Here is a 72,089-nt window from a genome sequence, read left to right as displayed (position 1 = left end):
ACCTCCAACCCAGTGTCCATGTCCTACTAAGGACCTGCAGGCTGTGTGCTGCCTTTATAATAATAGGCTCGGTCATGGTTCAGGGCTTCCATTAGAAGGCAGGAGTGCTCCACCCGGAAGATAGGAGGTCCCTGCCCACAGGCCAGGGTGAAGGTCAGTGCAATCGGTGCATGTCTGCACCAACCAGGGTGAAAACTGGACTTAGAATTGCTGCAGTGATCAGTGAGCAATGTATGAACATTGTTGTGTTGTGGACTGAGAGTCTGTATTCTAGGCTGAGGGCTGTGTAGCCTGAGGTGAGCTTCTATCTAGCCAGGAGGGTGTTTTGGTTTGAACGCAGTGGGAAACTGAAACCTCTGCAATGGAGATTCTAATGTAAGGAACTTGCTTTAAATAAAATTGGCCATCAAGCCCTGAAAACACAGTTCCTGGTTGGCGTGAACTCACAATCAAGCTCTTTGTCAGAACCGGAATATGAACCCACAACCTCTGCTGCATCAGGTAGTAGCTCTTCTTGCTGAGCCACCTGAGATGCTGGACAGCTCCCTGTCTGATTCTATGGACTTTCTTGCCTTGTTTCGGGTGAACCTTGAACTCTTTGCTCCTCCCATGAACTTCCTGATTTAAACCAGGTCTCTGCACTTCCTGTTTACCAGATTATTGTGCTCTCCAGCTGATCTCTTACTCCTTTACATACCTGCAGCTGTCTTTTTCTCCACTACCCCTCATTGCCAACCTTTGGCTTGTTCATAGACTACTCTTCTGCTTGGTCCCAACTTGCAACCAACTGTTACTGAAGTTTGGCTTGTTTACTGACTATGATTCTGTTCGATCCCAATCTGCTTTATCTGTTACTGGACCCCAGCTTGGTTACCTCCTGGGTGGGGTGATCCTGAGGACTGCAACCTGGTACTAACACACAGCAAAACCCAGCTCCACCATCAGGAGCTCTGGTGGATACAGGTTAGTGATTAGACCCCTCACCTCAGGTGAGCCCATGTCATCTGTCAGGCTGAGCTGCTTGTATATTTATCCTGCTGGTCAGTGGGAGAATCTCTAAAGCTAAAGCTACTGGTCTACAAGCTGAGCCCTGACCATGACACTCTACATAAGCCTTCCTCAACCTTTTCAACACAGAGGAATCCTTGAAATAACTTTCCAATCTCAGGGAACCCCTCCTAGAAATTCCTCTATCTACAACTCGTGATACTTTAATGCGATGGTCAGGGGAAAGAATGCTCCTTACACTTGTGGTCACTGGGAAGAATTACCCCCCTTACAGATAGCTAAAAAAGATCAATGGTCTCAGTGGGAGCTTATCTGAGAGGCAGAAATTGCTCATTGCTCAAGAAACCCCTAGAAACCTCTTGAGGAACCCTAGGTTTTCAACGGAACCCGGGTTGAGAAATCCTGCTCTACGCCATTGAGTTACCTTCCCCAATATCACACTGCATGCTCCCAAAGAAGGTTCAAACCTTTGGCATCTCATCTTGAACACCGAATTCTAATATCATAGATATGAATTGGTGGTAAATGTTTAGGTGTAAGTATTCTTTCCACAGGACAAATCGGACAAATTTGAATTAATTTGGATTATGATGATAAATCTTTTTTTTTTGCACCATTTGTAACTTTTTAAATGAAGACCTAATGTTGGACTTTAAAAATATGTTGAAAAAAATGAGCCGACGGGTAACACAAATCTCCACCATGACTAGGATTACATGGAGCTCAGTACAGATCATTTGTATAAAGAAGAACATAGACATGAAGTACGATACGTCTCATAAAAATAACTCTCATTTCCATAAAGATGGAGGAGATCTTCACTGTGACTGTGAAATTGTCTCTCTGGATCGTGTTCTCCGATTGCCTGGAAAACCAAAGCCAGACTCATGTGATGGGTCCAGATTAACCCAATAAGAAAATTGTATAATTAAATATTTTTCACAATACCTCACTGAAAACACGGAGGCGCATTTTTAGAGGATGTGCAGACATATTTGCTCATTAACATTCACCCAAATTTAGAAGCAACTTTGTCATGCGTTCACCAGGTAAAAAAAAACTTGTTAACGTATGTTCCTTGGTAGGGATGAGCCGAACACCCCCCGGTTCGGTTCGCACCAGAACCCGCGAACGGACCGAAAGTTCGCACGAACGTTAGAACCTCATTGACGTCTATGGGACTCGAACGTTTGAAATCAAAAGTGCTCATTTTAAAGGCTAATTTGCATGGTATTGTCCCAAAAAGGGTTTGGGGACCCGGGTCCTACCCCAGGGGACATGTATCAATGCAAAAAAAACTTTTAAAAACGGACGTTTTTTCGGGAGCAGTGATTTTAATGATGCTTAAAGTAAAAAAAAAAAAAGTGAAATATTCCTTTAAATATCGTACCTGGGGGGTGTCTATAGTATGCCTGTAAAGTGACGCGTGTTTCCCATGTTTAGAACAGTCCCTGCACCAAATGTCATTTTTAAAGGAAAAAATCTCATTTAAAACTGCTTGCGGGTTTAATGTCATGTCGGGTCATGGCAATATGGATGAAAATCAGTTAGACAAACGGCATGGGTACCCCCCAGTCCATTACCAGGCCCTTTGGGTCTTGTATGGATATTAAGGGGAACCCCGCACCCAAATTAAAATAAGGAAAGGTGTGGGGCCACCAGGCCCTATATACTCTGAACAGCAGTATACAGGCGGTGCAAACAAGACAGGGACTGTAGGTTTGTTAAGTAGAATCTGTTTGTAATTTTGAACATTTTTAACGTGTTTAGCTCCAGCCAAAAAATCTTTGCTAAGCTTTTTGGAAAACATAGGGAAGGGTTATCACCCCTGTGACATTTGTTTTGCTGTCTTTCCTCCTCTTCAGAAGATTTCACCTCACTTTTTTGTCCCAATGAAAAATGTTTTTTGAAAATTTGGGTTTTTTTGTGGAACAAGGATTGGAAAGCATCAGTGGAAAGGAGAACTTGTTTTCCCATATTAACTCTTACAGGAGAGAATTTCCCTTCCTAGGGGTAGATTTCATCTCACTTCCTGTTGTCTCCTTCCGTTTGCAAGTAGGAGTCGTTTGTAAGTTAGATGTTTGAAAGTAGGGTCCTGCCCTATATACTCAGCAGAAATTTGGGCCTTAGGTGTTGCTGTGGCCACAACACTGTAAGCCCTCACAGGGCCCTGCTGTGAAATATTAGATCAAGAATTGTAATTACATGCCCCTGTTGAACAGGAGCTGAAAAATTAGGCCTTAGGCACTGGTGCTGGTGCCACAACACTGCAACCCCTCACAGATACTCTAGTTGGAACGCAGGAACGAGCCCTGCTGCAAAGTATTGCTTCAAAAATTGTAATTACACGCCCCTGTTAGACAGGGGCAGAAAAATTGGGCCTTAGGCACTGGTTCTGGTGCCACAACACTGCAACCCCTCACAGACACTCTAGTTGGAACGCAGGAACGAGCCCTGCTGCAAAGTATTGCATCAAAAATTGTAATTACACGCCCCTGTTAGACAGGGGCAGAAAAATTGGGCCTTAGGCACTGGTGCTGGTGCCACAACACTGCAACCCCTCACAGACACTCTAGTTGGAATGCAGGAACGAGCCCTGCTGCAAAGTATTACATCAAAAATTGTAATTACACGCCCCTGTTAAACAGGGGCTGAAAAATTGTGCCTTAGGCACTGGTGGTGGCGCCCAGAACCAAAAATGTTCTTACAAGCTATCAGCGTGATGATTGAGGAGGAAGAGGATAATTACTCAGGGATAGTCACTCAGCATCAGCATAGGCAGTCTTTGAAGGGATCTGAGATTTCAAAAAAAATTATTCGGTTACATCAGCATCAGGTGCTTGGTAGCTGGTGGTGATCCAAGACTCATTCATTTTTATGAAGGTCAGCCGATCGACCGAGTCGGTGGACAGACGCACCCTGTGATCGGTTACCACGCCTCCAGCAGCACTGAATGTGCGTTCCGAAAGAACGCTGGATGCAGGACAGGCCAGTAGCTCAATTGCATACTGTGCAAGCTCTGGCCAGTGATCCATCCTCAAGACCCAGTAACCCAGAGGATTTTCGGTGGGAAAGGTGTCCAAGTCTGATCTTGCCCCTAGGTATTCCTGCACCATGTAAAACAGACGCTGGCGATGGTTGCTGGAACCGATCATACCTTGGGGCTGCGGACCAAAAAATTGTCTGAACGCATCGGTCAGACGGCCACCTTCTCCACCACTCCTTCTTTGACTGACCGAAGCCTCAGCAACACGTTGTCCAGAAACAGGAGTTTGTAACCTCCCAGTCTCTGGGAATGTGTTGCACAGACCTTTCTGCAAGGCCTCCCGAAGATGTTTCATCCTCTGCTCCCTCTGCGATGGCAAGATAAGGTCCGCAACCTTACCCTTGTAACGTGGATCAAGGAGGGTTGCCAGCCAGTATTGGTCCTTCTCCTTGATACCACGAATACGAGGATCCTTACGCAGGCTTTGCAGGATCAGGGAGGCCATGCAGCGTAGGTTTGCTGAGGCATTCGGTCCGGAGTCCTCTGGGTCACTAAGAACGACATGGTCCGCAGCCACCTCCTCCCAGCCACGTACAAGTCCATGTGTTTCTTGGGACTGATCCCTTAAAGACTGCTGCTGATGCTGAGTGCCAGGCTCCACCTCCATACTGACACAATCTTCCTCCTCCTCCTCCTCCTCTTCCTCCTCGTCCTCTTCCTGTGTGATCGGCGGGCACGCAGGAACACTGTCTGGATAAAGGGGGCCTTGAGAGCTAAGGAAGTCCTCCTCTTCCTGCCTCTGTTCTGCCTCAAGTGCCCTGTCCATTATTCCACGCAGCGTGTGCTCCAACAGGTGGACAAGGGGGACAGTGTCACTGATGCATGCACTGTCACTGCTCACCATCCTCGTGGCCTCCTCGAATGGTGACAGGACAGTGCATGCATCCCTGATCATGGCCCACTGGCGTGGGGAAAAAAAACCAAGCTCCCCTGACCCTGTCCTGGTGCCATAGTCGCACAGGTACTCATTGATGGCCCTCTGCTGCGTGTGCAGCCGCTGCAGCATGGCCAACGTTGAGTTCCACCTGGTGGGCATGTCACAGATCAGCGGTTCTTGGGCAGGTTAAACTCCTTTTGGAGGTCCGTCAGCCGAGCACTGGCATTATATGACTGGCGGAAATGCACACAGACTTTCCTGGCCTGCCTCAGGACATCCTGTAAGCCCGGGTACCTGCCCAAGAACCGCTGCACCACCAAGTTAAGGACGTGAGCCAAACAGGGCACATGGGTCATTTGTCCCTGTCGGAGGGCAGAGAGGAGGTTGGTGCCATTGTCGCAAACCACCATTCCTGCCTTAAGTTGGCGTGGCGTCAACCACCTCTGAACCTGCCCCTGCAGAGCTGACAGAACCTCTGCCCCAGTGTGGCTCCTGTCCCCCAAGCACACCAGCTCAAGCACCGCATGGCATCTTTTGGCCTGCGTACTTGCGTAGCCCCTTGAATGGCTATGGAGCACCGCTGGTTCCGAGGAAGAGGCCATGGAGGAAGAAGAAGAGGAGGGGGTGGAGGAGAGAGGTGTGTCACAATCAGCATTTTGGAGGCGTGGTGGCGGAACAACCTCCAACACTACTGCACCTTGTCCTGCATCCTTCCCAGCTGCCAGCAGAGTCACCCAATGCGCCGTGAAACTTAGGTAACGTCCCTGTCCATGCCTGCTGGACCATGAGTCAGCGGTAATATGCACCTTACCGCTGACCGCCCTGTCCAGCGAGGCATGGACATTGCCTTCCACATGCCGGTAGAGAGCCGGAATCGCCTTCCGTGAGAAAAAGTGGCGTTTGGGTACCTGCCACTGAGGAACCGCACATTCCACAAACTCACGGAAGGGGGCAGAGTCTACCAACTGAAAAGGCAGCAGTTGAAGTGCTAGCAATTTTGCAAAGCTAGCATTCAACCGCTGGGCATGTGGATGGCTGGGAGCAAACTTCTTTCGGCGGTGCAGCAGCTGGGGCAGGGAAATTTGCCTGGTACAATCTGACGTCGATGTACCAAAAGCAGATTGCCCACAAGTACTTGGCTGTGACACACCTAATTCTACACCTTCATTCCTCTCACTGCAGGTCTCAGAGAGGACTGAAGGTCTAGTGGGGTTGGAAATCTCAGCTGATGAGGAGCAAGGAGAGATCCTCTTTGTTCTTTGGTGTGGGTCTTTTAGATACGCTTGCCAACGAACTGCATGGCAGGTCAACATATGTCTGGTCAAGCATGTGGTACCCAAGCGGGAGATGTTTTGGCCACGCGAGATACGCTTGAGACATATGTTGCAAATAGCAGCGGTGCGATCTGATGCACTCGTCTCAAAAAAGGCCCACACCAAAGAACTTTTTGAATAACGCGCAGAGACTGCAGCGCCCTGCACATGTGGAGCTTTGGGGTGTGATGCAGTCAATGTGCTGCCCTTAGGCTGGCCCCTGGAGGGCATCCTGCCTCGTTGGTGATGTGCCGCCGCCTCCTCCTCCTCCTCCTCTCTCCTATCAGGCACCCACGTTGAGTCAGTGACCTCATCATCCCCTCCCTCCTCATCACTGGAGCAAACCTGGCAGTATGCTGCAGCAGGGGGAGCATGACTGCCAGATTGCTGTCCTTCTTGGGCACCCCCTCTGTCCGTGCTCATGTTACTGCCTTCATCGAGCTCAGTATCGTCATCAGAGCCTTCCAAACGCTGGGCATCCTCCTGGAGCATGTACCCAACACTGTGGTCAAACAGTTCGAGGGAATCCTCATGAGGACATGGTGGAGCTAGGGAAGGAGTCACTGATGACATTGAGCTGAGGGAAGAGGCCGCTGCTTTGCCAGACAAAGCACCCTGGGCATGGGTGAGAGAGGATGAGGAGGATGAGGACGGCTTGGTCATCCACTCGACCAAGTCTTCCGCATGTTGCGGCTCAACACGGCCAGCTGCCGAAAAAAAGGCCAAGCGTGTCCCATGGCCACGTGCTGATGAGGATGCACCGTCTCCACGACCAGCACTAGACACAGAACCTGCTTGCCCTCTCTTATTGGCTTGTGACTGTCTGCCTCTCCTTCTTGGCCTTCCAGACATACTAATGGCCTGTAGCTGCACTAAGCTGGGATAGAACACCTGTAATTTTCTTCAGGTAGCTTTATATACTGTAACCAGACAAGCCTGCCTGTCAGTAGGAAGATAACAGGAACGGATCTAGCTGAACACTGTGAGCAGGACGCACTGTACTAAATGTAAATAGTCTAGCTGCCTGACCGTGGTACTAATAGGATCAAATAGAACACCTGTAATTTTCTTCAGGTAGCTTTATATACTGTAACCAGACAAGCCTGCCTGTCAGTAGGAAGATAACAGGAACGGATCTAGCTGAACACTGTGAGCAGGACGCACTGCACTAAATGTAAATAGCAGGAACGGATCTAGCTGAACACTGTGAGCAGGACGCACTGCACTAAATGTAAATAGCAGGAACGGATCTAGCTGAACACTGTGAGCAGGACGCACTGCACTAAATGTAAATAACAGGAACGGATCTAGCTGAACACTGTGAGCAGGACGCACTGCACTAAATGTAAATAACAGGAACGGATCTAGCTGAACACTGTGAGCAGGACGCACTGCATTAAATGTAAATAGTCTAGATAGAAGATAACAGGAACGGATCTAGCTAAACTGAATACAGTGTATATATATATATATATGCAACACCTGGGATGCATATATATACACAATACACTGTAAGTGCAGCTAACTGACTGACTGTCCTGCCTAATCTATCTAACTCAAATCAAATGACACTGTCTCTCTCTCTCTCTATCTCTCAGCACACCGGAACACACTGCACAGGGCCGCCGTGCAGGCGGCCTTATATAGTGTGGGGCGTGTACTAAATCCCCTGAGCCATAATTGGCCAAAGCCACCCTGGCTTTGGCCAATTACAGCTCTCTCTACTGACGGCGCTGTGATTGGCCAAGCATGCGGGTCATAGTGCATGCTTGGCCAATCATCAGCCAGCAATGCACTGCGATGCCGCAGTGAATTATGGGCTGTGACGCGCCACACGAATTTGGCGCGAACGGCCCATATCGTTCGCAATTCGACGAACGATCGAACAGCCGATGTTCGAGTCGAACATGGGTTCGACTCGAACACGAAGCTCATCCCTATTCCTTGGTGAGAAATAAGGTCTCTGTTCCTTGGTGAGAAAAGAAGGTCTCCGTTCCTTGGTGAGAATCGGATTGTCCTGGGAAAATTGGGACTGCTGGCAAGTATGTGGACGTTGGTCTGAAGAGGCCATCCAGAGCACTGTGCAGCATTACAGGCCTCCTCAGACCACCATCCAGAGCACTATACAGCATTAGAGGCCTCCTCAGACCACCATCCAGAGCACTCTGCAGCAACATGCCTCCTCAGACCACCATCCAGAGCACTATGCAGCATTGCAGGCTTCCTCAGACCACCATCCAGAGCACTGTGCAGCATTACAGGCCTCCTCAGACCACCGTCCAGAGCACTATGCAGCATTACAGGCCTCCTCAGACCACCGTCCAGAGCACTATGCAGCATTAGAGGCCTCCTCAGACCACCGTCCACAGCACTATGCTGCAACATGCCTCCTCAGACCACCATCCAGAGCACTATGCAGCATTACAGGCCTCCTCAGACCACCGTCCAGAGCAGTATGCATGATTAGAGGCCTCCTTAGACCACCGACCAGAGCACTGTGCAGCATTACAGGTCAGACCACCGTCCAGAGCACTTTGCAGCAACATGCCTCCTCAGACCACCATCCAGAGCACTGTGCAGCATTACAGGCCCCCTCAGACCATCGTCCAGAGCACTCTGCAGCATTATATGCTTCCTCAGGCCACCGTCAAGAGCACTGTGCCGCATTACAGGCCTCCTCTGACCACCATCCAGAGCACTGTGCAGCATTACAGGTCTCCTCAGACCACCATCCAGAGCACTGTGTAGCAACATGCCTCCTCAGACCACCATCCAGAGCACTCTGCAGCATTACAGGCCTCCTCAGACCACAGTCCAGAGCAATGTGCAGCATTACAGGCCTACTCCGACCACCGTCCAGAGCACTCTGCAGCATTACAGGCCTCCTCAGACCACCGTCCAGAGCACTATGCAGCATTACAGGCCTCCTCAGACCACCGTCCAAAACACTATGCAGCACTACAGGCCTCCTCAGACCACCGTCCAGAGCACTGTGTAGCAACATGCCTCCTCAGACCACCATCCAGAGCACTCTGCAGCATTACAGGCCTCCTCAGACCACAGTCCAGAGCACGGTGCAGCATTACAGGCCTCCTCAGACCACCCTCCAGAGCACTATGCAGCATTACAGGCCTCCTCAGACCACCGTCCAGAGCACTCTGCAGCATTACAGGCCTCCTCAGACCACTGTCCAGAGCACTGTGCAGCAACGTGCCTCCTCAGACCACCATCCAGAGCACTATGCAGCATTACAGGCCTTCTCAGACCACCATCCAGAGCACTGTGCAGCAACATGCCTCCTTAGACAACCATCCAGAGCACTATGCAGCATTACAGGACTCCTCAGACCACCGTCCATAGCACTCTGCAGCATTACAGGCCTCCTCAGACTACTGTCCAGAGCACTGTGCAGCAACATGCCTCCTCAGACCACCATCCAGATCACTATGCAGCATTACAGGCCTCCTCAGACCACCATCCAGAGCACTGTGCAGCAACATGCCTCCTCAGACCACTGTCCAGAGCACTGTGCAGCAAAATGCCTCCTCAGACCACCATCCAGAGCAATGTGTAGCATTACAGGCCTCCTCAGACCACCATCCAGAGCACTATGCAGCATTACAGGCCTCCTCAGACCACCATCCAGAGCACTGTGCAGCAACATGCCTCCTCAGACCACTGTCCAGAGCACTGTGCAGCAACGTGCCTCCTCAGACCACCATCCAGAGCACTGTGCAGCATTACAGGCCCCCTCAGACCATCATCCAGAGTATTCTGCAGCATTATAGGCCTCCTCAGGCCACTGTCCAGAGCACTGTGCCGCATTACAGGCCTCCTCTGACCACTATCCAGAGCACTGTGCCGCATTACAGGCCTCCTCTGACCACCGTCCAGAGCACTGTGCAGCATTACAGGCCTCCTCAGACCACCGTCCAGAGCACTGTGCAGCATTACAGGTCTCCTCAGACCACCGTCCAGAGCACTGTGTAGCAACATGCCTCCTCAGACCACCATCCAGAGCACTCTGCAGCATTACAGGCCTCCTCAGACCACAGTCCAGAGCACTGTGCAGCATTACAGGCCTCCTCAGACCACAGTCCAGAGCACTGTGCAGCATTACAGGCCTCCTCCGACCACCGTCCAGAGCACTCTGCAGCAACATGCCTCCTCAGACCACCGTCCAGAGCACTATGCAGCATTACAGGCCTCCTCAGACCACCGTCCAGAGCACTCTGCAGCATTACAGGCCTCCTCAGACCACTGTCCAGAGCACTGTGCAGCAACATGCCTCCTCAGACCACCATCCAGAGCACTGTGCAGCATTACAGGCCTCCTCAGACCACCGTCCAGAGCACTTTGCAGCAACATGCCTCCTCAGACCACCGTCCAGAGCAATGTGCAGCATTACAGGCCTCCTCAGACCATCGTTCAGAGCACTCTGCAGCATTACAGGCCTCCTCAGACCACTGTGCAGCAACATGCCTCCTCAGATCACCATCCAGAGCACTATGCAGCATTACAGGCCTCCTCAGACCACCATCCAGAGCACTGTGCAGCAACATGCCTCCTTAGACCACCATCCAGAGCACTGTGCAGCATTACAGGCCTCCTCAGACCACCATCCAGAGCAATGTGCAGCATTACAGGCCTCCATTCCTGACAACTCATCCAGATATTCATACAAAGGTAAGTACAGTACCCTTAACTCTTGTTGAGAACCGTCCTATCTATGTACATTGCAGGGATTTTCTTGCAGTCAGATTGCAATGTATACATTTTGTTTTTCTGAAGTAATAACTGTTTGTTTGTTTGTCATGTTGTGCACTAAGTCACTGAATCTTTAATGGAAGTGATTTCAGAATATCTCTCAGCTGCTGCTTTCCCAGAATTGAAGTATCTCACCAAAATATATATATATATAGAGGGATGTGGTGGTCACTGGGAGGGGCACTGTCAATAATTTTCGCAGGACTCCTAAACGCCTAAGGCCGGCCATAAGAAGGGCCATACATGTAGTATATTATAGAGAGACAACCTAGAGCTGACTGTGTGGGGTGAGTGAGAAAGTAAAATCAGAATAACAGTGCAGGCGGTGTACACAGTATATAATACAGTGCAGGCGGTGTACACAGTATATAATACAGTGCAGGCGGTGTACAGTATATAATACAGTGCAGGCGGTGTACAGTATATAATACAGTGCAGGCGGTGTACACAGTATATAATACAGTGCAGGCGGTGTACACAGTATATAATACAGTGCAGGCGGTGTACAGTATATAATACAGTGCAGGCGGTGTACACAGTATATAATACAGTGCAGGCGGTGTACAGTATATAATACAGTGCAGGCGGTGTACACAGTATATAATACAGTGCAGGCGGTGTACAGTATATAATACAGTGCAGGCGGTGTACACAGTATATAATACAGTGCAGGCGGTGTACAGTATATAATACAGTGCAGGCGGTGTACACAGTATATAATACAGTGCAGTCGGTGTACACAGTATATAATACAGTGCAGGCGGTGTACACAGTATATAATACAGTGCAGGAGGTGTACACAGTATATAATACAGTGCAGGCAGTGTACACAGTATATAATACAGTGCAGGTGGTGTACACAGTATATAATACAGTGCAGGCGGTGTACAGTATATAATACAGTGCAGGCGGTGTACAGTATATAATACAGTGCAGTCGGTGTACACAGTATATAATACAGTGCAGGAGGTGTACACAGTATATAATACAGTGCAGGCAGTGTACACAGTATATAATACAGTGCAGGCGGTGTACACAGTATATAATACAGTGCAGGCGGTGTACACAGTATATAATACAGTGCAGGCGGTGTACAGTATATAATACAGTGCAGGCGGTGTACAGATTATATAATACAGTGCAGTCGGTGTACACAGTATATAATACAGTGCAGGCGGTGTACACAGTATATAATACAGTGCAGGCAGTGTACACAGTATATAATACAGTGTAGGCGGTGTACACAGTATATAATACAGTGCAGGCGGTGTACACAGTATATAATACAGTGCAGGCGGTGTACACAGTATATAATAGAGTGCAGGCGGTGTACAGTATATAATACAGTGCAGGCAGTGTACACAGTATATAATACAGTGCAGGCGGTGTACACAGTATATAATACAGTGTAGTGTGGTGTGGAAAAACAAAATATACATCATGTTCGGAAGGCCATCAAGGAGAGGTAGACGCTCACAGGCCACTAAAAGAGGACAAGCAGGCTCTGTGTCTACAGTCAACAGTGCTGGTCGTGGACATGCTGCATCCTCTGCAGGTGGCCGTGGGGCATGTTTGTCCTTTTTTTCTATTGCTGGTCGTGTTATTGAGCCAGAACATGCAGAACAGTTGGTGGAGTGGATAACAGAGCCGTCCTCATCCTCCTCATCCTCTGTCACCCAGGCTCAGAGTAGTTTGAATTCCAATGCATCTGCCAAAGCGGCCTATTCCACCGGCTCCTTGTCCATAGTCACTCCTTCCATAGCCCCACCATCATGCATGGAGGAGTCCCCAGAATTAATCGACCATAGTGTCGGGTACATATAGTTGCCAACAGTCCCGATTTTCCCGGGACAATCCCGATTTTGGGACCCTCGTCCCGATCGGAGGCTGTCCCGAATTGGGATTTGCCCAGGGAAATCGGGAATGTTTGCATTTTACATTTTTTGGCAAGCAGGCTTCTGTAAAATAGCGGCCGGTCCCACCGCTGCCGCTAGATTGCTCCCCCTTGTGTTCAGTAGAGAGAGGAAGGGGGCTCGATCCATGCAGCCAATGAATTGGCTTCTCCTCTTGCACGGATCGGCCCTTCTCCACTGAACACACAGCGCCGGTGTCTTGTTGAATACTGTCCCCCATCGGATAGTGTCCGCCCTGTACTGCGCAGGCGCAGTACGGAGGACAAACTAACACCGGCGGCCGATGTAATGGACATGTGCACTGCTGGGGCCCGGGGGGCATTATGGGAGGGGAGGGTCTGCACTGAGGGGGGTCTGCTGAGGGCGTCTGCACTGATGGAGGGGGGTCTGCACTGAGTGGGTCTGCATTGATGGAGGGGGGTCTGCACTGAGGGGGTCTGCACTCAGAGGGTCTGCACTGATGGAGGGGGGTCTGCACTGAGGGGGTCTGCATTGAGGGAGAGGCAGTGTGCACTGAAGGGGGTCTGCATTGATGGAGGGGAGTCTGCACTGAGGGGGTCTTCATTGATGGAGGGGGGTCTGCACTGAGGGGGTCTGCATTGATGGAGGGGGGTCTGCACTGAGGGGGTCTGCATTGATGGAGGGGGGTCTACACTGAGGGGGTCTGCATTGATGGAGGGGGTCTGCACTGAGGGGGTCTGCACTGATGGAGGGGGGTCTGCACTGAGGGGGTCTGCACTGATGGAGGGGGGTCTGCACTGAGGGGGTCTGCACTGATGGAGGGGGGTCTGCACTGAGGGGGTCTGCACTGATGGAGGCGGGTCTGCACTGAGGGGGTCTGCACTGAGGGGGTCTGCACTGAGGGGGGATCTGCACTGCTGGGGTCTATACTGACTCTCCTGGGGGCACCTGATGCAAGGACGGACTCTGCTGGGGGCACCTGATGCAAGGACGGACTCTGCCGGGGGCACCTGATATGAGCACAGACTCTGCTGGGGACACCTGATACGAGGACAGACTCTGCTGGGGACACCTGATGCAAGGACAGACTCTGCTGGGAGCACCTGATGCAAGGACAGACTCTGCTGGGGACACCTGATGCAAGGACAGACTCTGCTGGGAGCACCTGATGCAAGGACAGACTCTGCTGGGGACACCTGATACAAGGACGGACTCTACTGGGGGCACCTGATGCAAGGAAGGACTCTGCTGGTGGCACCTGATGCAAGGATGGACTCTGCTGGTGGCAGGCAACGTGGCTAGTGACACGCTCAGGGATCCCACTGATTCAGCATTATGGTGAGTTGAATGATTTAATTTTATATTACAATGTAATAATAGAAATAATGCGCTTCAATCATCCTGACACCATAACAATCATGGTGCCGGGATGATTGAAGCGCTAACAACAGGTGTTTGGAGTATCTTTATCTGCTGATTGTTAAACTTTCTAGAATACACATATTTCTATTGTTGTGTAGGATCTGGGGCTGCTGTCCCATCATTCCTGTTTCCCCCTTTCCCTCTCCATCCCTTATTCATCTCAGACTCTAACCACACCCCCTTTGAGCCATGCCCATTTAAGCCACGTCCACTATCCGCGTAAACCACACCCATTTTTGCCACTAAGTCACGCCTACAAATGCATGCCCCACCCCCTAATTATTATATGGCTCCACCTACAGCCAAAAAAGTGTCCCACATATTTTTTTTGCAATGTTGGCAACTATGGGTACATGCTGCTGGAGGATGCGCAGCGATTTGAAGGCTCCGATGTTGGTTTCCAGGTTGAGGAAGGGAGTAATGTGAGCCTAGAGAGAGGGGGGGACACAGAAGGACAAGAAACTGACAGTCATGTTCCCCCAGCTGCAGCATACTGCCAAGTTTGCTCCAGTGATAAGGAGGGAGGGGAGATGAGGTCATTGACGCTACTTGGGTGCCTGATAGAAGAGAGGAGGAGGTGGCACAACTCCAATGAGGCAGGATGTCCTCTGGGGGCAGCTTAAGGGCAGCCACTCTACTGCATCACACCGCAGAGCTCCGCAGGTGCAGGGCGCTGCTGACTCCCCACTGACTTTTAAAAATTCCTTAGTGTGGGCCTTTTTTGACACGTGTGCAGCAGATTGCACCATTGCTGTTTGCAACCTATGTCTGAAGCGGATCAAGCGTGGCCAGAACAGCAACGCTTGGGCACCACATGCTTGACCAGGCATATGACAACCTGCCATGCAGTCTGTTGGCAACAGCACTTGAAAGACCCACATCAAAGAAAAAGGTGGACTTCTCCTTGCTCCTCATCGGGGATCTCCAACCTTACTATACCTCCAGTCCTCTCAAAAAACTGCACTGAGAGGAATGAAGGTATAGCGAAAGGTGTCCCAAGTACTTGCAGCCAATCTGCTATCAGTACACCTCCATCTGATTTTAGCATGCAAATTTCCATACCCCAGTTGCTGAACCGTAAAAAGAAATTTGCTCCCAGCCATCCACATGCCCAGCGGCATGAATGCTAGCTTGGCCAAATTGCTAGTACTGCAACTGCTGCCTTTTCAGCTGGTAGACTCTGCCCCCTTTCGTGAATTTGTGGAATGTGCGGTACCTCAGTGGCAGGTTCCAAAATGCCATTTCTTTTCACGGAAGGCCATTCCGGCTCTCTACCAGCATTTGGAAGGCAATGTTTTGGCCTTGTTAGACAGGGCGGTCAGCAGTAAGGTGCATATTACCGCTGACTCATGGTCCAGCAGGCATGGGCAGAGATGTTACCTTTCCTTTATGGCACACTGGGTAACTCTGCTGGCAGCTGGGAAGGATGCAAGACAGGGTTCGGTGTTGTTGGAGCTTGTTCCTCCACCACGCCTCCAAAATGCTAGTGTTGATTCTGCCACACCTCTCTTCTCCACCCCTCCTCTTCTTCTTCCTCTATGGCCTCTTCTGCAGATTTGTCCTCTGAACCAGCGGTGCTCCGTAAGTGTTCAAGAGGCTACACAAGCAGTCAGGCTAAAAGATGCCATGCGGTGCTTGAGTTGGTCTGCCTAGGGGACAGGAGCCACCCTGGGGCAGAGATTCTGTCAGCTCTGCAGGGGCAGGCTCAGAGGTGGTTGACACCATGCCAGCTTCAGCCAGGAATGGTTGTATGTGACAATGGCATTAACCTCCTCTCCGCTCTCCAACAGGGACACTTGACTGATGTTCCATGTTTGGCACACATCCTGAATTTGGTCATGCAGCAGTTCTTGAGCAGGTACCTTACAGGATCTTCTGAGGCAAGCCAGAAAAGTCTGTGGTCATTTCCACCGGTCATACAATGCCAGTGCTCGGCTGGCTGACATTCAAAGGGAATGCAAACCTGCCCACAAACCGCCTCATTTGTGACATGCCCACCAGGTGGAACTCAACGTTGGCCATGCTGCAGCGGCTGCACACACAGCAGAGGGCCATCAATGAGTACCTGTGTGACTATGGCACCAGGACAGGGTCGGTGGAGCTTGGCTTTTTTTTGCCATGCCAGTGGCTACTGATCAAGGATGCATGCACTGTCCGGTCACCATTTGAGGAGGCCACAAGGATGGTGAGCAGCGACAGTGCATGCATCAGTGATACTGTCCCTCTTGTCTTCCTGTTGGAGAACACACTGCGTGGAATCATGGACAGGCACTTGAGGCAGAACAACGGGAGGAAGAGGACTTCCTTACCTCCAAAGGCCCCCTTTATCCAGATAGCATTCCTGCGGGCCCGCCAAACACACAGGAAGAAGAGGAGGAGGATTGTGTCAGCATGGATGTAGAGGATAACACTCAGCAGCAGTCTTCCAGGAATGGTTTTTAGTCCCCAGAAACCCAAGGAGTTGTACTTGGCTGGGAGGAGGTAGTTAATCGAATGCCTCTGCAAACTTATGCTGCATGGCCTCCCTGATTCTGCAAAGCCTGCAAAAGGACCATAGGCGTGCCCACGGGGTGTGCTGGGTGTGCCTGGGCACACCCTAATCCCCCAAGCAGTGTTTAGCCCCATGCCGTCTGTATCCCGAGATCTGCCTGGGCTGATGTACCCTGCACTGCCTGTGAGGAAGGATAACATTGTTGTGGGCTTGTAAGATCCGCTCAGTGTGTGAGTGTGACGCTGTCCTGTATGGTAACAGCATGCAGAGAGAGAGAGGAGCTGTCAGAATTCATGTATGATGTCGGGGGTGGGCGGGACCGAGCAGGTATCGAACACCAATCAATGGGATGGGTCTGGCGGGGCTGCTACGTGTATGTAGCCCCGCCCCCTTTCTCAAGCTGCTTAATTATTGGCTGATGTTCAATAGCTGCTCGGTCCTGCTCGAATGTCACACAGGCACAGTGAGCAGAGTGAAGCCGCCTCCCCCTCCAGTGTTTGTGTACACAGGGGGAGGGGACCTGCTGTGCCTGTGCCACACTGATCTGAGGTACTGAATGGGATGCGGGGGTCCATCTGTGCTAAAGGGGGGTCTGTGTTGAAGGAGGGATGTGCTGAAGGGGGGGTCCATCTGTGCTGAAGGGGGGATCTGTGCTGAAGGGGGGTCCATCTGTGCTGAAGGGGGGTCTGTGCTGAATGGGGGGGTCCAAAAGTGTCCAAAGTGTCCAAAGTGCTGTGTAATGTAAAGTGGTGCAGGGTGCTATGTAATGTAAATGGGTCCAGAGATGTAGGGTGCTGTGTAATGTAAATGGGTCCAGAGGTGTAGGGTGCTGTGTAATGTAAATGGGTCCAGAGATGTAGGGTGCTGTGTAATGTAAATGGGTCCAGAGGTGCAGGGGGCTGTGTAATGTAAAGAGGTGCAGGGTGCTGTGTAATGTAAAGGGGTCCAGAGGTGCAGGGGGCTGTGTAATGTAAAGAGGTGCAGGGTGCTGTGTAATGTAAAGGGGTCCAGAGGTGCAGGGGGCTGTGTAATGTAAAGAGGTGCAGGGTGCTGTGTAATGTAAAGGGGTCCAGAGGTGCAGGGGGCTGTGTAATGTAAAGAGGTGCAAGGTGCTGTGTAATGTAAAGGGGTCCAGAGGTGTAGGGTGCTGTGTAATGTAAATGGGTCCAGAGGTGCAGGGGGCTTGTAATGTAAAGAGGTGCAGGGTGCTGTGTAATGTAAAGGGTCCAGAGGTGTAGGGTGCTGTGTAATGTAAATGGGTCCAGAGGTGTAGGGTGCTGTGTAATGTAAATGGGTCCAGAGGTGTAGGGTGCTGTGTAATGTAAAGGGGTCAAGAGGTGCAGGGGGCTGTGTAATGTAAAGAGGTGCAGGGTGCTGTGTAATGTAAAGGGGTCCAGAGGTGCAGGGGGCTGTGTAATGTAAAGTGGTGCAGGGTGCTGTGTAATGTAAAGGGGTCCAGAGGTGTAGGGTGCTGTGTAATGTAAATGGGTCCAGAGGTGCAGGGGGCTGTGTAATGTAAAGAGGTGCAGGGTGCTGTGTAATGTAAAGGGGTCCAGAGGTGCAGGGGGCTGTGTAATGTAAAGAGGTGCAGGGTGCTGTGTAATGTAAAGGGGTCCAGAGGTGCAGGGGGCTGTGTAATGTAAAGTGGTGCAGGGTGCTGTGTAATGTAAAGGGGTCCAGAGGTGTAGGGTGCTGTGTAATGTAAATGGGTCCAGAGGTGCAGGGGGCTGTGTAATGTAAAGAGGTGCAGGGTGCTGTGTAATGTAAATGGGTCCAGAGGTGCAGGGTGCTGTGTAATGTAAAGGGGTCCAGAGGTGTAGGGTGCTGTGTAATGTAAATGGGTCCAGAGGTGTAGGGTGCTGTGTAATGTAAAGGGGTGCAGGGTGCTGTGTAATGTAAAGGGATGCAGGGTGCTGTGTAATGTAAAGGGGTGCAGGGTGCTGTGTAATGTAAAGGGGTGTAGGGTGCTGTGTAATGTAAAGGGGTCCAGTGGTGCAGGGTGCTGTGTAATGTAAAGGGGTCCAGAGGTGCAGGGTGCTGTGTAATGTAAAGGGGTCCAGAGGTGCAGTTGTGGAGGGGTACACAATAATGACAAAGAGATAATAAAGGATGCAGAGGTATGCAGGGGGCACAGTGGGGTGTTTTTACATTTTAACGTGGGGTGGGGGGGTACCAGATATAGGATCATTATAAGAACCCTAAATGTCTCCAGTTTTGGGGCATCGAGCGAGTGACCAAACACTGGAGGGGGGGTAATTTCCTGTGACAAATTAGTCGCAGGGAATCTTATTGGATCCATGAAACAAAGGTACTTGTGCCTGGGGGCTTAAATGTCGAATTCGACATCAATTGTTTTATTTCTGATCGTTAAAGTTTTTAATGTCTTTGGGTGATTTTTTTATTGTTTGCACATCGAGTTGATTGATGTTGTAAATTTTATTAGCTATTTGCCAATTTATATGGAAATCTGAGGGAATTAGCAGGAACGTTGGTGTTACGTTGTTTTAAATTTATATTTCTTTTATTTTATTTGCTGTTCATAAGTATTCATACTATGATAGGTTCAATGGGAAATCAGCTTGTTAAATGTCAGCGTTCCGTGGCTTGGGAGTTACTATGGTAACGAGCGAGCACTTATTGCCATTGGCTAAGCGGATCAGCTGACTTTAGTTATAAATAAGGGTGTAGCACGTTCGTACGTTGCCGCTGATGAAGTCCCGCCTACTTTATGGGACGTAACGCGTACGGACATCACATGATACGTTTGTGACGTCACCCGCGTTCCGATGCTGATTCCCGCAGACACGCTGTATTTATGTTTGCTGCCGATCCTTAGCACTGGGGTACAGTGCCTTGCTTGTGAGTTTTTATTCTATTTTAATAAACAAGACATGAGATTTGAAATACAGAGAGCACTGGATATTTCTTATTCTATTACATGTATATGACTGGAGCTGAAGAAGATCTTTCACACTACAAGTTATGATGTGTGCTCAATGAGCCAGCAATGGGAATGCTGTAATAGACCTGACTGATAAACTCAGGGGTCCGTGTCATGAGGTGAGGGGCCAATCCTTACGTTGGTGGAGGGTGTCACGGAAGTCACCATATATTGTGCATCTCTTGTCTGTGCTTTCCTATCACACGATGGACTTTCTTTATTAGTATTCATTTTGAAGCGCTGTACTGCCTTTTTAGAATTCTGTTGTATGGGATTTGATATTTTGACCCTCAGTATTTCAGCTGCTTTTGCTCTAGTGATTATTGTTGCGCTGGTTGATTTTTCTCTTTTGGGATATAGGATCCGCCCGGGTGCCAAATGCTCTAGGTACTCCCCTGGAAACCCCCCCCTCTCCTCTGTCAGTGCTTCCAGCTAATGCCACCTGTCTATGCCAGTCAGTGCCAATCAGTGCCACCTGTCAGTTTGTCAGTGCCAATTAGTGCTTCCAATCAGTGCCACCTGTCAGTGCTAATCAGTGCCACCTATCAGTGCCAATCAGTGCTTCCAATCAGTGCCACTGTTAGTGCCAATGATTGCCAGCGCCGCCTGTCAGTGCCAATCAGTGCCAGCGCTGCCTGTCAGTGCCAATTAGAGCTTCCAATCAGTGCCACCTGTCAGTGCCAATGAGTGCCAATTGGTGCCAGTGCCGCCTGTCAGTGCCAATTAGTGCTCCCAATCAGTGCCACCTGTCAGTGCCAATTAGTGCTCCCAATCAGTGCCACCTGTTAGTACCAATGAGTGCTGCCTGTCAGTGCCAATCAGTGCCACCGAGGGCCAATCAGTGCCACCTGTCAGTGCCAATCAGTGCTTCCAATCAGGGCCATCTGGCAATGCCAATCAGTACTTCCAATCAGTGTTACCTGTCAGTGCCAATCAGTGCCAGTGCCGCCTGTCAGTGCCAATCAGTGCTTCCAATTAGTGCCACCTGTCAGTGTCAATCAGTATCAGTGCTGCCTGTCAGTGCCAATCAGTGCCACCGAGGGCCAATCAGTGCCACCTGTCAGTGCCAATCAGTGCTTCCAATCAGGGCCATCTGGCAGTGCCAATCAGTACTTCCAATCAGTGTTACCTGTCAGTGCCAATCAGTACCAGTGCCGCCTGTCAGTGCCAATCAGTACCAGTGCCGCCTGTCAGTGCCAATCAGTACCAGTGCCGCCTGTCAGTGCCAATCACTGCCAGCGCTGCCTGTCAGTGCCAATTAGAGCTTCCAATCAGTGCCACCTGTCAGTGCTAATCAGTGCCACCTATCAGTGCCAATCAGTGCTTCCAATCAGTGCCCCTTATAGTGCCAATGATTGCCAGCGTCGCCTGTCAGTGCCAATCAGTGCCAGCGCTGCCTGTCAGTGCCAATTAGAGCTTCCAATCAGTGCCACCTGTCAGTGCCAATGAGTGCCAATCAGTGCCAGTGCCGCCTGTCAGTGCCAATTAGTGCTCCCAATCAGTGCCACCTGTTAGTACCAATGAGTGCTGCCTGTCAGTGCCAATCAGTGCCACCGAGGGCCAATCAGTGCCACCTGTCAGTGCCAATCAGTGCTTCCAATCAGGGCCATCTGGCAGTGCCAATCAGTACTTCCAATCAGTGTTACCTGTCAGTGCCAATCAGTACCAGTGCCGCCTGTCAGTGCCAATCAGTACCAGTGCCACCTGTCAGTGCCAATCAGTGCTTCCAATTAGTGCCACCTGTCAGTGCCAATCAGTGCTGTTAATCAGTGCCCATCAGTGCACTGAGTGCAGGGATGGGGGTGATGAACTCAGCTGTCAGGCACATTGTCCAAGGGGGTGCCGGCCTGGTGGGGCACAACTGAAATCTGTTGTTTATTAATGCCACATGCCGAATGTAGTATAACAGGTAATCACCACACTACTATTTACAAAAAAAAACTACTGGAGGTAAAATAAAAAAGTGTAATTGAAAAGCCTGCCGCTAAGCACTCTTACGAGTTCCCACCGCAAAAAAAAGTGCAGCGCTAACTTACTGATCAATAACTTAACAATAATGGTGGAACCCTCCCTCTAATGTATGGAAACCTCAAACTTCAATATTATCACAATACCGGTCTCTGTGATACACAACTTCACATATAATACACATCAAGCTGAAAATAAGACATACTGTATAAAATGAAACTTAGCAGGGATGGTGGAAACCACTACTTTAGATCTTTACCATACAGATTAATCTCAAGTGAAACAACCTTTTACTTGGGAGGTTCCCACCATTATAGCACTTTGGAATTTTTATTTTTTAGATTGTTACACTTAATTTTAGATGTTTTAGTTACTATTATAAAGTGAATTTTTGCACTTGAAGGTCATTTTCCACCACCCTCACTCATCCATGTCTTTATGGACCTTGCTTTGTGCACTGGTGGGCAGTCATGTTGGAACAGGAGGGGGCCGTTCCCAAACTGTTCCCACAAAGTTGGGAGCATGAGTTAAGAGTTCCCTTTACTAAAACTAAGGGGCCAAGCCCAACCCCTGAAAAACAACCCCACAGCATAATCCCCCCCCTACACCATAATCCCCCCTCCACCAAATGATTTGGACCAGTGCACAAAGCAAGGTCCATAAAGACATGGATAAGCGAGTTTGGGGTAGAGGAACTTGACTGGCCTGCACAGAGTCCTGACCTCAACCTGATAGAACACCTTTGGGATGAATTAGAGCGGAGACTGTGAGCCAGGCCTTCTCATCCAACATCAGTGCCTGACCTCACAAATGCGCTTCTAGAAGAATGGTCAAACATTCCCATAGACACCCTCCTAAACCTTGTGGACGGCCTTCCCAGAAGAGCTGAAGCTGTTATAGCTGCAAAGGGCGGAGCCAATTCAACATTGAACCCTATAGACTAAGACTAGGATGTCATTAAAGTTCATGTGTGTGTAAAGGCAGGCGTCCCAATACTTTTGTCTGTTTAAGCTTTGGGGTGCACACCCTAATGCAATAGGCTACGCACGCCTATAGAAAGGACCCTAGGATTCGTGGTATCAAGGAGAGGGATCATTACTGGCTGGCAACCCTTCTTGATCCACGTTACAAGGGTAAGGTTGCAGAACTCATCCTGCCTTCACAGAGGGAGCAGAGGATGGAACATCTTCAGGAGGCCATGAAGAAAGGTTTGTGCAATGTGTTTCCAGACCCTGGGAGGTTACAATTTCCTGCTGCTGGACAACGTGTTGCTGAGGCTTTGTTCAGTCAGAGGAAGAGCTGTGGAGAAGGTGGCCGGCTGACCGATGCCTTTAGACAATTTTTCAGTCCTCAGCACCAAGGTTTGATCAGTTCAAGCAACCATCGCCAGCGTCTGCATTACATGGTGCAGGAATATCTAAGTGCAAGAGTAGACTTGGAGACCTTTCCAACAGAGCATCCACTGTTACTGGGTCTTAAAGGATGGGCCACTGGCCAGAACTTGATCAATATGCAATTGAGCTACTGGCCTGTCCTGCATCCAGCGTGCTTTCTGAACGCACATTCAGTGCTGCTGGAGTGTTTGTAACGGTTCATAGAGTGCGCCTGTCCACAGACTCCATTGATAGGCTTACATTCATAAAAATGAATCAGTCTTGGATCAGCACCAGCTATCAAACACCTGATGCTGATGTAACTGATTGATTTTTCTATGGATGTGGGATCCCTTAAAGACTGCCTATGCTGACTATCCTATTCCTCCTCAATCTTGATGATGCTAGCTTCCAACAATATTTTTAGTTTAGGTCACCACCACCACCACTCCAGGCCCCATTTTTCTGCCCCTGTTTAACAGGGGCATGTAATTACAATTTTTGATCTAATATTTCACAGCAGGGCCCGTTCCTGCACCCAACAAGAGTATCCATGAGGGGTTACAGTGTCCTGGTACCACCACCACTACCCAAGGCCCAATTTTTTCTGCCACTGTTTAACAGCGACATGTAATTACAATTTGTGATATAATATTTCAACGCAGGGCCCGTTCCTGCGCCCAACAACATTATCTGTGAGGGGTTACAGTATTGTGGCACCACCACCACCTAAGTCCCAATTTTTCTTCCCCTGTTTAACAGGGGCATGTAATTACAATTTTCGATCTAATATTTCACAGCAGGGCCCATTCCTGTGCTCACCAAGATTTACTGTGAGGGCTTACAGTGTTCTGGTACAACCAACACCTATGGCCCAAATTTCTGCAGAGTATATAGGGCAGGCCGTGTAGTATATATACTGTTCAGAGTATATAGTGCCTGGGGGCCCCCCTATGCCATTTGTTTTTGGGTGCAGAGTTCCCCTTAATGTCCATACCAGACTCAAAGGGCCTGGACTGGGGGGGGGGGGATCCATGCCATTTTTTTCAATGATTTTCATCTATATTGCTGAGACCCGACAATACATTACAGCCGCAAGTAGTTTTAAATGACTTTTTTTCCTTTGAAATGTCATTTTGCTGTCAGACTGTTCTAAACACAGGAAACATGCGCCCCTTTACAGGCATACTATAGACACCCCGCAGGTACAAAATTTAAAAGAATATTTCATTTTTATTGTTTCACTTTAAGCATTAAAAAAAAAAAAAAGTCTCCCGAAAAATGTCAGTTTCTAAAACTTTTTTTTGCATTGATACATGTCCCCTGGGGCAGGACCCGGGTCCCCAAACACTTTTTATGGCAATAACTTGCACATAAGCCTTTAAAATGAACACTTTTGATTTTTCACGTTCGTGTCCCATAGACTTTAACGGTGTTCACACAATTTTTTGCCTGTTCGCATGTTTAGGTGCGAACCGAACCGGGGGGGGTGTTCGGCTCATCGTTAACTACAATGGGACTAAAACTAAAATGCCATTTTAGTCCTAAGACTAAAACAAAATCGAAATTGGCTGCCAAAATGAACACTGAATTACTGAAAGCTTAAAGGTGAGATGAAGCGCATAGAGACACATGAGGTTAGAAGCTCACGCGAAATGTAGAAAGCAAGCCGGTAGGAGCGTTCATGCAGCCTGAACAGTAGGGGGAGAAGGAGCAGCAAGCCAATAGGCGTCCGTGATTGCAAGTTTCCACACAGCAATACAAAGTTCAGTAAAGTTTTTTTGTCTTTACTTTCCTGACAACGTTGTCATGAATGTTTTTACTGATGGCATGATGAAGGTTTTGATCTGCTTTTTGATAACTAATTGCATCGTTGACTAAAATTTAGATTTTGTATATGCTGCAGTGAGTTTCTATATGGAGCCGCGTTTTCTACTTGAGCACCTTCTTTGGGCTTCAGTTCCATTTTTTTTGTTTACTGACTACACCTCCGCTTAATCCCTACCTGCTATATCTGCTACTGGACCCCGGCTTGCTCACCTCCTGGTGGGGCGATCCTGAGGACCGCAACCTGGTAACTAATATTCAGCGAAAGCCATCTCCACCATCAGGAGCTCTGGTGAACATTGTTAGTGCACAGACCCCACACCTGACCCGCTTGTATACTTACCATGCTAGTCGGTGGGAACCTCTCTACTGCTATAGGCCCCATTTTTCTGCCCCTGTTTAACAGCGACATATAAATTTATAAAGAGAAAAATTTGCGCCAACTCCTACAAAGTGTAGCAGCCAACACAACAACCTGACCCGTGTAAATATGTGAGAAAATAATAAAGTGTGGCGCTAAAAAGTGGTATAATCAGAAAAAGGTATTACTACCAAAAGTGAAAAATAGATGTGCACAATCCTGAGGTGTGTGCAAAGAAAGATATGGTGAAGTAAGAGTTAAAAGGTGGTAATCCCCATACATATACCTAGCGTCTTAGTGATGATCCTAGGAGTGTATGGAGGGGTAATCCCTACCCAAAGTATCTTATAAACCAAAAGCAACAATAATGGAAATTGTATATAGTGGTAGAATTAAAACTTAGTATCGACAATAAGTGAAAACAATGAGGTGGTATCCAATGAAGCAGTATTGGATAGAATGACTCTACTTATACCTGAGTGCCAAAAAAAGCAAAAAAATGTCTATAAATTGAAAGTAACACAAGAAAGTATAATGCTGCTCCTACAACCCTATAAATAGACCAAAGAATGTAAGATTAAAAGTCCATCAGAATAATGAGTATAAAGATGACCTTTAAAGTCCACCACCAAATGATGGAATAATTATGGGTTGATTCATAACACTCTAGGTATAGGCAGTCCTTTTTGATGTGTCAAAACGGAAAATATTGGCCGTATCCCCTCACATAGGTCAATCCTTCCTTAGTATGGTGATATTGGCTCAAAGAAAATAGGTGTACAATGCCCTTACCAGATAAGGTGGACTCACAGGCCCGTGGCGGTGAGTCAAACGAGCTTGTACCGTCAAGCGGTGTGGGGTTGTAAACTTATGAGATGGTCTCAAATCGGATCTCCCCTGGCAACGCAGGATGGCACGCCTCTAGCTCAAAGCCGCTCATCAGATTTAACTCAGATTTAACTCTTACTTCACCATATCTTTCTTTGCACACACCTCAGGATTGTGCACATCTATTTTTCACTTTTGGTAGTAATACCTTTTTCTGATTATACCACTTTTTAGCGCCACACTTTATTATTTTCTAACAGCGACATATGATTACAATTTTTGATAATATATTTCAACGCAGGGCCCATTCCTGCGCCCAACATGAGTATCTGTGAGGGGTTAAAGTGTGGTGGCACCACCATCACCACCCAAACCCCACTTTTTGATATAATATTTCTACGCAGGGCCATTCCTGCGCCCACCAAGGGTAACTGTGAGGGGTTACAGTGTTGTGGCAACACCACCACCACCAAAGGCCCAATTTTTCTGCCCCTGTTGAAAAGGGCCATGTAATTACAATTTTTGCTACTGGACTCCAAGCCCGACCCTGACCATGACACTACATCATTGAGTAAACTTCCCCAATATCACGCTGCATGCTCCCTAAGGAGGTCCTAACTATTGGCACCTAACATGGAACACTGGATTCTAATTTCATGGTTTTGAATTGGCGGTAAATGTTTGGGTGTACTTACTCTTTCCACATGACTAATCTGTGTTTTCATTCATTTGTTTTATGAGTAGGGATGGGCTTTATGTTTTTTACGTAAACGGCCCCCTCTGACAACACAGGGAAATTCACAGGGAAGTCCCCGTGCGTCGGAGGAGGGCGGGGTCACCGGGTGGCCCCGTCCTCCGTGATATAAGAAATGTCAGAAGAAGCGAAGCGTCACACGGTGGAAGACTCCCACTGAGGCGGATCGTGCGGACGGAGCGGAGAAGATGCCTGTAGAAAGATGCGGGACGAGAAGAGCGGAGGAAGAAGAAGATGGAGAAGAAGAAGATGAAGAAGAAGATGAAGGAAGAAGAAGAACACCGAATGAAGACCAGAAGAAAGAGGATGAAAGAAGAAGAAATTAATAAAGGACTTGTCAAAAACTGTCTCTTGTGTTTTTTAACCTTTTTGACACTTTTTTTGTGAAATGGTAGGGGAACATTTGTACCCCATTACCAATTCCCACAGGGGGGGGCTGGGATCTGGGAGTCCCCTTGTTAAAGGGGGCTTCCAGATTCCGATAAGCCCCCCTCCCACAGACCCCCACAACCACCGGCCAAGGGTTGTGGGGATGAGGCCCTTCTCCCCATCAACATGGGGACAAGGTGCTTTGAGGGGCTACCTCAAAGCACCCTCCCAATGTTGAGGGCATATGGCCTGGTACAGTTCAGGAGGGGGGGTGGCGCTCTCTCGTCCCCCCTCTTTTCCTGCGGCCTGCCAGGATGCGTGCTCGGATAAGGGTCTGGTATGGATTTTTGGGGGGATCCCACGCCATTTTTTTTTTCAATTTTGGTGCGGGGTTCCCCTTAATATCCACACCAGACCTGAAGGGCTTGGTATGGAATTTAGGGGGACCTCCACACATTTTTATTTTTTTTTTATTATTTTGGTTCGGGGTTCCCCTGTGGGGAATTCCCATGCCGTTTTTATCAATGAACTTTTATGTGTAATGTCGGCCCGGCAATTCATTGATAGCCGCGAGTAGTTTTAAATGACTTTTTCTTCTTTGAAATGTCATTTTGCTGTCAGACTGTTCTAAACACAGGAAACATGCGCCCCTTTACAGGCATACTATAGACACCCCCCAGGTATGAAATTTAAAGGGATATTACACTTTTATTGTTTGACTTTAAGCATTATTAAAATCACTGCTCCCGAAAAAACGGCCATTTTTAAAGCTTTTTTTTGCATTGATCCATGTCCCCTGGGGCAGGACCCGGGTCACCAAACACTTTTTATGACAATAACTTGCATATAAGCCTTTAAAATTAGCACTCTTGGTTATTCGTGTTCGTGTTCCATAGACTTTAACGGTGTTCCTGTGTTCGAACAAATTTTGCCTGTTCGCATGTTCTGATGCGAGCCGAACTGGGGGGGGGGGGGTGTTCGGCTCATCCCTATTTATGAGAATAAATAATTTTTATGCATCATTAGTTCAGGTATGTCACATTTATCTGTGGGCACTTTTTGAATGAAGACCTAATGTTGGTCTTTTGAAATATGTTGAAAAAAATGAATCATTTCTATGAGGTGTACTTCCATTTTCACAACTGTAGATCTTCCCTGTTGCCTAGTCTCTGATAATATCCAAAGACACCGGTGTGCCGACGGGTAACACGAATCTCCGCCATGACTAGGATTACATGGAGCTCAGTACAGAACATTTGTATAAAGAAGAACATAGACATGAAGTACGATACGTCTCATAAAAATAACCTTCATTTCCATAAAGATGGAGGAGATCTTCACTGTGACTGTGAAATTGTCTCTCCGGATCGTGTCTTCTGACTGCCTGGAAAACCAAAGCCAGACTCGTATCATGTGTCCAGGTTAACCCAATGAGAAAATTGCCTCACTGAAAACACAGAGACATATTTTTAAAGGACGTTCAGACATATTTGCTTATTAACATTCACCCGCTTTAGAAGCAACTTGGTCATGCGTTCACCGGGTAAAAAAAAAGATGTGTTGACACTTGCTCACGTGTGTTCCTTGGTGAGAAAAGAAGGTCTCTGTTCCATTTGCCCAAATTATACCTGAGCACCAATGAACATCCCAGCAGAATGTCCCCTCAGCTGAAATGGCAAATTGCTTTCCATGTCATCTTCAACTGCTTAACTGAAGGGTTTCAGTAGTCATACATTATGCCATAGCAGAAAAAGAAGAGATGGCGCAAAGATTAACCAAACATTATGGCAGCAATCAAAGTTAATTGATTATCATATGTATATATATATATATACAGTGCCTTGCAAAAGTATTCACCCTCCTTGGCTTTTTACCTATTTTGTTACATTACAGCCTTTAGTTCAATGTTTTTTTAATCTGAATTATATGTGATGATCAGAACACAATAGTCTAAGTTGGTGAAGTAAAATTAGAAAAATATATACATAAAACTATTTTTCATTGGCATGTGCGTATGTATTCACCCCCTTTGTTATGAAGCCCATAAAAAGCTCTGGGGCACCCAATTACCTTCAGAAGTCCCATAATTAGTGAAATGATGTCCACCTGTGTGCAATCTAAGTGTCACATGACCTGTCATTACATAGACACACCTTTGTGAAAGGCTCCAGAGGCGGCAACACCTAAGAAAGAGGCACCACTAACCAAACACTGCCATGAAGACCAAGGAACTCTCCAGACAAGTAAGGGACAACGTTGTTGAGAAGTACAAGTCAGGATTAGGTTATAAAAAAATATCCAAATCTTTGATGATCCCTAGGAGCCCCATCAAATCTATTATAACCAAATGGAAAGAACATGGCACAACAGCAAACCTGCCAAGAGACGGCCGCACACCAAAACTCACAGACCGGGCAAGGAGGGCATTAATCAGAGAGGAGCACAGAGACCTAAGGTAACCCTGGAGGAGCTGCAGAGTTCCACAGCAGAGACTGGAGTATCTGTACATAGGACCACAATAAGCCGTACGCTCCATAGAGTTGGGCTTTATGGCAGAGTGGCCAGAAGAAAGACATTACTTTCACCAAAAAACAAAATGGCATGTTTTGAGTTTGTGAAAAGGCATGTGGGAGATTCCCAAAATGTATGGAGGAAGGTGCTCTGGTCTGATAAGACTAAAATTCAACTTTTTGGCCATCAAAGAAAACGCTATGTCTGGTGCAAACCCAACACATGACCCAAAGAACACAATCCCCACTGTGAAACATGGTGGTGGCAGCATCATGCTGTGGGGATGTTTTTCAGCAGATGGGAAACTGGTCAGAGTTGAGGGAAAGATGGATGGTGCTAAATACAGGGATATTCTTGAGCAAAACCTGTAGCACTCTGTGTGTGATTTGAGGCTAGGATGGAGGTTCACCTTCCAGCAGGACAATGACCCCAAACACACTGCTAAAGCAACACTTGAGTGGTTTAAGGGGAAATAAATGAAATGATGCAAATCCTCAAACAATCCATGTTAATTCCAGGTTGTGAGGCAACAAAACACGAAAAAATGCCAAGGGGGGTGAACACTTTTGCAAGGTACTATAAATATATATGTATATTAAAAATTAGTTATTAGTCCCGGCATTAAAAAGAAATGGGGAGGGATTTTAAAGTTCCTTGCACCAGTGGCCGCTCCCTTGGGAGTTGAAGCAAAAACTCTGGAAGCCAAGCAGAAGAAGGACAAGGTGCGCCAAACTAAGTGCAGCATGTATAAAACAATTGGAAAAATAAAAGAAGGCCAAATGGCTACTCACAGATTATAAGTGGGAATCAGGCATATAGACAAGTAATGGAGAAGTCCATGTTCACTGTGCGGTCCAAGGTAACATCGATGGAGGTGTCCCAGCTGTGTCTAGGTGAACTGCCGAGGTGGACGTGCAGAACGGCCAGGATGTCTAGCTTGGCTGGGCGCCGTACGTCATTGGAGAAGCCAGGTGGAAGTGCAGGAAGGCCTGGATGTCTAGCTTGGCTGGGTGCCATATGTCCTCGGAGAAGCCAGGTGGAAGTGCAGGAAGGCCTGGATGTTTAAACTTGGCTGTGCGCCGTACGTCCTAAAAACATCCAGATCTTCTTGCACTTCCACCTGGCTTCTCCGAGAACATATGGCGCCCAGCCAAGCTAGACATCCAGGCCTTCCTGCACTTCCACCTGGCTTCTCCGATGATGTACGGCGCCCAGCCAAGCTAGACATCCAGGCCGTTCTACACTTCCAGCTCGGCAGTTCACCTAGACACCGCTGGGACACCTCCATCAATGTTACCTTGGACCGCACAGTGAACATGGACTTCTCCATTACTTGTCTATATGACTGATTCCCACTTATAATCTGTGAGTAGCCATTAGGCCTTCTTTTATTTCTCCAATAAATTGTTCTATATATGCTGCACTTAGTTTGGCACACCTTGTCCTTCTTCTGCATATATTATGCCATAGCAAGCAGTCGTGTACCTTGTTATAGAGCCTGACGTTAGGGATGAGCCGAACACCCCCCCAGTTCGGTTCGCACCAGAACCTGCGAACGGATCAAAAATTCGCACGAACGTTAGAACCCCATTGACGTCTATGGGACTCAAATGTTCAAAATCAAAAGTGCTCATTTTAAAGGCTAATATACAAGGTATTGTCCTAAAAAGGGTTTGGGGACCCGGGTCCTGCCCCAAGGGACATGTATAAATGCAAAAAAAACTTTTAAAAACGGCCGTTTTTTCGGGAGCAGTGATTTTAATGATGCTTAAAGTAAAAAAAAAAAAAAGTGAAATATTCCTTTAAATATCGTACCTGGGGGGTGTCTATAGTATGCCTGTAAAGTGACGCGTGTTTCCCGTGTTTAGAACAGTCCCTGCACCAAATGTCATTTTTAAAGGAAAAAATCTCATTTAAAACTGCTTGCGGGTTTAATGTAATGTTGGGTCCTGGCAATATGGATGAAAATCAGTGAGACAAACGGCATGGGTACCCCCCAGTCCATTACCAGGCCCTTTGGGTCTTAAACCCCGCACCCAAATTAAAATAAGGAAAGGTGTGGGGCCCCCAGGCCCTATATACTCTGAACAGCAGTATACAGGCGGTGCAAACAAACAGGGACTGTAGGTTTGTTGTTAAGTAGAATCTGTTTGTCATTTTGAACGGGTACATTTTTAACGTGTTTAGCTCCAGACAAAAAAACTTTTTTAAGCTTTTTGGAAAACATAGGGAAGGGTTATCACCCCTGTGACATTTGTTTTGCTGTCTGTGCTCCTCTTCAGAAGATTTCACCTCACTTTTTGTCCCAATGACAAATGTTTTTTGATAATTTGGGGTTTTTTGTGGAACAAGGATTGGAAAGCATCAGTGGAGAGGAGAAATGTTTTTCCCATATTAACTCTTACAGGAGAGAATTTCCCTTCCTAGGGGTAGATTTCATCTCACTTCCTGTTGTCTCCTTCCGTTTGCAAGTAGGAGTCGTTTGTAAGTTAGATGTTTGAAAGTAGGGGCCTGCCCTATATACTCAGCAGAAATTTGGGCTTTAGGTGTTGTTGTGGCCACAACACTGTAAGCCCTCACAGGGCCCTGCTGTGAAATATTAGATCAAGAATTGTAATTACATGACCCTGTTGAACAGGGGCAGAAAAATTGGGTCTTTGGTGGTGGTGGTGGTGCTGGTGCCACAACACTGTAAGTCCTCACTCGCTCTTGGTGGGTGCAGAAATGGGCCCTGCTGTGAAATATTAGATCAAGAATTGTAATTACACGCCCCTGTTGAACAAGGGTTGAAAAATTAGGCCTTAGGCACTGGTGCTGGTGCCACAACACTGCAACCCCTCACAGACACTCTAGTTGGAACGCAGAAACGAGCCCTGCTGCAAGGTATTGCATCAAAAGTTGTAATTACACGCCCCTGTTAAACAGGGGCAATAAAATTAGGCCTTAGGCACTGGTGCTGGTGCCACAACACTGCAACCCCTCACAGATACTCTAGTTGGAATGCTGAAATGAGCCCTGCTGCAAAGTATTGCATCAAAAATTGTAATTACACGCCCCTGTTAAACAAGGGCTGAAAAATTGGGCCTTAGGCACTGGTGCAACAACACTGCAACCCCTCACAGATACTCTAGTTGTAACGCAGAAACGAGCCCTGCTGCAAGGTATTGCATCAAAAGTTGTAATTACACGCCCCTGTTAAACAGGGGCTGAAAAATTGGGCCTTAGGCACTGGTGGTGGTGCCCAGAACCAAAAATGTTCTTACAAGCTATCAGCGTGATGATTGAGGAGGAAGAGGATAATTACTCAGGGATAGTCACTCAGCATCAGCATAGGCAGTCTTTGAAGGGATCTGAGATTTCAAAAAAAATTATTCGGTTACATCAGCATCAGGTGCTTGGTAGCTGGTGGTGATCCAAGACTGATTCATTTTTATGAAGGTCAGTCGATCGACCGAGTCGGTGGACAGACGCACCCTGTGATCGGTTACCACGCCTCCAGCAGCACTGAATGTGCGTTCCGAAAGAACGCTGGATGCAGGACAGGCCAGTAGCTCAATTGCATACTGTGCAAGCTCTGGCCAGTGATCCATCCTCAAGACCCAGTAACCCAGAGGATTTTCGGTGGGAAAGGTGTCCAAGTCAGATCTTGCCCCTAGGTATTCCTGCACCATGTAAAACAGACGCTGGCGCTGGTTGCTGGAACCGATCATACCTTGGGGCTGCAGACCAAAAAATTGTCTGAACGCATCAGTCAGACGGCCAATTTCTCCACCGATCCTTCTTTGACTGCCCGAAGCCTCAGCAACATGTCCAGAAACAGGAGTTTGTAACCACCCAGTCTCTGGGAACGCATTGCACAGACCTTTCTGCAAGGCCTCCCGAAGATGTTTCATCCTCTGCTCCCTCTGCGATGGCAAGATAAGGTCCGCAACCTTACCCTTGTAACGTGGATCAAGGAGGGTTGCCAGCCAGTATTGATCCCTCTCCTTGATACCACGAATACAAGGATCCTTACGCAGGCTTTGCAGGATCAGGGAGGCCATGCAGCATAGGTTTGCTGAGGCATTCGGTCCGGAGTCCTCTGGGTCACTAAGAACGACATGGTCCGCAGCCACCTCCTCCCAGCCACGTACAAGTCCATGTGTTTCTTGGGACTGATCCCTTAAAGACTGCTGCTGATGCTGAGTGCCAGGCTCCACCTCCATACTGACACAATCTTCCTCCTCCTCCTCCTCCTCCTCCTCCTCCTCCTCCTCTTCCTGTGTCATCGGCGGGCACGCAGGAACACTGTCTGGATAAAGGGGGCCTTGAGAGCTAAGGAAGTCCTCCTCTTCCTGCCTCTGTTCTGCCTCAAGTGCCCTGTCCATTATTCCACGCAGTGTGTGCTCCAACAGGTGGACAAGGGGGACAGTGTCACTGATGCATGCACTGTCACTGCTCACCATCCTCGTGGCCTCCTCAAATGGTGACAGGACAGTGCATGCATCCCTGATCATGGCCCACTGGCGTGGGGAAAAAAAACCAAGCTCCCCTGACCCTGTCCTGGTGCCATAGTCGCACAGGTACTCATTGATGGCCCTCTGCTGCGTGTGCAGCCGCTGCAGCATGGCCAACGTTGAGTTCCACCTGGTGGGCATGTCACAGATTAGGCGGTTCTTGGGCAGGTTAAACTCCTTTTGGAGGTCCGTCAGCCGAGCACTGGCATTATATGACCGGCGGAAATGCACACAGACTTTCCTGGCCTGCCTCAGGACATCCTGTAAGCCCGGGTACCTGCCCAAGAACCGCTGCACCACCAAGTTAAGGACGTGAGCCAAACAGGGCACATGGGTCATTTGTCCCTGTCGGAGGGCAGAGAGGAGGTTGGTGCCATTGTTGCAAACCACCATTCCTGCCTTAAGTTGGCGTGGCGTCAACCACCTCTGAACCTGCCCCTGCAGAGCTGACAGAACCTCTGCCCCAGTGTGACTCCTGTCCCCAAGCACACCAGCTCAAGCATCGCATGGCATCTTTTGGCCTGCGTACTTGCGTAGCCCCTTGAATGGCTACGGAGCACCGCTGGTTCCGAGGACAAAGCACAGGAAGAGGCCATGGAGAAAGAAGAAGAGGAGGGGGTGGAGGAGAGAGGTGTGTCACATTCATTAGCATTTTGGAGGCGTGGTGGCGGAACAACCTCCAACACTACTGCACCTTGTCCTGCATCCTTCCCAGCTGCCAGCAGAGTCACCCAATGCGCCGTGAAACTTAGGTAACGTCCCTGTCCATGCCTGCTGGACCATGAGTCAGCGGTAATATGCACCTTACCGCTGACCGCCCTGTCCAGCGAGGCATGGACATTGCCTTCCACATGGCGGTAGAGAGCCGGAATCGCCTTCCGTGGGAAAAAGTGGCGTTTGGGTACCTGCCACTGAGGAACCGCACATTCCACAAACTCACGGAAGGGGGCAGAGTCTACCAACTGAAAAGGCAGCAGTTGAAGTGCTAGCAATTTTGCCAAGCTAGCATTCAACCGCTGCGCATGTGGATGGCTGGGAGCAAACTTCTTTCGGCGGTGCAGCAGCTGGGGCAGGGAAATTTGCCTGGTACAATCTGACGTCGGTGTACCGAAAGAAGATTGCCCACAAGTACTTGGCTGTGACACACCTAATTCTACACCTTCATTCCTCTCAGTGCAGGTCTCAGAGAGGACTGAAGGTATAGTGGGGTTGGAGATCTCAGCTGATGAGGAGCAAGGAGAGGTCCTCTTTGTTCTTTGGTGTGGGTCTTTTAGATACGCTTGCCAATGAACTGCATGGCAGGTCAACATATGTCTGGTCAAGCATGTGGGAGATGTTTTGGCCACGTGAGATACGCTTGAGACATATGTTGCAAATAGCAGCGGTGCGATCTGATGCACTCGTCTCAAAAAAGGCCCACACCAAAGAACTTTTTGAATAACGCGCAGAGACTGCAGCGCCCTGCACATGTGGAGCTTTGGGGTGTGATGCAGTCAATGTGCTGCCCTTAGGCTGGCCCCTGGAGGGCATCCTGCCTCGTTGGTGATGTGCCGCCTCCTCCTCCTCCTCCTCTCTCCTATCAGGCACCCACGTTGAGTCAGTGACCTCATCATCCCCTCCCTCCTCATCACTGGAGCAAACCTGGCAGTATGCTGCAGCAGGGGGAGCATGACTGCCAGATTGCTGTCCTTCTTGGGCACCCCCTCTGTTCGTGCTCATTTTACTGCCTTCATCGAGCTCAGTATCATCATCAGAGCCTTCCAAAGGCTGGGCATCTTCCTGGAGCATGTACCCAACACTGTGGTTAAACAGTTCGAGGGACTCCTCAGGAGGACATGGTGGGGCTAGGGAAGGAGTCACTGATGACATTGAGCCGAGGGAAGAGGTCGCTGCTTTGCCAGACAAAGTACCCTGGGCATGGGTGAGAGAGGACGAGGAGGATGAGGACGGCTTGGTCATCCACTCGACCAAGTCTTCCGCATGTTGCGGCTCAACACGGCCAGCTGCCAAAAAAAAGGCCAAGCGTGTCCCACGGCCACGTGCTGATGAGGATGCACCGTCTCCACAACCAGCACTAGACACAGAGCCTGCTTGCCCTCTTTTATTGGCTTGTGACTGTCTGCCTCTCCTTCTTGGCCTTCCAGACATACTAATGGCCTGTAGCTGCACTAAGCTGGGATATATATATGTACTGATACTGCAGCTAGCAAAATAAACTGCCTGCCTGTAGTATGAGAACTAGGGATGAGCTTCGTGTTCGAGTCGAACCCATGTTCGACTCGAACATCGGCTGTTCGATCGTTCGCCGAATTGCGAACGTTATGGGCCGTTCGCGCTAAATTCGTGTGGCGCGTCACGGCCCATAATTCACTGCGGCATCGCAGTGCATTGCTGGCTGATGATTGGCCAAGCATGCACTATGACCCGCATGCTTGGCCAATCACGCTGTCAGTAGAGAGAGCTGTAATTGGCCAAAGCCAGGGTGGCTTTGGCCAATTATGGCTCAGGGGATTTAGTACACACCCCACACTATATAAGGCCGCCTGCACGGCGGCCCTGTGTAGTGTGTGTTCCGGTGTGCTGAGAGATAGAGAGAGAGAGAGACAGTGTCATTTGATTTGAGTTAGATAGATTAGGCAGAACAGTCAGTCAGTTAGCTGCACTTACAGTGTATTGTGTATATATATGCATCCCAGGTGTTGCATATATATATATACACTGTATTCAGTTTAGCTAGATCCGTTCCTGTTATCTTCTATCTAGACTATTTACATTTAATGCAGTGCGTCCTGCTCACAGTGTTCAGCTAGATCCGTTCCTGCTATTTACATTTAGTGCAGTGCGTCCTGCTCACAGTGTTCAGCTAGATCCGTTCCTGTTATCTTCTAGACTATTTACATTTAGTGCAGTGCGTCCTGCTCACAGTGTTCAGCTAGATCCGTTCCTGCAATTTACATTTAGTGCAGTGCGTCCTGCTCACAGTGTTCAGCTAGATCCGTTCCTGCTATTTACATTTAGTGCAGTGCGTCCTGCTCACAGTGTTCAGCTAGATCCGTTCCTGCTATTTACATTTAGTGCAGTGCGTCCTGCTCACAGTGTTCAGCTAGATCCGTTCCTGCTATTTACATTTAGTGCAGTGCGTCCTGCTCACAGTGTTCAGCTAGATCCGTTCCTGTTATCTTCTAGACTATTTACATTTAGTGCAGTGCGTCCTGCTCACAGTGTTCAGCTAGATCCGTTCCTGCAATTTACATTTAGTGCAGTGCGTCCTGCTCACAGTGTTCAGCTAGATCCGTTCCTGCTATTTACATTTAGTGCAGTGCGTCCTGCTCACAGTGTTCAGCTAGATCCGTTCCTGCTATTTACATTTAGTGCAGTGCGTCCTGCTCACAGTGTTCAGCTAGATCCGTTCCTGCTATTTACATTTAGTGCAGTGCGTCCTGCTCACAGTGTTCAGCTAGATCCGTTCCTGTTAAATTCCTACTGACCGGCAGGCTTGTCTGGTTACAGTATATAAAGCTACCTGAAGAAAATTACAGGTGTTCTATTTGATCCTATTAGTACCACGGTCAGGCAGCTAGACTATTTACATTTAGTACAGTGCGTCCTGCTCACAGTGTTCAGCTAGATCCGTTCCTGTTATCTTCCTACTGACAGGCAGGCTTGTCTGGTTACAGTATATAAAGCTACCTGAAGAAAATTACAGGTGTTCTATTTGATCCTATTAGTACCACGGTCAGGCAGCTAGACTATTTACATTTAGTACAGTGCGTCCTGCTCACAGTGTACAGCTAGATCCGTTCCTGTTATCTTCCTACTGACAGGCAGGCTTGTCTGGTTACAGTATATAAAGCTACCTGAAGAAAATTACAGGTGTTCTATTTGATCCTATTAGTACCACGGTCAGGCAGCTAGACTATTTACATTTAGTACAGTGCGTCCTGCTCACAGTGTACAGCTAGATCCGTTCCTGTTATCTTCCTACTGACAGGCAGGCTTGTCTGGTTACAGTATATAAAGCTACCTGAAGAAAATTACAGGTGTTCTATTTGATCCTATTAGTACCACGGTCAGGCAGCTAGACTATTTACATTTAGTACAGTGCGTCCTGCTCACAGTGTACAGCTAGATCCGTTCCTGTTATCTTCCTACTGACAGGCAGGCTTGTCTGGTTACAGTATATAAAGCTACCTGAAGAAAATTACAGGTGTTCTATTTGATCCTATTAGTACCACGGTCAGGCAGCTAGACTATTTACATTTAGTACAGTGCGTCCTGCTCACAGTGTTCAGCTAGATCCGTTCCTGTTATCTTCCTACTGACAGGCAGGCTTGTCTGGTTACAGTATATAAAGCTACTTGAAGAAAATTACAGGTGTTCTATCCCAGCTTAGTGCAGCTACAGGCCATTAGTATGTCTGGAAGGCCAAGAAGGAGAGGCAGACAGTCACAAGCCAATAAGAGAGGGCAAGCAGGCTCTGTGTCTAGTGCTGGTCGTGGAGACGGTGCATCCTCATCAGCACGTGGCCATGGGACACGCTTGGCCTTTTTTTCGGCAGCTGGCCATGTTGAGCCGCAACATGCGGAAGACTTGGTCGAGTGGATGACCAAGCCGTCCTCATCCTCCTCATCCTCTCTCACCCATGCCCAGGGTGCTTTGTCTGGCAAAGCAGCGGCCTCTTCCCTCAGCTCAATGTCATCAGTGACTCCTTCCCTAGCTCCACCATGTCCTCATGAGGATTCCCTCGAACTGTTTGACCACAGTGTTGGGTACATGCTCCAGGAGGATGCCCAGCGTTTGGAAGGCTCTGATGACGATACTGAGCTCGATGAAGGCAGTAACATGAGCGCGGACAGAGGGGGTGCCCAAGAAGGACAGCAATCTGGCAGTCATGCTCCCCCTGCTGCAGCATACTGCCAGGTTTGCTCCAGTGATGAGGAGGGAGGGGATGATGAGGTCACTGACTCAACGTGGGTGCCTGATAGGAGAGAGGAGGAGGAGGAGGAGGAGGAGGAGGAGGCGGCAGCACATCACCAACGAGGCAGGATGCCCTCCAGGGGCCAGCCTAAGGGCAGCACATTGACTGCATCACACCCCAAAGCTCCACATGTGCAGGGCGCTGCAGTCTCTGCGCGTTATTCAAAAAGTTCTTTGGTGTGGGCCTTTTTTGAGACGAGTGCATCAGATCGCACCGCTGCTATTTGCAACATATGTCTCAAGCGTATCTCGCGTGGCCAAAACATCTCCCGCTTGGGTACCACATGCTTGACCAGACATATGTTGACCTGCCATGCAGTTCGTTGGCAAGCGTATCTAAAAGACCCACACCAAAGAACAAAGAGGATCTCTCCTTGCTCCTCATCAGCTGAGATTTCCAACCCCACTAGACCTTCAGTCCTCTCTGAGACCTGCAGTGAGAGGAATGAAGGTGTAGAATTAGGTGTGTCACAGCCAAGTACTTGTGGGCAATCTGCTTTTGGTACACCGACGTCAGATTGTACCAGGCAAATTTCCCTGCCCCAGCTGCTGCACCGCCGAAAGAAGTTTGCTCCCAGCCATCCACATGCCCAGCGGTTGAATGCTAGCTTGGCAAAATTGCTAGCACTTCAACTGCTGCCTTTTCAGTTGGTAGACTCTGCCCCCTTCCGTGAGTTTGTGGAATGTGCGGTTCCTCAGTGGCAGGTACCCAAACGCCACTTTTTCTCACGGAAGGCGATTCCGGCTCTCTACCGGCATGTGGAAGGCAATGTCCATGCCTCGCTGGACAGGGCGGTCAGCGGTAAGGTGCATATTACCGCTGACTCATGGTCCAGCAGGCATGGACAGGGACGTTACCTAAGTTTCACGGCGCATTGGGTGACTCTGCTGGCAGCTGGGAAGGATGCAGGACAAGGTGCAGTAGTGTTGGAGGTTGTTCCGCCACCACGCCTCAAAAATGCTGATTGTGACACACCTCTCTCCTCCACCCCCTCCTCTTCTTCTTCCTCCATGGCCTCTTCCTCGGAACCAGCGGTGCTCCGTAGGCGTTCAAGGGGCTACGCAAGTACGCAGGCCAAAAGATGCCATGCGGTGCTTGAGCTGGTGTGCTTGGGGGACAGGAGCCACACTGGGGCAGAGGTTCTGTCAGCTCTGCAGGGGCAGGTTCAGAGGTGGTTGACGCCACGCCAACTTAAGGCAGGAATGGTGGTTTGCGACAATGGCACCAACCTCCTCTCTGCCCTCCGACAGGGACAAATGACCCATGTGCCCTGTTTGGCTCACGTCCTTAACTTGGTGGTGCAGCGGTTCTTGGGCAGGTACCCGGGCTTACAGGATGTCCTGAGGCAGGCCAGGAAAGTCTGTGTGCATTTCCGCCGGTCATATAATGCCAGTGCTCGGCTGACGGACCTCCAAAAGGAGTTTAACCTGCCCAAGAACCGCCTAATCTGTGACATGCCCACCAGGTGGAACTCAACGTTGGCCATGCTGCAGCGGCTGCACACGCAGCAGAGGGCCATCAATGAGTACCTGTGCGACTATGGCACCAGGACAGGGTCAGGGGAGCTTGGTTTTTTTTCCCCACGCCAGTGGGCCATGATCAGGGATGCATGCACTGTCCTGTCACCATTCGAGGAGGCCACGAGGATGGTGAGCAGTGACAGTGCATGCATCAGTGACACTGTCCCCCTTGTCCACCTGTTGGAGCACACGCTGCGTGGAATAATGGACAGGGCACTTGAGGCAGAACAGAGGCAGGAAGAGGAGGACTTCCTTAGCTCTCAAGGCCCCCTTTATCCAGACAGTGTTCCTGCGTGCCCGCCGATCACACAGGAAGAGGACGAGGAGGAAGAGGAGGAGGAGGAAGATTGTGTCAGTATGGAGGTGGAGCCTGGCACTCAGCATCAGCAGCAGTCTTTAAGGGATCAGTCCCAAGAAACACATGGACTTGTACGTGGCTGGGAGGAGGTGGCTGCGGACCATGTCGTTCTTAGTGACCCAGAGGACTCCGGACCGAATGCCTCAGCAAACCTACGCTGCATGGCCTCCCTGATCCTGCAAAGCCTGCGTAAGGATCCTCGTATTCGTGGTATCAAGGAGAAGGACCAATACTGGCTGGCAACCCTCCTTGATCCACGTTACAAGGGTAAGGTTGCGGACCTTATCTTGCCATCGCAGAGGGAGCAGAGGATGAAACATCTTCGGGAGGCCTTGCAGAAAGGTCTGTGCAACGCGTTCCCAGAGACTGGGAGGTTACAAACTCCTGTTTCTGGACAACGTGTTGCTGAGGCTTCGGTCAGTCAAAGAAGGAGCGGTGGAGAAGGTGGCCGTCTGACCGATGCGTTCAGACAATTTTTTGGTCCGCAGCCCCAAGGTATGATCGGTTCCAGCAACCATCGCCAGCGTCTGTTTTACATGGTGCAGGAATACCTAGGGGCAAGATCAGACTTGGACACCTTTCCCACCGAAAATCCTCTGGGTTACTGGGTCTTGAGGATGGATCACTGGCCAGAGCTTGCACAGTATGCAATTGAGCTACTGGCCTGTCCTGCATCCAGCGTTCTTTCGGAACGCACATTCAGTGCTGCTGGAGGCGTGGTAACCGATCACAGGGTGCGTCTGTCCACCGACTCGGTCGATCGGCTGACCTTCATAAAAATGAATGAGTCTTGGATCACCACCAGCTACCAAGCACCTGATGCTGATGTAACCGAATAATTTTTTTTGAAATCTCAGATCCCTTCAAAGACTGCCTATGCTGATGCTGAGTGACTATCCCTGAGTAATTATCCTCTTCCTCCTCAATCATCACGCTGATAGCTTGTAAGAACATTTTTGGTTCTGGGCGCCACCACCAGTGCCTAAGGCACAATTTTTCAGCCCCTGTTTAACAGGGGCGTGTAATTACAATTTTTGATGTAATACTTTGCAGCAGGGCTCGTTCCTGCATTCCAACTAGAGTGTCTGTGAGGGGTTGCAGTGTTGTGGCACCAGCACCAGTGCCTAGGGCCCAATTTTTCTGCCCCTGTCTAACAGGGGCGTGTAATTACAATTTTTGATGCAATACTTTGCAGCAGGGCTCGTTCCTGCGTTCCAACTAGAGTGTCTGTGAGGGGTTGCAGTGTTGTGGCACCAGCACCAGTGCCTAGGGCCCAATTTTTCTGCCCCTGTCTAACAGGGGCGTGTAATTACAATTTTTGATGCAATACTTTGCAGCAGGGCTCGTTCCTGCGTTCCAACTAGAGTGTCTGTGAGGGGTTGCAGTGTTGTGGCACCAGCACCAGTGCCTAAGGCCCAATTTTTCTGCCCCTGTCTAACAGGGGCGTGTAATTACAATTTTTGAAGCAATAATTTGCAGCAGGGCTCGTTCCTGCGTTCCAACTAGAGTGTCTGTGAGGGGTTGCAGTGTTGTGGCACCAGCACCAGTGCCTAAGGCCTAATTTTTCAGCTCCTGTTCAACAGGGGCATGTAATTACAATTCTTGATCTAATATTTCACAGCAGGGCCCTGTGAGGGCTTACAGTGTTGTGGCCACAGCAACACCTAAGGCCCAAATTTCTGCTGAGTATATAGGGCAGGACCCTACTTTCAAACATCTAACTTACAAACGACTCCTACTTGTAAACGGAAGGAGACAACAGGAAGTGAGATGAAATCTACCCCTAGGAAGGGAAATTCTCTCCTGTAAGAGTTAATATGGGAAAACAAGTTCTCCTTTCCACTGATGCTTTCCAATCCTTGTTCCACAAAAAAACCCAAATTTTCAAAAAACATTTTTCATTGGGACAAAAAAGTGAGGTGAAATCTTCTGAAGAGGAGGAAAGACAGCAAAACAAATGTCACAGGGGTGATAACCCTTCCCTATGTTTTCCAAAAAGCTTAGAAAAGATTTTTTGGCTGGAGCTAAACACGTTAAAAATGTTCAAAATTACAAACAGATTCTACTTAACAACAAACCTACAGTCCCTGTCTTGTTTGCACCGCCTGTATACTGCTGTTCAGAGTATATAGGGCCTGGTGGCCCCACACCTTTCCTTATTTTAATTTGGGTGCGGGGTTCCCCTTAATATCCATACAAGACCCAAAGGGACTGGTAATGGACTGGGGGGTACCCATGCCGTTTGTCTCACTGATTTTCATCCATATTGCCAGGACCCGACATGACATTAAACCCGCAAGCAGTTTTAAATGAGATTTTTTCCTTTAAAAATGACATTTGGTGCAGGGACTGTTCTAAACATGGGAAACACGCGTCACTTTACAGGCATACTATAGACACCCCCCAGGTATGATATTTAAAGGAATATTTCACTTTTTTTTTTTTACTTTAAGCATCATTAAAATCACTGCTCCCGAAAAAACGGCCGTTTTTAAAAGTTTTTTTTGCATTGATACATGTCCCCTGGGGTAGGACCCGGGTCCCCAAACCCTTTTTAGGACAATACCATGCAAATTAGCCTTTAAAATGAGCACTTTTGATTTCGAACGTTCGAGTCCCATAGACGTCAATGGGGTTCTAACGTTCGTGCGAACTTTCGGTCCGTTCGCGGGTTCTGGTGCGAACCGAACCGGGGGGTGTTCGGCTCATCCCTAATGAGAACACCACCAACCTTCTACAGGTAGCTTTAGCTGAACACTGTGCAGAGCTCGCAAAAAAATAACTTGTAGTTTTAGCTGAACACTGTGAGCAGGACGCACCCCACTAACTTGTAGCTTTAGATGAACACTGTGCAGAGGTCTCACTACACTAACTTGTAGGTTTAGCTGAACACTGTGAGCAGGACACACTGCACTAACTGTAAATAGTCTAGCTGCCTGACTGTGGTACTAATAGGATCAAAAGAACACCAGTAATTTTCTTCAGGTAGCTGTAAATACTGTAACAAGACAAGCCTGCCTGTCAGTAGGAAGATAACAGGAACAGATCTAGCTGAACACTGTGAGCAGGACGCACTGCACTAAATGTAAATAGTCTAGAAGATAACAGGAACAGATCTAGCTAAACTGAATACAGTGTATATATATATATGCAACACCTGGGATGCATATATATACACAATACACTGTAAGTGCAGCTAACTGACTGACTGTTCTGCCTAATCTATCTAACTCAAATGAAATGACACTGTCTCTCTCTCTCTCTATCTCTCTCTCTATCTCTTTCAACGCCGGAACACACACTACACAGGGCCGCCGTGCAGGTGGCCTTATATAGTGTGGGGCGTGTACTAAATCCCCTGAGCCATAATTGGCCAAAGCCTCCTTGGCTTTGGCCAATTACGGCTCTCTGTTCAGACGGTGCTGTGATTGGCCAAGCATGCGGGTCATAGTGCATGCTTGGCCAATCATCAGCCAGCAATGCACTGCAATGCCGCAGTGAATTATGGGCCGTGACGCGCCACACGAATTTGGCACGAACGGCCCATATCGTTCGCAATTCGGCGAACGGGCGAACAGACGATGTTCGAGTCGAACATGGGTTCGACTCGAACACGAAGCTCATCCCTACCTGACGTGAAGAGGAAGGCCTCTCTTACAGCTCTAGCTCAGTAACCACTGGAAGTGAGAGAGTGACTGTGAGAGCACGGTGAGGTGTGAGTGCCAGTAGTAAGTTGCCGTAAGTCAAGCAAGCCGATGCTCCACCAGAAATGAGCCAGAAGACAGAGGCAGCTGACAGCAGACAGATGCAGCAGACCCCAGAGCTGGCTGGTAGCACACTGGCAGGTGCTTAAGCAAACAGGCTAGAAGCAGATGGGAGCATGCCGGTCAGGTGGCACTGTGGTAGACTGGAGGAGCAGGATCCAGGGTTAGGCATGCTGGGTCAGTAGTAGACAGTCAGATCAGGTAGAGGAATAGTCAGGAAACAGGCCGAGATAAGCAAGGGTGAAACAGATCAGGCAAAGACAGGAGGAAAGAGCAGATTCCAGGGACAAGCCAAGGTCAGGGCAGGTAGTGTTCAAGCGTGGTCAGAGGCAAGCCGGGTCAGAAACAGAAGTCAGGTACAGGCAACTGAGTACATGGAGTGCTGTAGATCAAACAGCAATGAACCAGTGCAGCAGCCCTGCTTAAATATCCTGTTTGGCACCAGCATGGTGATAGGTCCACGCCCCAAGCATGGGCATGCACACGTGTGCGCGCGCACATCTGCTCGGACACTTGCTGGCCTTTGCCTGTGCACACTTATGTGCCTGGCAACACTGTTTGCTTTCTGGGCAAGCTTTCCTTGACACAAGCCCTTCTTACATTCTCTAAAATGAATCCAATATCATCTCTAGGTACCCTGAAAAAAAAAAAAAGTGGTCTTAATCTCCTGAAACACTTTAGAACTGAACTTTTTATGTGTATGGCTCTTAACCTCAATGCGCACACCACAAAACTTCTGAGGAACCCGCACTCCACCCAGTACCTCCAATATTTGAGCAGACCACTACCCCAACAAGGTCACATCAACCATTCATTCCTTGGTCTCCTCTCCTCCCAGTGAGCAGACATTGTAAAAGGTGAGAGGCTGCAGCATGCATGTTCTTAACATGAAAAAAAAAATACAGTGCCTTGCAAAAGTATTCACCCCCCTTGGCATTTTTGGTGTTTTGTTGCCTCACAACCTGGAATTAACATGGATTGTTTGAGTATTTGCATCATTTAATTTACAGAACACGCCCACAACTTTGAAGATGTTTTTTTTTTTTTATTGTGAAGCAAACAACAAATAGGACAAAATAACAGAAAAAAATCAATGTGCATAACTATTCACCCCCCTAAAGTCAATACTTTGTAGAGCCACCTTTTGCGGCTATCACAGCTCCAAGTCGCTTTGGATAAGGCTCTATGACTTGCCACATCTCACCACTGGGATTTTTGCCCATTCCTCCTTGCAAAACGGCTCCAGCTCCTTCAGGTTGGATGGTTTGCACTTGTGAACAGCAATATTTAAGTATGACCACAGATTTTCTATTGGATTGAGGTCTGGGCTTTGTCTAGGCCATTCCAACACATTTCCATGTTTCCCCTTAAACCACTCAAGTGTTGCTTTAGCAGTGTGTTTGGGGTCATTGTCCTGCTGGAAGGTGAACCTCCGTCCTAGCCTCAAATCACACACAGAGTGCTACAGGTTTTGCTCAAGAACATCCCTGTATTTAGCACCATCCATCTTTCCCTCAACTCTGACCAGTTTCCCGACTGCTGAAAAACACCCCCACAGCATGATGCTGCCACCACCATGTTTCACAGTGGGGATGGTGTTCTTTGGGTGATGTGATGTGTTGGGTTTGCTCCAGACATAGCGTTATCTTTGATGGCCAAAAAGTCCAATTTTAGTCTCATCAGACCAGAGCACCTTCCTCCATACATTTTGGGAATCTCCCACATGACTTTTCACAAACTCAAAACGTGTCATTGTGTTTTTACTGAAAGTGATGTCTTTCTTCTGGCCTCTCTGCCATAAAGCCCAACTCTATGGAGCGTACGGCTTATTGTGGTCCTATGTACAGATACTCCAGTCTCTGCTGTGGAACTCTGCAGCTCCTCCAGGGTTACCTTAGGTCTCTGTGCTCCTCTCTGATTAATGCCCTGCCCTCCTTGCCCGCTCCGTGAGTTTTGGTGTGGGGCCGTCTCTTGGCAGGTTTGCTGTTGTGCCATGTTCTTTCCATTTGGTTACGATAGATTTGATGGGGCTCCTAGGGATCATCAAAGATTTGGATATTTTTTTATAACCTAATCCTGACTTGTACTTCTCAACAACATTGTCCCTTACTTGTCTGGAGAGTTCCTTGGTCTTCATGGCAGTGTTTGGTTAGTGGTGCCTCTTTCTTAGGTGTTGCAGCCTCTGGGGCCTTTCACAAAGGTGTGTCTATGTAATGACAGATCATGTGACACTTAGATTGCACACAGGTGGACATCATTTCACTAATTATGTGACTTCTGAAGGTAATTGGTGGCACCAGAGCTTTTTATGGGCTTCATAACAAAGGGGGTGAATACATACACACATGACAATTATCAGTTTTTTATTTCTGAAGAATAGTTTTAGGTATATATTTTTCTAATTTTACTTCACCAACTTAGACTATTGTGTTCTGATCATCACATATAATTCAGATAAAAAAAACATTGAACTAAAGGCTGTAATGTAACAAAATAGGTAAAAAGCCAAGGGGGGTGAATACTTTTGCAAGGCACTGTATCTTATCACAGGTCCACTTTATAAAGTTTCATTAATGATAGGCATCAGGAATGTCAAAAGGGTTTTGTGTTAAAATAGAAAAAAAAAAAAAAATCAGGAAACGTTCTTCAGCCTTGTCAGCTCGGCACACCCAGATGAACGCGCTCTGGTATCATATGGCTGTGTGGTGTAGAACGGAGAGGCAATTATTTGCATTGGTTAAACTTCAATAAGCTCACTGGGACATTGTGCATTTAATTATTTTCTGGGGAGAGGGAGGAGAGCAGCAGAACTGAAAATGATGCTGCTAGCTATAGTCTGCATGTCCATTTATGTCTTAGAAGGCCTTCTGTCCTTCTACCTCAACTTTTTTATTTTAGTCTTCCACTTGAAAAGCCTCAGAAAGGGGATAAAGCTGAACCCTTCCAGCCTCATCCAGCTGATCATGGGAGCCATTAACATTAGCTTGCGAGGAATCATGCTCGGGACTTCCATTGTTACATTATTCCTTATTTTTCAAGTTGCGAAGTTGTATCATGCAATGATGGTCATCATCCCTTTCCACTTAAAGTTCAGCTATTGGCTCATTGCCTGGCTCTGCGCCTATTATTGTACCACTATCACCAACATCAAACACCGACTCTTTATCTGGATGAAGAGGATCCTCATGTCCTTCTTGCCTCACCTGCTTTTCCTCTCCGCGGTTGTGTCTTTTATCCTGCCTGTCCAGTCAGTCTGGTACCTTAACGCCCAAATCTCTGATGATAACTCCACCCTGAGTAACATATTCCCCAGGTTTGAAGTCTTCATTTCTGACTTCACTGTAATAGCGATCAGCTGTCTCTGTTCCTGCCTGCCCTTCCTGGTGACCCTCGGCTCCCTCATGGTGACCATGTCCTCCCTCTTCATACATATCTGGAAGGTGAAGAAGAATGACTCGGGATTTGCTCCTCCGAACCTCCAGGCTCATGTCAGCGCTGTGAGAACCATGATATTGTTTCTTGTCCTCTCTGTCATTGTCAACGTCGCTGAGATAGTTAAACTCATGGGATTGTCCTTCTTCAATTTCTCGAACGGGACTGTACAGTTCCTTATCTGGTTATTGGCTGCTACCTTTCCATTGGCAGAAGCCGCCATTATTATCCAGTCCAGCCGCAAGTTGAAGAAGAGGTTTTTACAAATGTTCTGTGCTGGAAAATTCATGGGAGGCCAGAACTAGGACCTACTGTTTGTCAGCCAATGAGTACCAAACTTGAACCTTCTGGATTTGTGGATACATATGGGTCTATAAGCAAGAGAGAGGTTCCCCCAAAATGGGGTTTTTAGGCAGCACAATGATGAAGGAAATCAGATTCAGTATCAAAAATATAACAAATTTATTAAAGTATACCATAAAAGTTAAAACAATGAGCTCCAGTGGGGGGCATTTGAGATAAAATTACATTACATATTAATAGGCTGAACATATATTGGCAGACATATATTCACAACAACACTCGGTAGCATGAATATTTGAACCTGACGCGTTTCAATCCCTGTACTTGGGGTCTTCTTCAGAGGATTGGTCTGCTGAAAAATATACATAGATGAAATTGATACATGTAAATAAATTACATTAGTATAATGGTAGTTACATTCACCATGTAGAATATGGATACAATAGTAATAATTTACCCAGTAATATATGTTCGGCAGAAAAGAGAACGAGGCCTCCCATATGGAGATCCCTTGGAACGACTATCCTCCTGTCCCCCCCAGGAGAAGGACACCGGGAACCCCTACCGCCAACCGCGGTTCAGGCCGGGGTAGTGAAAGCAGCGACGTGGCTTGCGAGAGGTCACACTCCTGGATACCACCCACCAGACTAACAAAAACAACCAGGGAGCACAGAGGGTTACACCTGTGAGGGTAATCAAAAAGTTCCTCATAATAAGCTCAGTCATTTACATGGTACTGATTATATGTCCAAGAAGGGACAAGAAAACAGAAATTATATATATATATGAAATTTTCCAGAGGCAGTATAAGGTATGGGCAGCACCTCAGTGTGTGCTCAATGTGATGACGATCCGTGTGAAAACGTGATATATAAGAAGACCAAAGTGGAGTGAAAGGATGAAAAATAGGTAATGGCTAGTGAGGACTGAGTGTAGGAATATGGTGAAAGGAAGTGAGTGCACCGAAATTGCTGGGAGAAAAGATGTGGAAAAAGAGAGGGGAAAAGGGGAGAGAAAATGGGAAGGGGAGGGGGGGGGGAAGGGAGGGGAAGGGGGGGGGTTTTGGGTGTTTTGGGGTAAAAAGGGGGAAGAAAAAGAGATTGCACAAAAAGTTAAAAATGAATTAATTACCTCAAGGGGTACTAAAGGACACGTGTTTAGGCACTGTGTTGCCCCATATACAAGACTGGTGCCTGTTAACCAAACCCGGGATTGGTTATAGGGTATAGCGGGCTCGGTGGATTGGTATCCCACACTGAGTCCACCAGTCTGAAAAATAGGTAAACATCAAAGTGTAAGTTGTAGATAACGAATGGTGGCCGAGTCATTGTACAGCAAGGCCACTATGAATAAACGGGGGTCAATGCAGAATCAAATAATGTTCGCATGAGCCCCCATTGTATAGGACAAAAAGTAGTGCCTAGACAAGGACCAAATACAGAGTAATAGAAGTGATACTTACTTGGTGTAAATTGAAAAGTGCCTGCTGTTCACCAGGGAGGAAGAGAGACTGAGGGTGTGCTGCGAGTATACCTCTTATATACTGCCTACTGGGGGTGTGTACTCACTTATGATCAATCCAGGTGTGTGCGCCATCCCTGATTGCTCTGCGGTGGGCGGCGTGACTGCCCTATAGGCAGTCGAGCGTGGCTTCCCCGGTGTTCCGGAAGAGCATAGCTCCGGCTCAGCGTCACTCTCGTCGGAATCTCGCGATGCCGATGACGTCACGCCGCACGCGCGGGGCCCCGCGCATGCGCAGTGGCGAGCGGCATCCGAGAGTGTTCCGGAATGCCGCCGGCAAGGAGGAAGTAATCCCCAATGCAGCGCCCGGTGGCCATCCGGGCATCCAATGGGGAAACATGGGGGGGAGGAGCCACCTATAGGGGCCGGCTCATTCCCCCCCCACCTTGCCGGGAAGCCAGATCGCGGATCACCCCCGATCCTGAGATGGGGGCGGAGACAGCACCGCAGGACTCCCTCAATCCCCCCCCCTCCCCTCCTGATTGAGGGAGTCCTGCGGTGCTGTCTCCGCCCCCATCTCAGGATCGGGGGTGATCCGCGATCTGGCTTCCCGGCAAGGTGGGGGGGGAATGAGCCGGCCCCTATAGGTGGCTCCTCCCCCCCATGTTTCCCCATTGGATGCCCGGATGGCCACCGGGCGCTGCATTGGGGATTACTTCCTCCTTGCCGGCGGCATTCCGGAACACTCTCGGATGCCGCTCGCCACTGCGCATGCGCGGGGCCCCGCGCGTGCGGCGTGACGTCATCGGCATCGCGAGATTCCGACGAGAGTGACGCTGAGCCGGAGCTATGCTCTTCCGGAACGCCGGGGAATCCACGCTCGACTGCCTATAGGGCAGTCACGCCGCCCACCGCAGAGCAATCAGGGATGGCGCACACACCTGGATTGATCATAAGTGAGTACACACCCCCAGTAGGCAGTATATAAGAGGTATACTCGCAGCACACCCTCAGTCTCTCTTCCTCCCTGGTGAACAGCAGGCACTTTTCAATTTACACCAAGTAAGTATCACTTCTATTACTCTGTATTTGGTCCTTGTCTAGGCACTACTTTTTGTCCTATACAATGGGGGCCCATGCGAACATTATTTGATTCTGCATTGACCCCCGTTTATTCATAGTGGCCTTGCTGTACAATGACTCGGCCACCATTCGTTATCTACAACTTACACTTTGATGTTTACCTATTTTTCAGACTGGTGGACTCAGTGTGGGATACCAATCCACCGAGCCCGCTATACCCTATAACCAATCCCGGGTTTGGTTAACAGGCACCAGTCTTGTATATGGGGCAACACAGTGCCTAAACACGTGTCCTTTAGTACCCCTTGAGGTAATTAATTCATTTTTAACTTTTTGTGCAATCTCTTTTTCTTCCCCCTTTTTACCCCAAAACACCCAAAACCCCCCCCCTTCCCCTCCCTTTCCCCCCCCCCCTCCCCTTCCCATTTTCTCTCCCCTTTTCCCCTCTCTTTTTCCACATCTTTTCTCCCAGCAATTTCGGTGCACTCACTTCCTTTCACCATATTCCTACACTCAGTCCTCACTAGCCATTACCTATTTTTCATCCTTTCACTCCACTTTGGTCTTCTTATATATCACGTTTTCACACGGATCGTCATCACATTGAGCACACACTGAGGTGCTGCCCATACCTTATACTGCCTCTGGAAAATTTCATATATATATATAATTTCTGTTTTCTTGTCCCTTCTTGGACATATAATCAGTACCATGTAAATGACTGAGCTTATTATGAGGAACTTTTTGATTACCCTCACAGGTGTAACCCTCTGTGCTCCCTGGTTGTTTTTGTTAGTCTGGTGGGTGGTATCCAGGAGTGTGACCTCTCGCAAGCCACGTCGCTGCTTTCACTACCCCGGCCTGAACCGCGGTTGGCGGTAGGGGTGCCCGGTGTCCTTCTCCTGGGGGGGACAGGAGGATAGTCGTTCCAAGGGATCTCCATATGGGAGGCCTCGTTCTCTTTTCTGCCGAACATATATTACTGGGTAAATTATTACTATTGTATCCATATTCTACATGGTGAATGTAACTACCATTATACTAATGTAATTTATTTACATGTATCAATTTCATCTATGTATATTTTTCAGCAGACCAATCCTCTGAAGAAGACCCCAAGTACAGGGGTTGAAACGCGTCAGGTTCAAATATTCATGCTACCGAGTGTTGTTGTGAATATATGTCTGCCAATATATGTTCAGCCTATTAATATGTAATGTAATTTTATCTCAAATGCCCCCCACTGGAGCTCATTGTTTTAACTTTTATGGTATACTTTAATAAATTTGTTATATTTTTGATACTGAATCTGATTTCCTTCATCATTGTGCTGCCTAAAAACCCCATTTTGGGGGAACCTCTCTCTTGCTTATAACTTTTAAGGGGTGAGCAGCAAATTCCTGGTTTCCCCTCTGGTGTCTCTCTATATCACATATGGGTCTATATACTTTAGAAACTTGGTCATGTACTATATAAACTTAATATATGTACTTAGGTTGGTCTACATACTGCATGAACTCAAACTATACATTATATAGACATATATGATGTCCTTAATATCATAAAAACATTAGACTTCTATGTTGCCATTTGGGGCATTTTCAAACCTTTTACCCGTTTCTCTGATGTTCTGACACGCTCACCACTCAGTGTGTAATAGTTTACTTAAAAAAATTGATATCAGTGCAACCGGGGGAAGGAACTAAATGTGGCACTCCAGAGACCAAGTTTAAAGAACTGTGTATTGCGGCCGACATCAAAAGAGGAAGAGGAATGCACAAGGTCCTTATCATTTGACCAGTAGGACTCCTAAGGCTAATCAATGCCCCCACACCTGGCCAGTATGGCTTGGGAAAGGTGAAGGATTGGATGCACATCCAGGAATACCAAGACTTGTGCAGGGGTTTACTGCCCAAACCTAGCCAAAATGACAGCATGCTTCCGTTGGAGGTTGGAGGGATGATGTGGACTTCTTGTGTGGTCATCGGATCAAGAACTCAACACTTGGCACAGGAATTCAGTTTTATGACCTTTGGTTCAAGATGTCTTCAATGACTGTGATTACCGACCTCAAGTCTCAAGTCTGGATAAAAAGGGCCCTGGCATGAGAGGTTCAACGAGAACGTATGTATGTGTGTTGGACTAGAGAAGACCCCTATCACCTCTTTCTCTTTTCTCCTTTCCTTATTTGTAACTGTAATGTACTTACTTCCCTCTTTGTAAATAAACCCAAACCCTATTTTAAGACCTGGTCGTCCTTCGTTAGAATCGAGACACCCCAATCAGAGCGCATTTTACAACTGTCTCCATCCTGGCACGCCCAACCCTCTGATCCCACCAGCGCAAACATTTCCCCTGAACACTCCCCTCCTCTCACCAGCCCTCTCCAGTATTTGTCACTCCCACTACCCATCACTGTGACCTGCCCCCCGCACTCAGCCTGGGGACGTGACAGCAGAGATCCCCCCCAGAAATGCCTCTGTATTTCACCTACCTTCCACTTCCACGAACCTAAGCTGCACACAGATAATGGAGACTTCCCTTCCTCCTGAGCCATCCTGAGTGGATGGGAGTGTTCAGGACATGAGTCTGTGCTGGTGTTAGACCCTCTGCACCCTTTCACGAATTAGAACCCCCCCCCCCAGCACTATTACCCAGGCTTACTCTCCTGCAATAAATTTATACAACTAACATGCGAATGTATTCAGAATAAATGAATTGTGTGCACCGGACATAACTAGAAATGGGCTGAACACCCCCCGGTTCAGTTCACACCAGAACTTCCCAACAGAGAAAAAGTTCTAACCCAAGCCGCAAACCCTATTAAAGTCTATGGCACCCCCAACCTACAAAAATAAAAAGTCCCCATTTTGAGGGCTTATATGTAAGTAATTGGCCATAAAAAGGGCATGGGGGTCCGGGTACTGCCCTGGGGGACATATATCAATGCAGAAAAATGTTTTTTTGTAAAAAAGATTGCTTTTATAGGAGCAATGAGTAACATTGTTTATAAACATTGATCAGACAGGAGATAGAGAGATACAAAGTAACATTGTTTATAAACATTGATCAGACAGGAGACAGAGAGATACAAAGTAACATTGTTTATAAACATTGATCGGACAGGAGATAGAGAGATACAAAGTAACATTGTTTATAAACATTGATCAGACAGGAGATAGAGAGATACAAAGTAACATTGTTTATAAACATTGATCGGACAGGAGACAGAGAGATACAAAGTAACATTGTTTATAAACATTGATCGGACAGGAGACAGAGAGATACAAAGTAACATTGTTTATAAACATTGATCGGACAGGAGACAGAGAGATACAAAGTAACATTGTTTATAAACATTGATCAGACAGGAGATAGAGAGATACAAAGTAACATTGTTTATAAACATTGATCGGACAGGAGATAGAGAGATACAAAGTAACATTGTTTATAAACATTGATCAGACCGGAGATAGAGTTACCACAGTTGTTTTCCATTGAGAACTACAAGTCAGGACATGTAGTTTATTCATACACAGATTTTTGTAAATGATGCAGCTGTGTGGGTGTCAAAGGGGGGATTTGAGGGGGATTTGTACTGTCCTGGCCTCAGGAAAAGAGATGGACCCTCGGAACATCAGGATTGATACATTTCCTATATACTGTATACACCGTGGTTTGTGGACTTTAGAACCACACAGACTAAATAATATTCACTGTTTTGAATTGGTTGTTAGTTTTTTTGTTATCATGAAGAAAGATTATTGGCAAAGTTTTATAACAGAAACTAAGACATTTTTCAGAAACGTTGGTCTTTTTGTCTTTATATCACAAAAAATAAAAACCCAGTGGTAATAAAATACCACTAAAATAAAGTTCTTTCTTTCCTAAAAAAAAAAAAAAAAAAAAAAAAAAAATTCTAGAAAATGTATTTGGGTAAAGTGTTGCAAGATTGTGTAATTGTCTAGCAAAGTGTGACAGCCTTCACAGAACAGCTGTATTTATACTGAGATTAAATGACACACAGGTGGACTCTATTTACTAATTAGGAGACTTCTGAAGACAATTGGTTCCACTAGACTTTATTATTTGTTATCAGAGTAAAGGGGGCTGAATACAAATGCCCCCCCCCCCCACACTTTTCACATATTTATTTGTATCATTTATCATTTTCCTTCCACTTCACAATTATGTGACACTTTGTGTTGGTCTATCACATAAAATCCCAATAAAACACGTTTTTGGCTGTAAGATGACAAAATGTGGGGAATTTCAAGCGGTATGAATACTTTTTCAAGGCACTGTAGATATTGTATACAAGTTGTTTAATTCATTTGGAGGTTATATTTCCACCATTGTTAATTGCTTTGAGAAGTCACCTTTTTTAATTGATCTGTACACAATCTTGCAGACCAACTTTTCCAAACTAGTTTGTCTGTGATATTGGGCAACCTTAAGATGACTCTTTATTATTTCGGCCTATCTGCAACTTAGACTGTTCAGAATTAAACTCAGAAATCCTATGTCTTCGTTTCAATTCACAGATGCTCTGACAGCCTGTACACTTACCATTAAACACATATCTGAAGTCAGGTTTGCTTTTAGGATGTATAATTATAATTTCCAGCTGGATCAAGACATCCATCACAGCAGCTATGGAAATGGGTTGGAGTATCATATCTCCTGACGACATGTAACTGAGAGCATGGAACCATTTGCATTGGCCGAGCTCCTTCAGCAGCCCATCTGTCCTCCTGTCCTGGGTAAACTCTGTCTAAACCTTCTACTGACAGCCGGAGAGCTGCACTCCATACAATGATGATGGTGCTAAATATTGTCCTTTTGTCCATGAATGTTCTGGAAAGCCTTCTCTCCTTCTTCCTCAACTCCTGTATTGTGTTAATTCACATAAAAAGCCTCAGACATGGGATGAAGAAGATGAGCCCTTCCGATCTTATCCAGCTGGTCATGGGAGTCACCAACATCACCATGCGAGGGACCATGCTAGTGAACACTACTGAGTTATGGCATCCAATTTATTACCAAAAGAACATCTTCCATACGATGGTCATCCTTATCCCATTCCACTTGTACTTTAATTATTGGCTCATTGCCTGGCTCAGTACCCATTATTGGACTAATATCACCAACTTAAAACACCAGATCTTTGTCTGGATAAAGAGAAGCTTCTCATCTTTCATACCTCACTTCCTTTTATTGTCAGCCATTGTGTCTCTTTCTATCACACTTCCATCCATCTGGTTTCTTGATGCTGGGGTCTCCGGTCAGAATTCCACTTCTTCTGGAATCTCCTTAACTGGCTTCTATTTTATACCCCTGGCCTGTGCCACCATCTGCTTGTCCTTTTCCCTCATTCTAGTCTCCTTAATCATCACCACATCCTCTTTATTAACCCATGTCCAGAATATGAAGAAGAACGGCTCAGAGCTCAGTGGTTCCAGGGTTCAGGCTCATGTCAGTGCCGTGAGGACAATGATATTATTGCTTCTCCTTTCCGCCATCATCAGCACGGCAGACTTACTCATATTCATGCCCCAGCCACACTTCCCTGCATTTATATATCCTATTGCCTGGTTGATATTGGCTTTCTTTCCATCACTGGAAGCCTCCATCATTATCCAGTCCAGCCCAAAGCTCAGGAAGATGTTTCTGCAGAGGTTCTGTGCTGGGACATTAGTGAGGAATGAGGACCTCCAGAAGGAATGACTGGACCTTAGGATGAAGGGGACTCCTGGCTGGTGGAAGCATGGCATGAGATGACGAGGAGTCAGCTAACCATGTCCTCTGAATGTGCAGTGCTTCCCACAGGTTCTTTATCAAATCAGTGCAAGGCAGCCAGGCACACGGAAACCCTCCATCCACTCTGGCTCAGTAAACAGTCTAGGGGTTTGTATTTTTGGAGATTTATTTGCTAGTAGAACCTTGGGAGGGGTTGTGGGGTGATGCAGGATACTCCAAAATGAAATGTATTTTTAGTAGAGGACATTTCTCACTTAGAAACGGTAGCACCAATGTAGGTAGATATAGGCAATCTATCCGGTTCACATGACAACAAGTAACCAAGGCGCTGGGTCATAAATGAGCAAAATAAGAAAAGAATCTGACTAGGAAGACTATCAATGGGTGTGCCACATCCCGGTAAGTTATAAAGGAAAGGGAGAAATACCCCTAGGGTGGGACTTTTAGGGCACTATCGTAGTAAGAAATTTTTTTTTATAAATATAGAAAATTTTATTCCAAAAGAAAATACGGTACATATCAAGAAAAATTGTTACATTTGATAATTGTGCATAAATATACAATAAATGTAGATACAGATAAAAAACGTCAATGAGAAATGAGTATGTCTCCCTGCACCAGACGCGTTTCGGAAAATCCTTTGCTTCATCAGGGTTCTTACAGAGAGCTTTACATCTGAAGAGTTACAAAATACAAAATAACTAGTAATCAATATCACTACCACCAGATTATACATGTCCACAGATGTAATTCACTTACATTTGATTAATTGACATAGACATGAGATTGTCCCAATCACTACCTGTATAGTTTGCCATGACAAAGACCAGCAATCCTACTAAAAAAAAAAAAAAAAATTGTCAATGAATCAAATGTAAGTGAATTACATCTGTGGAAATGTTTAAGGTATAATCTGGTGGTAGTGATATTGATTACTAAGTATTTTGTATTCTGTAACTCTTCAGATGTAAATCTCTCTGTAAGAACCCTGATGAAGGAAAGGATTTTCCGAAACGCGTCTGTTTCAGGGAGACATACTCATTTCTCATTCACGTTTTTTATCTGTATCCACATTTATGTATATTTATGCACAATTATCACATGTAACAATTTTTCTTGATACAATGGAACCTCGGATTGCGAGTAACGCGGTTAGCGAGTGTTTTGCAATACGAGCACTGTATTTTTGAAGATCGTAACTCGGTTTACGAGTGTTGTCTCGCAAAACAAGCACGATTCAGGCCAAAAGCGGTGTGCAGTACCGCTTCCGGCCTGAGGTGGGGGGCGCCAGAGCCGAGCAGAGCTGAACGTCGACGATCGCAGCCGATTGGCGCCGTTCGGAAAATGCACGGAAAGGCCCGAGGACAGCACGCCTGATCTCGGCAAATCTCGGGTAGGAAGTCTTTGCAAGGTTTGCCGAGGTCAGCCGAAGTGTGCTCGGGTCTTTTCGGCTGTTTCTGAGGCTCTCCGGCGCCCCCCCGTCTCTGGCCGCATGCGGTATTGCATCCCATTGAAGCCAAAGCGAAACAGATTATTTTAATTTCCATTGACTTCAATGGGAAAACTCGATTTGATATGCGAGTACTTTGGATTACGAGAATTCTCCTGGAACGGATTATGCTCGTAATCCGAGGTTCCACTGTATGTATTTTCTTTTGGAATGAAATTTTCTATATTTATAAAAACTTTTTTCTTACTACGGTAGTGCCCTAAAATAAATGACCAAAGTTCATTAAAGGTAGCACTTGCTGAACTTATACTGAGGTCTATAAACCCTCCTGAAGAGGTGAGGAAGAGATCACAGGGAGCAGCAGAACCATTGAGCTGGACAGTGGTGAGCCGGACCATGATATGAACTGCAAGCGGACCGCCTTAGTAATATGACCAAACCAAAGTGACTCCATCTTGAAGAGTATAAGTTCATATAACTTTAACTTAAGTTTTAGACTTGGGTTTTAGCTTGTTCTGTCATTTCAGCTTGTAACTGCATTTTGCAAAAACACACAAGAAAACAGCTTGCATGAGAATTTATACTCTCTATATATATATAAATTGTGGTTTGGCCCGTCTCTTCCTGTTCCTTTTTCTATGGGTCATGGAGGCATGACTTATGACTCATAACCAGATGGCCTGTTCACTTTTGTAACCTTATACTGAATGTGTTTTGGGGGTCATAGACCCGTATAACCATATATTGCTGTTTTGTCTAATCATATATAGGTTATATCAATATATTCTTTTACTAACCACTCCCCCCTCCCCTATTTTGATTGGTAAGTTGAACCAAATATAAGCTGTATACACGCCCAATAAAAGGCAGACACTTTTTTGAACTCACTCCTTGTTTCTCGTGTTCATTGAGTTGTCTCGCGGTACCGGTGGGGGGTCTTCGGTGGTCTGCTATATTAACCATTGGATGGTCTGTCACCAGGGGCAGACTGACAACTCATGGGGCCCCCGGGCAATAGGGGATCATGGGGCCCCCTTTGTCCCTACCCACCCACACACAAGCCACACCCTCACAAAGCCCCACTTATATATTGCACTGCTACATTACATGCATTGGTCACAGAATTTCTCTACTGTACGTTCAAAATAAATGTTTAAAGCGTTAAGAAAATAAAGAAAAATAAACTCACATTAACCAGGTACATTTACTGCGGGGCTGCGTCTCCTGTGAGCAGAATCACGTACAGGTACTTGATTCTGCACTTGCGGGTCTGCGTGCTGTTTGACCCGCTGCCGCTGTGATTGGACACACTGAGAGCTACATTAGGGTCCCCATAGAGTTCCCCCTTACATCAGGGTCCCCAGAGAGCCCCCTACCCCCCTTACATCAGGGTCCCCGGAGAGCCCCCCTTACATCAGGGTCCCCAGAGAGCCCCCCCATACATCAGGGTCCCCATAGAGCCCCCCCATACATCAGGGTCCCCAGAGAGCCCCCACATACATCAGGGTCCCAGAGAGTCCCCCATAGATCTGGGTCCCCATAGAGCCCCCCATACATCAGGGTCTCCAGAGAGCCCCCCCATACATCAGGGTCCCCAGAGAGCCCCGCCTTACATCAAGGTCTCCAGAGAGCCCCCCATACATCAGGGTCCACTCCCCAGAGAGCCCCCCCATACATCAGGGTCCCCAGAGAGCCCCCCATACATCAGGGTTCCAGAGAGCCCCCCCATAGATCTGGGTCCCCATAGAGCCCCCCATAAATCAGGGTCCCCAGAAAGCCCCCCATACATCAGGGTCCCAAGAGAGCCCCCCCATACATCAGGGTCCCCAGAGAGCCCCCCCCCCATACATCAGGGTCCCAGAGAGCCCCCCCATAGATCTGGGTCCCCATAGAGTCCCCCATACATCAGGGTCCCCAGAGAGCCCTCCCATACATCAGGATCCCCAGAGAGGATCCCAGAGAGCCCCCCATAGATCTGGGTCCCCATAGAGCCCCCCCATGCATCAGGGTCCCCAGAGAGCCTCCCCCTCATACATCAGGGTTCCCAGACTTAAACCTCCCCCCCAGCGGTTCCCCTGTACCTGGCTGTGCACCTCCAACCCCCCAGCACAGGGGGAGCTGGGAGGTGGCGAACGGCAGCTCTATGGGCTTGTAGTTCTCCTCCTGATTCTGTACAGTGGAGAGGGGAGGGGCCTCTGACCCAGTAGTCGGCAACAGTTTACAAGCAGAGCAACTCACTTGTACACTGAAGAGTGAAACTTGTAGCTGCCCGTCAGAGGCCCCTCCCCTCTCCACTCTATACACTCTGGAGGAGAAATACAAGCCCCAGGGAGATGCCGCAAGCACCATAGAGCTGCCGATTGTCGCCTCCCACTCCCCCCACTGCATCCCAAATTGAAAGCCAGAGGTGCAGGGGGGAGATGCTGTGTCTTGGACCCCCCCCCACAGTGTCAGAACGGCTCCGGCGCAGCACTGCGAGCAACATACCCCTAGATCCGACAAGCATCACTTAGGAGCTTCTCACGGGCCCCCTACTGGCCGCGGGCCCTCGGTTGGCGTCTGAATGCCCGAATGGTCAGTCCGCCCCTGTCTGTCACGCAGATGTAAAGTGGTGTCTTCACCGCGAGGTGGGACCCAAGCCCCAACAGTGGAGGACAGCATACACCAGCAAGATGGTACCAAGAGGCAGCAAAGAACAGCATGGGACTCGCCGGGCAGCAATACAATGACAGGAAACCAGCCGGCCCGGGAGACGGATCATCAGACCACCAGAGGACTGACCTCAAACCTCATGTGCGGTACGTCCTCAGACTCCTGCTTTACCCATTCCATAAATTTAATGACAGTTGTGTGTCTCCTGCCACCTCTTAACGGCTACTTCAAGACTTGCTCACAGCCTACTCACCGGAGACACTGCCTACTCTCCGGTCACACAGCCTACTCACCGGACACACCGCCTACTCACCGGTCACACAGCCTACTCACCGGACACACCGCCTACTCACCGGTCACACAGCCTACTCACTGGACACACCGCCTACTCAAAGATCACACAGCCTACTCACTGGTCACACAGCCTACTCACCGGACACACCGCCTACTCACCGGTCACACAGCCTACTCACCGGACACACCGCCTACTCACCGGTCACACAGCCTACTCACCGGACACACCGCCTACTCACCGGTCACACAGCCTACTCACCGGTCACACCGCCTACTCACCGGTCACACCGCCTACTCACCGGTCACACAGCCTACTCACCGGTCACACAGCCTACTCACCGGTCACACAGCCTACTCACCGGTCACACAGCCTACTCACCGGACACACCGCCTACTCACCGGTCACACAGCCTACTCACCGGTCACACAGCCTACTCACCGGACACACCGCCTACTCACCGGTCACACAGCCTACTCACCGGACACACCGCCTACTCACCGGTCACACAGCCTACTCACCGGTCACACTGCCTACTCACCGGTCACACAGCCTACTCACCGGTCACACAGCCTACTCACCGGTCACACAGCCTACTCACCGGTCACACCGCCTACTCACCGGTCACACAGCCTACTCAGAGGACACACCGCCTACTCACCCGACACACAGCCTACTCACCACACACTCCCTACTCACTGGTCACACCGCTTACTCACCGGACACACCGCCTACACACTGGACACACCGCCTACACACTGGACACACAGCCTACTCACCGGACACACCGCCTACTCACCGGTCACACCGCCTACTCACCGGTCACACAGCCTACTCACCGGACACACCGCCTACTCACCGGTCACACAGCCTACTCACCGGAGACACTGCCTACTCTCCGGTCACACAGCCTACTCACCGGACACACCTTCTACTCACCGGTCACACAGCCTACTCACTGGACACACCGCCTACTCACCGGTCACACAGCCTACTCACCGGAGACACTGCCTACTCTCCGGTCACACAGCCTACTCACCGGACACACCGCCTACTCACTGGTCACACAGCCTACTCACCGGACACACCGCCTACTCACCGGTCACACAGCCTACTCACCGGACACACCGCCTACTCACCGGTCACACAGCCTACTCACCGGACACACCGCCTACTCACCGGTCACACAGCCTACTCACCGGTCACACCGCCTACTCACCGGTCACACCGCCTACTCACCGGTCACACAGCCTACTCACCGGTCACACAGCCTACTCACCGGTCACACAGCCTACTCACCGGACACACCGCCTACTCACCGGTCACACAGCCTACTCACCGGTCACACAGCCTACTCACCGGACACACCGCCTACTCACCGGTCACACAGCCTACTCACCGGACACACCGCCTACTCACCGGTCACACAGCCTACTCACCGGTCACACTGCCTACTCACCGGTCACACAGCCTACTCACCGGTCACACAGCCTACTCACCGGTCACACAGCCTACTCACCGGTCACACCGCCTACTCACCGGTCACACAGCCTACTCAGAGGACACACCGCCTACTCACCCGACACACAGCCTACTCACCACACACTCCCTACTCACTGGTCACACCGCTTACTCACCGGACACACCGCCTACACACTGGACACACCGCCTACACACTGGACACACAGCCTACTCACCGGACACACCGCCTACTCACCGGTCACACCGCCTACTCACCGGTCACACAGCCTACTCACCGGACACACCGCCTACTCACCGGTCACACAGCCTACTCACCGGAGACACTGCCTACTCTCCGGTCACACAGCCTACTCACCGGACACACCTTCTACTCACCGGTCACACAGCCTACTCACTGGACACACCGCCTACTCACCGGTCACACAGCCTACTCACCGGAGACACTGCCTACTCTCCGGTCACACAGCCTACTCACCGGACACACCGCCTACTCACCGGTCACACAGCCTACTCACCAGACACAACGCCTACTCACCGGTCACACAGCCTACTCACTGGACACACCGCCTACTCAAAGATCACACAGCCTACTCACCGGACACACCGCCTACTCACCGGTCACACAGCCTACTCACCGGACACAACGCCTACTCACCGGTCACACAGCCTACTCACTGGACACACCGCCTACTCAAAGATCACACAGCCTACTCACCCGACACACCGCCTACTCACCGGTCACACAGCCTACTCACCGGACACAACGCCTACTCACCGGTCACACAGCCTACTCACTGGACACACCGCCTACTCAAAGATCACACAGCCTACTCACCGGACACACCGCCTACTCACTGGTCACACACCCTACTCCCCGGACACACTGCCTACTCACCGGTCACACAGCCTACACACCGGACACACATCCTACTCTCCGGTCACACAGCCTAATCACCGGACACACTGCCTACTCACCGGTCACACAGCCTACTCACCGGACACACCGCCTACTCACCGGTCACACAGCCTACTCACCGGTCACACAGCCTACTCACCGGTCACACTGCCTACTCACCGGACACACCACCTACTCACCGGTCACACAGCCTACTCACCGGTCACACATCCTACTCACCGGTCACACAGCCTACTCACCGGTCACACAGCCTACTCACCCGACACACCGCCTACTCACCGGTCACACGGCCTACTCACCGGACACACCGCCTACTCACCGGTCACACAGCCTACTCACCGTTCACACAGCCTACTCATCGGTCACACAGCCTACTCACCGGTCACACCGCCTACTCACCGTTCACACAGCCTACTCATCGGTCACACCGCTTACTCACCGGTCACACAGCCTACTCACCGGTCACACAGCCTACTCACCGGACACACCGCCTACTCACTGGTCACGCAGTCTACTCACCGGACACACTGCCTACTCACCGGTCACACAGCCTACACACCGGACACACATCCTACTCTCCGGTCACACAGCCTACTCACCGGCCACACCGCCTACACACCGGTCACACAGCCTACTCACCGGACACACCGCCTACTCACCGGTCACACAGCCTACTCACCGGTCACATAGCCTACTCACCGGTCACACTGCCTACTCACTGGACACACCGCCTACTCACCGGTCACACAGCCTACTCACCGGTCCCACATCCTACTCACCGGTCACACAGCCTACTCACCGGTCACACAGCCTACTCACCGGACACACCGCCTACTCACCAGTCACACAGCCTACTCACCGGACACACCGCCTACTCACCGGTCACACAGCCTACTCACCGGACACACAGCCTACTCACCGTTCACACAGCCTACTCATCGGTCACACCGCTTACTCACCGGTCACACAGCCTACTCACCGGTCACACAGCCTTACCACCGGACACACAGCCTACTCACCGGACACACCGCCTACTCACCGGTCACACAGCCTACTCACCGGACACACCGCCTACTCACCGGTCACACAGCCTATTTACCGGTCACACAGCCTACTCACCGGTCACACAGCCTACTCACCGGACACACTGCCTACTCACCGGACACACCGCCTACTCACCGGACACACCGCCTACTCACCGGTCACACCGCCTACTCACCGGACACACTGCCTACTCACCGGTCACACCGCCTACTCACCGGACACACCGCCTACTCACCGGACACACCGCCTACTCACCGGTCGCACAGCCTACTCACCGGACACACCGCCTACTCACCGGTCACACAGCCTACTCACCGGTCACACCGCCTACTCACCGGTCACACAGCCTACTCACCGGTCACACCGCCTACTCACCGGTCACACAGCCTACTCACCGGTCACACCGCCTACTCACCGGTCACACAGCCTACTCACCGGACACACCGCCTACTCACCGGTCACACAGCCTACTCACCGGAGACACTGCCTACTCTCCGGTCACACAGCCTACTCACCGGACACACCTCCTACTCACCGGTCACACAGTCTACTCACCGGTCATACCGCCTACTCACCGGTCACACAGCCTACTCACCGGACACACCGCCTACTCACCGGTCACACAGCCTACTCACCGGAGACACTGCCTACTCTCCGGTCACACAGCCTACTCACCGGACACACCGCCTACTCACCGGTCACACAGCCTACTCACCGGACACAACGCCTACTCACCGGTCACACAGCCTACTCACTGGACACACCGCCTACTCAAAGATCACACAGCCTACTCACCGGACACACCGCCTACTCACCGGTCACACAGCCTACTCACCGGACACAACGCCTACTCACCGGTCACACAGCCTACTCACTGGACACACCGCCTACTCAAAGATCACACAGCCTACTCACCGGACACACCGCCTACTCACTGGTCACACAGCCTACTCCCCGGACACACTGCCTACTCACTGGTCACACAGCCTACACACCGGACACACATCCTACTCTCCGGTCACACAGCCTACTCACCGGACACACTGCCTACTCACCGGTCACACAGCCTACTCACCGGTCACACTGCCTACTCACCGGACACACCACCTACTCACCGGTCACACAGCCTACTCACCGGTCACACATCCTACTCACCGGTCACACAGCCTACTCACCGGTCACACAGCCTACTCACCGGACACACCGCCTACTCACCGGTCACACAGCCTACTCACCGGACACACCGCCTACTCACGGGTCACACAGCCTACTCACCGTTCACACAGCCTACTCATCGGTCACACAGCCTACTCACCGGTCACACCACCTACTCACCGTTCACACAGCCTACTCATCGGTCACACCGCTTACTCACCGGTCACACAGCCTACTCACCGGTCACACAGCCTACTCACCGGACACACTGCCTACTCACCGGTCACACAGCCTACACACCGGACACACATCCTACTCTCCGGTCACACAGCCTACTCACCGGTAGGGATGAGCCGAACACCCCCTTGTTCGGTTCGCACCAGAACATGCGAACAGGAAAAAAGTTCATTCGAACATGCGAACACCGTTAAAGTCTATGGGACACGAACATGAATAAACAAAAGTGCTAATTTTAAAGGCTTATATGCAAGTTATTGTCATAAAAAGTGCTTGGGGACCTGGGTCCTGCCCCAGGGGACATGGATCAATGCAAAAAAAATTTTAAAAACGGCCGTTTTTTCAGGAGCAGTGATTTTAATAATGCTTAAAGTCAAACAATAAAAGTGTAATATCCCTTTAAATTTCATACCTGGGGGGTGTCTATAGTATGCCTGTAAAGGGGCGCATGTTTCCTGTGTTTAGAACAGTCTGACAGCAAAATGACATTTTGAAGGAAAAAACTCATTTAAAACTACCCGCGGCTATTGCATTGCCGACAATACACATAGAAGTTCATTGATAAAAACGGCATGGGAATTCCCCAAAGGGGAACCCCGAACCAAAATTTAAAAAAAAAAATGACGTGGGAGTCCCCCTAAATTCCATACCAGGCCCTTCAGGTCTGATATGGATATTAAGGGGAACCCCGGCCAAAATTTTTTAAAAAATGACGTGGGGTTCCCCCTAAATTCCATACCAGACCCTTGAGGTCTGGTATGAATTTTAAGGGGAACCCCGCGCTAAAAAAAAAAAAAAAAAACGGCGTGGGGTCCCCCCAAAAATCCATACCAGACCCTTATCCGAGCACGCAACCTGGCAGGCCGCAGGAAAAGAGGGGGGGACGAGAGTGCGGCCCCCCCTTCCTCCTGAACCGTACCAGGCCACATGCCCTCAACATTGGGAGGGTGCTTTGAGGTAGCCCCCCAAAACACCTTGTCCCCATGTTGATGAGGACAAGGGCCTCATCCCCACAACCCTGGCCGGTGGTTGTGGGGGTCTGCGGGCGGGGGGCTTATCGGAATCTGGAAGCCCCCTTTAACAAGGTGACCCCCAGATCCCGCCCCCCCCTGTGTGAAATGGTAAGGGGGTACATAAGTACCCCTACCATTTCACGAAAAAAGTGTCAAAAATGTTAAAAATGACAAGAGACAGTTTTTGACAATTCCTTTATTTAAATGCTTCTTCTTTCTTCTATCTTCCTTCATCTTCTGGTTCTTCTGGCTCTTCTGGTTCTTCCTCTGGCGTTCTCGTCCAGCATCTCCTCCGCGTTGTCTTCTATCTTCTTCTCGTCGGGCCGCTCCGCACCCATGGCATGGGGGGGAGGCTCCCGCTCTTCTCTTCTTCTTTTCTTCTCTTCTTCATTTTCTTCTCCGGGCCGCTCCGCAATCCATGCTGGCATGGAGGGAGGCTCCCGCTGTGTGACGGCGCTCCTCGTCTGACAGTTCTTAAATAACGGGGGGCGGGGCCACCCGGTGACCCCGCCCCACTCTGACGCACGGTGACTTGACGGGACTTCCCTGTGACGTCACGGGGAATGCCACAGGGAAGTCCCGTCATGTCCCGTGCGTCAGAGGGGGGCGGGGTCACCGAGTGGCCCCGCCCCCGTTATTTAAGAACTGTCAGACGAGGAGCGCCGTCACACAGCGGGAGCCTCCCTCCATGCCAGCATGGATTGCGGAGCGGCCCGGAGAAGAAAATGAAGAAGAGAAGAAGAGAAGAAAAGAAGAAGAGAAGAGCGGGAGCCTCCCCCCCATGCCATGGGTGCGGAGCGGCCTGAGGAGAAGAAGATAGAAGACGCCGCGGAGGAGATGCTGGACGAGAACGCCGGAGGAAGAACCAGAAGAGCCAGAAGAACCAGAAGATGAAGGAAGATAGAAGAAAGAAGAAGCATTTAAATAAAGGAATTGTCAAAAACTGTCTCTTGTCATTTTTAACATTTTTGACACTTTTTTCGTGAAATGGTAGGGGTACTTATGTACTCCCTTACCATTTCACACAGGGGGGGGGCCGGGATCTGGGGGTCACCTTGTTAAAGGGGGCTTCCAGATTCCGATAAGCCCCCCGCCCGCAGACCCCCACAACCACCGGCCAGGGTTGTGGGGATGAGGCCCTTGTCCTCATCAACATGGGGACAAGGTGTTTTGGGGGGCTACCCCAAAGCACCCTCCCAATGTTGAGGGCATGTGGCCTGGTACGGTTCAGGAGGGAGGGGGGCCGCACTCTCATCCCCCCCTCTTTTCCTGCGGCCTGCCAGGTTGCGTGCTCGGATAAGGGATAAGGGTCTGGTATGGATTTTTGGGGGGACCCCACGCCGTTTTTTTTTTTTTTTTTTGGCGCGGGGTTCCCCTTAAAATCCATACCAGACCTGAAGGGTCTGGTATGGAATTTAGGGGGAACCCCACGTCATTTTTTTTTTTTTAATTTTGGCCAGGGTTCCCCTTTGGGGAATTCCCATGCCGTTTTTATCAATGAACTTCTATGTGTATTGTCGGCAATGCAATAGCCGCGGGTAGTTTTAAATGAGTTTTTTCCTTCAAAATGTCATTTTGCTGTCAGACTGTTCTAAACACGGGAAACATGCGCCCCTTTACAGGCATACTATAGACACCCCCCAGGTACGAAATTTAAAGGGATATTACACTTTTATTGATTGACTTTAAGCATTATTAAAATCACTGCTCCTGAAAAAACGGCCGTTTTTAAAACTTTTTATTGCATTGATCCATGTCCCCTGGGGCAGGACCCAGGTCCCCAAACACTTTTTATGACAATAACTTGCATATAAGCCTTTAAAATTAGCACTTTTGATTTCTCCCATAGACTTTTAAAGGGTGTTCCGCGGCATTCGAATTTGCTGCGAACACCCCAAATTGTTCGCTGTTCGGCGAACTTGCGAACAGCCAATGTTCGAGTCGAACATGAGTTCGACTCGAACTCGAAGCTCATCCCTACTCACCGGACACACCGCCTACACACCGGTCACACAGCCTACTCACCGGACACACCGCCTACTCACCGGTCACACAGTCTACTCACCGGTCACATAGCCTACTCACCGGTCACATTGCCTAATCACTGGACACACCGCCTACTCACCGGTCACACAGCCTACTCACCGGTCACACATCCTACTCACCGGTCACACAGCCTACTCACCGGTCACACAGCCTACTCACCGGACACACCGCCTACTCACCGGTCACACAGCCTACTCACCGGACACACCGCCTACTCACCGGTCACACAGCCTACTCACCGGACACACAGCCTACTCACCGGTCACACAGCCTACTCACCGGACACACCGCCTACTCACCGGTCACACAGCCTACTCACCGGTCACACAGCCTACTCACTGGACACACCGCCTACTCAAAGATCACACAGCCTACTCACTGGTCACACAGCCTACTCACCGGACACACCGCCTACTCACCGGTCACACAGCCTGCTCACCGGACACACCGCCTACTCACCGGTCACACAGCCTACTCACCGGTCACACCGCCTACTCACCGGTCACACAGCCTACTCACCGGTCACACCGCCTACTCACCGGTCACACAGCCTACTCACCGGAGACACTGCCTACTCTCCGGTCACACAGCCTACTCACCGGACACACCTCCTACTCACTGGTCACACAGTCTACTCACCGGTCACACCGTCTACTCACCGGTCACACAGCCTACTCACCGGACACACCGCCTACTCTCCGGTCACACAGCCTACTCACCGGAGACACTGCCTACTCTCCGGTCACACAGCCTACTCACCGGACACACCGCCTACTCACCGGTCACACAGCCTACTCACCGGACACAACGCCTACTCACCGGTCACACAGCCTACTCACTGGACACACCGCCTACTCAAAGATCACACAGCCTACTCACCGGACACACCGCCTACTCACCGGTCACACAGCCTACTCACCGGACACACCGCCTACTCACCAGTCACACAGCCTACTCACCGGAGACACTGCCTACTCTCCGGTCACACAGCCTACTCACCGGACACACCGCCTACTCACCGGTCACACAGCCTACTCACCGGACACAACGCCTACTCACCGGTCACACAGCCTACTCACTGGACACACCGCCTACTCAAAGATCACACAGCCTACTCACCAGACACACCGCCTACTCACCGGTCACACAGCCTACTCACCGGACACAACGCCTACTCACCGGTCACACAGCCTACTCACTGGACACACCGCCTACTCAAAGATCACACAGCCTACTCACCGGACACACCGCCTACTCACTGGTCACACAGCCTACTCCCCGGACACACTGCCTACTCACTGGTCACACAGCCTACACACCGGACACACATCCTACTCTCCGGTCACACAGCCTACTCACCGGACACACTGCCTACTCACCGGTCACACAGCCTACTCACCGGTCACACTGCCTACTCACCGGACACACCACCTACTCACCGGTCACACAGCCTACTCACCGGTCACACATCCTACTCACCGGTCACACAGCCTACTCACCGGTCACACAGCCTACTCACCGGACACACCGCCTACTCACTGGTCACGCAGTCTACTCACCGGACACACTGCCTACTCACCGGTCACACAGCCTACACACCGGACACACATCCTACTCTCCGGTCACACAGCCTACTCACCGGTAGGGATGAGCCGAACACCCCCTTGTTCGGTTCGCACCAGAACATGCGAACAGGAAAAAAGTTCGTTCGAACATGCGAACACCGTTAAAGTCTATGGGACACGAACATGAATAAACAAAAGTGCTAATTTTAAAGGCTTATATGCAAGTTATTGTCATAAAAAGTGTTTGGGGACCTGGGTCCTGCCCCAGGGGACATGGATCAATGCAAAAAAAAATTTTAAAAACGGCCGTTTTTTCAGGAGCAGTGATTTTAATAATGCTTAAAGTCAATCAATAAAAGTGTAATATCCCTTTAAATTTCATACCTGGGGGATTTCTATAGTATGCCTGTAAAGGGGCGCATGTTTCCCGTGTTTAGAACAGTCTGACAGCAAAATGACATTTTGAAGGAAAAAACTCATTTAAAACTACCCGCGGCTATTGCATTGCCGACAATACACATAGAAGTTCATTGATAAAAACGGCATGGGAATTCCCCAAAGGGGAACCCCGAACCAAAATTAAAAAAAAAAAAATGACGTGGGAGTCCCCCTAAATTCCATACCAGGCCCTTCAGGTCTGATATGGATATTAAGGGGAACCCCGGCCAAAATTTTTTAAAAAATGACGTGGGGTTCCCCCTAAATTCCATACCAGACCCTTGAGGTCTGGTATGAATTTTAAGGGGAACCCCGCGCCAAAAAAAAAAAAAAAAACGGCGTGGGGTCCCCCCAAAAATCCATACCAGACCCTTATCCGAGCACGCAACCTGGCAGGCCGCAGGAAAAGAGGGGGGGACGAGAGTGCGGCCCCCCCTCCCTCCTGAACCGTACCAGGCCACATGCCCTCAACATTGGGAGGGTGCTTTGGGGTAGCCCCCCAAAACACCTTGTCCCCATGTTGATGAGGACAAGGGCCTCATCCCCACAACCCTGGCCGGTGGTTGTGGGGGTCTGCGGGCGGGGGGCTTATCGGAATCTGGAAGCCCCCTTTAACAAGGTGACCCCCAGATCCCGCCCCCCCCCTGTGTGAAATGGTAAGGGGGTACATAAGTACCCCTACCATTTCACGAAAAAAGTGTCAAAAATGTTAAAAATGACAAGAGACAGTTTTTGACAAGTCCTTTATTTAAATGCTTCTTCTTTCTTCTATCTTCCTTCATCTTCTGGTTCTTCTGGCTCTTCTGGTTCTTCCTCTGGCGTTCTCGTCCAGCATCTCCTCCGCTTCGTCTTCTATCTTCTTCTCGTCGGGCCGCTCCGCACCCATGGCATGGGGGGGGGCTCCCGCTCTTCTC

At 49.1% G+C, this 72,089-nt stretch overlaps 2 protein-coding genes across 2 annotated transcripts; both read left to right on the top strand.

Moving 5' to 3' along the window:
• The first annotated feature begins 47,686 nt into the window (after positions 1-47,686).
• LOC141147377 (taste receptor type 2 member 4-like) lies at positions 47,687-48,583 on the top strand. Its single transcript, XM_073634608.1, has one exon. The coding sequence runs from the start codon at positions 47,687-47,689 to the stop codon at positions 48,581-48,583; it is 897 nt and encodes a 298-aa protein (XP_073490709.1).
• A 7,360-nt stretch (positions 48,584-55,943) lies between these two features.
• LOC141147375 (taste receptor type 2 member 41-like) lies at positions 55,944-56,852 on the top strand. The gene has a single exon (XM_073634607.1). It carries the CDS (start codon positions 55,944-55,946, stop codon positions 56,850-56,852), a length of 909 nt encoding a protein of 302 aa, XP_073490708.1.
• Positions 56,853-72,089: the final 15,237 nt, after the last annotated feature.

The sequence above is a fragment of the Aquarana catesbeiana genome, linkage group LG06 (genome assembly GCF_042186555.1).
Source record: "Aquarana catesbeiana isolate 2022-GZ linkage group LG06, ASM4218655v1, whole genome shotgun sequence".
Taxonomy (NCBI): Eukaryota; Metazoa; Chordata; class Amphibia; order Anura; family Ranidae; genus Aquarana; species Aquarana catesbeiana.
This window is presented reverse-complemented; position numbering and strand designations above follow the sequence as displayed.

Excerpts from the sequence above, each read along its gene's own strand:
- LOC141147375 (XM_073634607.1), top strand. The coding sequence starts at position 55,944 with ATGATGGTGCTAAATATTGTCCTTTTGTCCATGAATGTTCTGGAAAGC.
- LOC141147377 (XM_073634608.1), top strand. The coding sequence starts at position 47,687 with ATGTCCATTTATGTCTTAGAAGGCCTTCTGTCCTTCTACCTCAACTTT.